We start from the raw sequence: 72,089 nt of genomic DNA, 5'->3' as shown, positions 1-72,089 counted from the left end.
ACAGCAACAAAGACCCAACGCAGCCAAAAATTAACTAATTTGAAAAAAAAGACAGAGGATTAAATGCTGGAGTGAGCTAATGGAAAATTACTAGAGGGCATTAAGGGGTAGTTCGGTCCATTTGATTAGGCCTCTGTGTTTACTAATTGTTGCTTATTGAAATTAGGCTCCTAGCCTCCCACAGACACTGGGAGCAGTGGCTCTGCTTTTCTTGATGGTTACATTTCAAAGGATGGTTGCAAGGTCCTTGAGGAAGACATTCCTGGGTTGTAGAAGTTTCACATTTCAAAGAAGAGAAAAAGATTTTACAATTCCAAGTTTTCTAAAGTAAATGCTCTAATAAAAGGGAGTTCAAGGGCCCATAGTCAGGAAGAGGCCTCACATTTTGTCCAGCTGTTAAGGCTGTCTTGGTCAGTAGCATAGACGGTATTCTAGGCAATACATGTACTTAAATTTAATTTATCAAAAATCTGGAATATGTATGTGTAACATAATCAAATTAAATTAAAATCCTGTGCCTATTTGTCTTATAATAGTGAAAGAAGTGATATCAATTTTTCCCTTACTTTTCATTTTGTTGTTCCTTTCTTTAACAAATAATTACTGAACAGGTCTTCTTTGTTAAGTTCTTTGAGAAACACAGAGCACACACACACACATAAGAGAGAGGCAAACTTTTCAACAGCAGTGGGAATTAAGTCCTTGAAATTAAGGCTTTTACTCAGAATCATCAAATTCCAGGAGAAGTTGTTACTAACAATGTTTAGTCGAAAAATTGAGCCAGGATGATGGATCCATGGGCTGTAATTCAGGTAGGATAGAAACTAGAAATGGAATAATTGCTCCTACAGCATTGTATTCCTTTCACCAAAAAATCATAGGGAAGTTAAAGAAGATGGGTCAGGTGCTAATTCTTATGCACAGGAGCTTCTTTCCAGGCTGACAGAGTAATTACCTGCCCCCCCAACCCCGCCCCCATTAATACTCATTTCTTACACTGATTCTAGAAGCTCTACTACATTTTAACTGTGAGTCCCTACATCATGACTTTAGCACTAGAAGAACCAAAAAAAAAAAAAAAAAAAAAAATCCAAGCTCTAGCAGCTATTAGTTTTGTCTTTTTAAAAATTTAGTTATTGAAAAATTAACGAATCAGCCTATTGAATATTCTTAAATATTTGGTCAGGAACAGTAGAGTCTTCTCAGATGATCAATATTTTATTTAATAAAAATGTATCAAACACATATGCTTATTAGAATAACAATTTTGGGGTTGTTTTTTAATTGAAGTATAGTTGATTTACAGTATTGTGTTAGTTTTAGGTGTGCAGCAAAGTGATTCAGTTATATGTATATTTTTTCAGATTCTTTTCCATTATAAGTTATTACAAGATATTGAATATTTGTTTGTGCAAGTTCGTGTGCCCGACACACAGTGAGGCCCAACAAACCGAAACATCAGAGTTTGGAGAAAGGTTTATTTCAGGGCCATGCAAAGAGACGGGTGGCTCATGCCCCCCAAAACCCAGAACTCCCCCAAAATTTTCAGCAAAGCATTTTTAAAAGCCCAGTGAGGGAGGGGTGTCGCAGGGTATGTGATCAGCTCATGCACAATTCTCTGACTGACTGGCCAATGGTGAGGTAACAGGGTGGTGGCACAGGGGTTACCATTATCAGTCCTTAGGCTCCAGGAGGCCTGGAGCTATGTGCTCACGGTCATCAAGTTGTTAATGTCTTCCAGTTGGTGGGCGTGGTTCACTTTTGTAAAACAGCTCAGGAAATGTGCATCAGAAACTGTTATCTAGGTACTTCAGAGAGGAGCTAAAGCAGAGGATATCTATAGTTATATTTTAGAAAGATCCATGTGATTACGGCACTTGGCGTTGCTACGGAACTCTTTTGTGTATGGGTGCATTTTATTTATCTGTCCTTCCTTTCCTTTTTAAGTTTTAGGCATGATGTTTCAGCACTCTTATTTCTGAGAAAGGAGGAACATACTATTTTTATACTTCCTGCTTCCTACAGATGTCTTCCTGAAAATTGGAGAGAAATTACAAGCCTGTCTTTAAGTTGAAAATAGGAAAAACTGGACATAGAGTTAAAAAGGGGACGGGGCTAGGGAGTTTATGACTGTAACTGCCAAGATGACTCCAATAATTCTCGCCTCCTGTTATTTATGCCCTTGTGTGATATCCTTCTTAACTGAATTAGGGCTACTCTGTGTGACCAATGAAATTCTACAGTGTGTGACTTCCCAATCTACATGGTAAAACTATCACAGCTTCTCTTTGTGCCCTTGGATCACTTACTGGGGAACAATAAACCGCCCTACTGTGAGGACATTTAAGCATCCCTGTGGAAAGGCCAATCAGGAGAGCTACGAAAGGTCCCACCAACAAACAGAACCAGTTTTCAAGAGGTATGAATGAGTGAACTTGGAAACAGTTAAGCCGTCAGGAGGGATAGATGCCTGAGCCTACAGACGATTGCATCTGATTGCAATCAATGAGAAACTCTAAGACAAAACTGCTCGGTCAAGTCGGTCCCAAATTCCTGATCCCCAGAAACTGAGAGGTCAGAGGTCATATTTATTGTTTGAAGCCACTAAGCTTTGAAATGAGCTGTATTACAAGAAGTAAAGAATTAAAAAAGGAAAACTGAGTAAGAGAATGTGTACTGACTTTCATTCCAGATTATGGAAGGTGGTGAAGGGGAGCAGAATACGTCACCCCAAATGTGCCACTTTGGCACGTTGACTGTTTTGAGCTGAAGACAGATAGGACCCAGCAGACTCAGGAAGAGCTTTTTGCCTCTCCTTTAACTGTCTAAACTAATTTAGACTAGGAAAAGAGCTATTACCAGAGATAACTTTTTATATCAGAAAGACTTATCTGTATGGCAGGGCAAACATCTGTTTACCAAACTCTTCTCATCCTCCTGAGAATTAATTGTCTCACTCCCCTTTGAAGCCTCAGACCCCTACCCACTTCTCCATAGCTCAGGATGGTGTATAAGCCTCAATTGTCTGACTGCCTATGAGTCTATTTTATGGGGACGCCCATACGTACAAATTTTTTTTCTCCTTTTAATCTATCTTACATCAATTTAATTATTAGGCCAGCCAAAGAACCTAAAAAAGAAAAAGGGAAAAGTTTTCCACCCCTACAGAAGCTATAAATCATAGGACAAGAGTGGGAAATAAGTTTAAAGGGCTGTAATATCCAGGAGGTTTCTTAGAATTTATATTCCAAAAATTCCTTTGACTTTATTCTGTGTGTGACAGATGTTTGAATTTCATAGGGTCTAGAGAATTTCAGGTGTAGGGCCCAAGTTTCTGGGCAAGTCTAGAGTTGTTGAGGCATTGCGACACGGACTTTGAAGCAAACGTACAGTTTTACTGACTGATGTGAAGAAGCAATCAGGGCTTCCCTGGTGGCGCAGTGGTTGAGAGTCCGCCCGCCGATGCAGGGGACACGGGTTCGTGCCCAGGTCCGGGAAGATCCCACATGCCACGGAGCGGCGGGGCCCGTGAGCCATGGCCGCTGAGCCTGTGCGTCCGGAGCCTATGCTCCGCAACGGGAGAGGCCACAACAGTGAGAGGTCCGTGTACCGCAAAAAAAAAAAAAAAAAATATATATATATATATATATATATATAAAAATATATACAGCAGGAAGTTCTTACAGGAGATGTTATTAGGTTAACTCTTACCCTAAGGATATTATAGCCATAATGTATGTAACTTTTCTTGTACAAATATCTTTTTCAAATAGCGTTTAACGCACAGACACTGGTTTCTTCTTTCTCTGTATTTATGTTTGTGTTTTCTGAAATTTTTGGTAGCCAACCTTCAAGTAAATGATTGATTTTTTTAAGTTTTTTTAATTCATATATTTTAACAAACATGATGTACTTATAAACATATTAGTCTTCCTCTACCTCCAAAAGATTTTGGGTGATAATTCCAATTCTATTCTATTCTATCATGTTATCATATAATATGTTAGACCAATGTGTCCTGATTTTCTGTTTTAGAAAAAAAAGTCATGGCAGATCATTTCTTACTATGCTAAGAAACTTAAACAGAAAAAGAACAATGTATGAAAATAAGAGAGATGTGAATGAAGCAGCCAACTGGCATCCATGCTTCAGACTCGTATGCAAATCAAGTTATTCTGTGCTTTCCAACACTTCCCAAATTCTTTTAAAACCATATTTGAAGCTGGATAGCAACTCTCTATGAAGACATCAGTGATAAAAATGCAGACAGCATTGTGTTGGGTAGAGCAATGCCAGGAGTTGACAGGACCAACAGATAAAACCAAAGCAATTAAGTTTCCATAAACACTTGACTTGGTGTTGAATCAACACTCTTCTTTCTAAACAGCAGTGTAGCAAGGCATAAACGACAAATCATACATTTCCAATCTATAAACCATGCTGGTTTGATGAAGTAACAGAATTCTTTTCCAGCTTTTCTTTTTACCATGTGGAAGAAAAAAAAAGATACTCAGTAATTTGTGAGTTTTACTTGAGACGTGAATTTCTCTGTCCACAAAATATTAAAAGATTTATAGATGAGATTTGGCATGCTTCCAGCTTACTACCATTCCTCTCCAGCAACAACGACAAATTCTTATGGCTAGAGGTAAGCAATTTTTGAATGACATTTAGTCATCCTTTCTCACAAACTGTTTTCCAGGCATTTATTACCACCTCTTTGGAAAGCTAGAAAATGCTGTCTCAAGAGCCTTCAATCTTTCTGTTATTTTTTATTTCCTATCCCCCATCTCAACACATAACACAAAATAACTCATGACTACATACTCTTTGCCTTATTTCATTCCCTTGTAGATAGGTATTCAATTGACCTTTCTCAGGAAAGATCCAAGGAACACATTTTTTTTTTTTTTTTTTTTGCGGTATGCGGGCCTCTCATTGTTGCGGCCTCTCCCGTTGCAGAGCACAGGCTCCGGACGCGCAGGCTCAGTGGCCATGGCTCACGGGCCCACCCGCTCCGCGGCATGTGGGATCCTCCCGGACCGGGGCACGAACCCGTGTCCCCTGCATCGGCAGGCGGACTCTCAACCACTGCACCACCAGGGAAGCCCCCAAGGAACACATTTTTATTAAATAATAGTGTCTTCTTTCTTCCAAAGAACAAAGGCATAAGCCACAATGGAAAAAAAAAAGGATACCAGAACCTATGTAGAAACTTCAATATAAACACCATGCACTCATGCAAACAAGCATTTCCCAAGTTTTCAGAATAATAAATCAAAAACATCTGATTTTACCGGTGATTTTCTACACTCATATATGATTTCCGTCTGTGCAGCAATGTCCTTCTTTGCTTTAAAAGTCTTATTTATTTGCCCTCATCTAGCTCAAATGGCATCTAGAGTATTTTAGTATCTAATACAATATGATTTAAAATTTCCAGACGTTTCAAGGCAGTCCGTTGCTTCCACAAGACTTTGGACAAATTTTTATTAGAATGCTCTCATATCGCAGGTGGTTTTCCTGTTCAACAAGAAGCTCCTTAGGAAAATGGACTATTTATCTTTTCATTCCCAGAATCTCAGTGTCTGGCATTTATAGTGCAGTTGCCATAAATACATTGTATGTACTATATACCAGGTGCTAGACTGCAAACTTCACGAGATTGAGCAGTTTATATATTTGATTATTTCAGGTTTCTTTAGTGTCTAGGGGAGAGCATGTTACATATTAATATCTCAATAAATACTTATTGAATGCATCCATTCTTGCATGCAAAGAAAGCTGATAAGCTGCTCTTCTTTCCTGGGCCATGGGGTCACTCTCCCTTTCATTGTCCTGCTACCTGACTGTGGCTCCAGTGAATCATGCAACTAATCTTTGCCGCTTGTTCCAATGTGGAAGTTTAACACTGGTGAGGTTCTTAGATGACGTAGTCTAGATTACAACCTAGAAACGCATCCACAATCATGACTTGTAGGCTGCACAGGCTCTAGATTTGTTGTGATTATTATGTGTTTATGCCCCTTGTCTGCTGTAAATTCCTGAATCTCTTGTAAGCATTTTCATTGAGATGACTTCCTCATAGAGCAAATCTTCCGTGTGGAGTACTGTGTAAAGGCAAGAGCACACTATACAGCCAAATATCTGGGTCTCATCAGAACACTGAATATTACAAACTGTGTGAACTGGGGTAAGTTATCTATGATTTTAAGTGTCCGTTTAGTTATTTGAAAAGTGAGATTAATGATAAATGACTACTTAATAGCATTGTCATAATGTTAAATAAGAGATAATGTGCAGTCTTATCTTAGCACCATCCATTATAATGTAAAAGTAAACGTTAGTTAGAGAACAGACTTGTGGCTGCCAAGGGGGAGAGGGGTAGGGGAGGGATAGAGTGGGAGTTTGGGGTTAGCAGATGCAAATTAGTATATATAGAATGGATAAATGACAAGGTCCTACTGTATAGCACAGGGAACTATATTCAATATCCTATGATAAACCATAATGGAAAAGAATATAAAAAAGAATGTATGTATATGTATAACTGAATCACTGCTGTATAGCAGAAATTAACACAACACTGTAAATCAGCTGTACTTCAATAAAAAAGTAAATAAAACACCATAACCACTTTGGGGGAAAAAAAGTAAATGTTAGCTATTTCCATGCTTTTAATAAAGGGATTAATAAACTTAGACATACTATGCAAGTGTAATATTACTTATTCAGATCACTCTCGAGAACTTCTTGTAGCAAGGCTAAGAAGAAACTGATTTTCATGTAGGGCCAATTACCATGTGGTTATATACATCTTAAAGTGCCAATGTAGGCATCTTTTATTTCATGAACTATGTGACACTGCTTCCAAAGCAACCAGCCAGTCGTAAGACAGGGGTCCTCTGTCTCTTTTATAACTGAAGACAGGCTAGTTTCAAATTTTACCTTGGCAGTCAACAGGCATTTCATGGATTGTCATAATCCGCATAAGTATATATGCGATTCTGTTTACATATGCCATTATATTACACTGGTCCATTTATCTACAGTGGTGCCACTAGTACTCTTTCTTAATTACTATAGAATCATAGTAAATCTTGATATCTGATAGTATAAGTCCTCCAGCTTTGTTCGACTTCAGTATTTTATCAATGTTCAAATCAAGCTTAGAACAACTTCATGACTCATGACTTAAATAGGATGGACAGACACACACACAAACACAAGCACTAACCATAAAGAAAGAAAGATAAGTGGAACGTATTTAAATAAAGAAGTTTTTAAAACAAAAGATACAATTAAAAGAGTTCAGAAAGTAAGACAGGTGAAGAAGAAAGATTTGCAATACATACATTTGACAAATACTTTGTATCAAGAACATACAGAGAATTAATACAAACCAATAAGAAAAAGGCAGTCAACCTAATTACAACAGCGAGCAAACAATTTGACAGAGACTTCACAAAAGATGGTATCAAAGTGGCTGACAAACATATAAAAATGTGTTCAATATCATTAGTAATTAGATGAATACAAATTAAAAACCCTGATGAAATTCCATTACATAAACATAATGGATAAAATTAAAAAAAAAAAAAGAATACCAGGTATGGGTGAGGATATGAAGCTGGTAGAAGTAAAAAGGTATATATTTCTACAACTCCATTGGAAAAATATTTGACAGTACCTACTGAAGGAAAACATATGTATACCATATAACCTAATAATTCCACTTCTGGGTATATGTCCAAAAAAAGTAAATAATAGTATGTATCAAAAGGCATATGGAAAAAGTGTCCATAGAAATTTTATTTGTAATAGCTCTAAACTGAAAACAAACCAAATGTTCATTAATAATAGATTGGGTAAATAAATTATATTATCTGCACACTACCCAGCTATTAGCAAAAGTAAACTTCTTTAAAAGCAACATGGATGAATCTCACAGGCATAATATTAAGTGAAAAAGTTTAGATACTAAACTATATATATTCTGCTTATGTAAAGTTTCAAAGCTGATTAAACTAAGCCGTAATTATGGAAATCAGAATGATTTTTACTCTTAGGAATTACTGACTGAAAGGGGAACCAGAGACCTTCTTGGGTGGTGGAACTATTTTATATATATATATTGCTTTGGTGGTTACACAGGTACATACATATTTACAAATTTATCCATCTGTACACTTAAAATTTACATACTTTACTAAATATAAGTTATACCTTAGTAATTATTTTTAAATTTACAAATTCACTAAGGCAAAGAAGATAAAAAGGATTGATGATCTAATCCTTGTAGAGTTCATTCTTTTGAATTCTTTAATTAAGGGAAGGAAGTAACTGTTCTTCCTGTAAGTGCTTTCTGAGAAGGACATGGTCTAACAATTTAATCCATATATGAGAATGCATTCCCAAGGGCATGCCAGAGGGCAGGACTCAGTTCTCCTTAGTCTTTTCCCTCATTTTTGATCTTTCTTCCTACCAAATATTAAGTTACAAATATCCAAGTTCTGTTTACACATTAATAAGGCATACAATCTGAAACAGAAATGTAGGGAAAATTAATTTTAATAGTCAGTGTATCAAGTTTCTGGTATTACTATTGGAAAATAGTTTGAGCTTGGGCTTAAAATTGCCTATTGCTTATTAGATAACTATGTTAAGTAGGGATTGATGCTCAAGTTAAGGAGCATCAGTGAGCTGATATCTCAGCTGCTCTGTAATACTTCTGTTCAGAAGAGCTGCCTTTACCTGAGTACTGTGCAAGCAACTGGAATTCCTTAGTTAAAAATGGCCTGCTTAGTATCCAGGTTTTGAGTCCTCCAGGCAGTGGAGAATCATTCAGATCATTCTGGAGGTTTGGCCCTGGTCCTGTTCCTGAAGCTACCCTTGTTCTAATTCTCCAGTAAACAAGCCTCAGCGTGTCCCCAGAGTCTCTAACCCTGGGGCCACTTATTTTTCCACCCCCATAACCTCTACTCAACCTCGGAGTCACGCTCTCCAGTTTTCGTCTCTATTTCTGCACCTTGGTCACTTTTGCTGGAGTCACTGTTTGCCAAAAGCTCTGCCTATTGCCTGCTGCTTCCTAGTCCTTTAACCTGACCCTCTGACTCTACCTCTGAAGACGATCCCAGAGCCCAGTCTGTACTTTTATAATAATTATGGGCCAACAAGGATGCCTTTATAACTACTTGGATCCAATCTCATTCTAAAATGCTTAATATACTACTGATGCCCAGGTATTAACCTCTACCTCTCTGTTTTGGCTCAGTTGCTCCAAGTGGATATTGGAACCTTAAGTAAAGGTATCCTCTTATTTTCCTCGTAGCCTCTGATTTCTGAAGAGTTTTAGGTCAAATGCACACATTCTACCTATTCATAGACCCCAAGCCAAAACTTAGGCTCAAAAATCTGAGGTCCCCTGCAGCTTAGTTGCCCTTAACTTCAACCGATCAAAGTTCTTCGGAGGAGCCAAAGTTGCTAAGGTAACTGGAATCCCAGGTGACACTGACTGTCCCATGAACACTCTCACGAGGTCACAATAAGTTTGGCCCATAAATTCTGGCATTAAATCATCAATACACAGTATTGTATCTAATTCCTTATGTATCTTATATCACAAAATGATTATTTTTCACCCATTTATGATAGAAGAAAGATATTATATCACTATGTAAAATATCCAGGTTGTTTTTATCTATTTCCAGTAATATGGGGGATACTGTATGCTTTCAAAGGCCATCTATCAGAATTATAATCCATTTATAAAGTAACATATGCTTTCGAATTTGGATTAGGAAGCCCATTGAGCAGATTGCAACATTCTAAAAAGAACAATAGTAGCCAATTCTAAAGAGTTGGTTGTGTCTTGTAGTCCTATGAATTTGAATGCCATCTTGTTGGATTTCATTCTAAGCAAAAATAAGTTGACTTTCAGAGAACTTGTGGATTTATCAGTATCATAGATAATAGGAAAACCTAGGATAAAACATTAGTATTTTAACTCCAGGATCACTATGACTTTTATTATACCACATGTATTGATTAGCAGATTGTGTGTGTGTCTGAAATTATTATTCAATTATTATTTAAATTATTATTATTTCAATTATTTCAACTGTGTAAAATTTAATTTATTTAATAAATATTTATTAAACACTTATTATGTATCAGGTATACTTAGAAGTAAAATTAGTTTTGTATCATGTCAAAAGAAAAAAGTGCAAAGATTTCAATCAATTTCCAATCCTGAAGCACAAATCCTATGGTAATTTATGAAAAGTATCCTAAAAATGGCTGGGTGTTTGTGTTAAAATATTTATGATAACATTACTTATTGAGAAAAATATTAAAGCTTAAAATCAAACTTAGCCAAAATCTTAAGTTAGTTACAACTTATTCACCTTATCAAAATGATGCTCTTAATGAACATATAATAACAATAGAAATGCTACTGAATACGATTTGGGGGTATATTATGTGTTTATGTATAAATCTAAGTGCAGAATTTACACATAAGAAAAAAAGACTGGAAAGATAAAATCTAAATTGTCAATGCCAGTTGTTTGGTGTGAAACAGGTAATATTTTTGGAATTTCTTAAACATTTTATAACAGTCTTTTTTGAGGTACATGCTAGTGTATATCCAGGAAACATCATAACAATTAAGATAACGAGCATACACACCACCCCCCAAAATCTTCCCTTAGAAAATGCAACAGAAGTTATAGACAGCTTCATTAAGGGGACTAACTTGAATAATAACCGTTCACTGAATAAAGACAGAGATACAGAGATATAGAGATACAGTGTAAGGGGTCTAAATATTAATATGTGTGTATATATCAACCTACTATAGCTCAGAAGCTTTTTTTTTTTGCGGTACGCAGGCCTCTCACTGCTGTGGCCTCTCCCGTTGCGGAGCACAGGCTCCGGACGCGCAGGCTCAGCGGCCATGGCTCACGGGCCCAGCCGCTCCGCGGCATGTGGGATCCTCCCGGACCGGGGCACGAACCCATGTCCCCTGCATTGGCAGGCGGACTCTCAACCACTGCGCCACCAGGGAAGCCTAGTTCAGAAGCTTTTTTATTCTATTTTTTCTTCAATAACTCAGGTAAAAAATTATTGGCTTTATTGGATTTTTGAGGACTAAGTAAGAGAATAGGTTGCATATTTCATCATCTGTATTACTATATTACTGTCTGTCTTAGGGTTTGAGGGTTTGTAACATTTTGGAGGAAGGAAGAGAGGCAGTGAAAGAAAAAGATGAAAAAAAAGTGCAATAAGGGACAGATTGTATGTGTATGTTCTCTGAAAAAATTGATTTACAGAATTCTTTTCATACAAATATGTTTGGCAGTGTGTGGGAGGAGCTTGAGAGCAATGGCAAATTGCATTGAGTGTATTATTCTGCACAAATCACTTAACCTGCTTTTTGAAAGTTTTCTTTAAAATACGAACCAAACTGTTAGCCTCTTCTGCTTCCCACTCAGCAGGACTGATTCAGAAATAAATTTGTCAGATCGTAAAAAGAATGTACCAAACAAATTTAATAACCTATGCTTATTAATATCCTAGCATCAGCAACTTATATCAAATAGAAATAGAAGAGAGGGTATATTAGCTCTGATTTGCTCCACTCACAATGACAATCATTTTTAGCAGAGTGATCAGACTTTACAGAATGTGTCTAAATCATGTACATACATCACTTGTACCAACGTCACACCTCCTCGCTATAGGCAATAGAGAATTCAAATCGAACCTTGTTGTTTTATGTTAGTTTCCTGTTGCTACTGTAACAAATTCCTATAAACTCAGAATCTTCAAACAACACAAATTTACTATTTTATAGTCTGGAGGTCAGAAGTCCAAATGGGGCTCACTGAGCTAAAATCAAGATTCAGCAGGAAGACCTCAGGGGACCATCCTTTTCCTTGTCTTTGCCTACTTCCAGAGGTTGCCCATATTCTCTAGCTCATGGTCCCTTCCTCTATCTCCAGAGTTAGTCGTGGCTAGTTGAGTCTTCCTTATAATCCATCATTGACACTGGCCCTCTCTTCCACATCCAAGTACCCTTGTGATGACATTGAGTTCATGTGTATAATCCAGGACAATATCCCTACTTTAAAGTCAGCTGGCTAGCAATTTGAATTTTACCTGCTACCTTAATTCTCTTTTGTCACACAATGTAACACATTCAAAGGTTACAGGGATTAAGACATTAAGTCTATTATTCTTCCAATCACAGTTCTCTCTTCTTCTCTTGGTCCTAATGACTAACATATTCAACCTTGCTCTGATCCTGCGGGTCTCTTTTTGCAGAAGCTGGAGGTATATGTAAAAGTGTTTCCAAAAAAGGCTTTATTACAAAACATTATCCCACAAGTTTGCAATAGTCTAAATTTATGTAACTTTTCTTTCCAGGGATGACAATGAAACACTTCTTATTACTGGCTGCTGCTGCCGTCTTCCTGCACGTTTTGATTACAAGAGTATGTGAGGATTGTATGTTTTATGATTACTTTTGAGAAGAGGATAAGAGCTACCCCTCTGCTGGAACTCAGTTTGTTACAGGCACTGTTGTGAGGACCCTATGCCCATTACTCATCTAGTTCTCACCATAGCCCTATTAGGCAAGTACTATTCATAATCCCAGATTACAGAGAAAGAAACCAAAACATAAGGAGGTTAAGTCATATGTTCAAGGTCAGATAACTGGGAAGTGACAGAGCCTGAAGGTAAATTCAAGCAGTTCGGCTCCATGGGCCTGTGCCTATGTCATTATAGCCTCTCTGGATAATTCAAAAAAGCTAAAGATGTAGGGCGGGAATTACTTTCTTTACAACCGATCCATGCATTTTCCAAGACAAAATGGGAAAAAGGTATTATTTTTTAGTTTTTACCCAGAAAAGGTAAGTATTTCATCAATATCCCAATTGAGCTCTCTGACTTATGACTATAACATCCAAATCAAATATAAAATGAAAGGTGCAGCAGCAAGGAGAGAAGTGTGAGGAACTGTTAGCAATGGGGTTAATATATGAGGCCTGAAACTCACTGCTTATTAAAAACAAGAGTTTCATCATTCACACAGCAGAAACCAAACATTCAATGGTATCTACTAAGAGATAAATTCCTAATATTTTATGATCATCAACTAACATGTACCTCTAAATAATCTCAATGATATAAAGAAAATATTACCTTTTTTAATGTACCCAAAATATTTTTATGATGAGCTGAAGCTAATAGTTTTGGTAAAGAACATGAGTGCCTTGTTTATTTTCATATGCTAAATAGGAGAAGTCAAAAGTCGAAGGCGCTTACTTCAATCAATGAAAGAAAATCCATATATATTAGATTACTGGGGTGCTGTTTTGGATCTTTTCACTCACACTTTTTTCCCAAAGAGAAACTAGGTGGAGCTCTTGCCCAATACGCAATCCTCCAGTAAGCTGGAGGTGCGGCATTTTGGAGTCATCATCAGGTATAGGCTGTGACCATCACGGTGGGGAACTAAAAAGCCTTGGAGGAGAGGTTTAAGAGAAGAAGAGTTTGGGCTTCCCTGGTGGCGCAGTGGTTGAGAGTCCACCTGCTGATGCAGGGGACATGGGTTCGTGCCCCGGTCCGGGAAGATCCCACATGCCATGGAGCGGCTGGGCCCGTGAGCCTGCGCGTCCGGAGCCTGTGCTCCACAACAGAAGAGGCCACAACAGTGAGAGGCCCGTGTACCGCAAAAAAATAAAAATAAAAATAAAAGTTTCTAAATGTGTTTTAAAAAAAAAAAAAGAGAGGAAGAGTTCAAGTTCTGAGATATCAGATGGTTGAGTCATCCATGTGGATACTGAAGTCCCTCTATATGACTGCAGAATTTGGGGTGGACAAGATGAATTGTTTTAGGAGAACCCGTTTCTATAAATGAGAGAAATTGACAGGAAAACCATTGTAGGAGAGTAAATGTTCAGGAATGATGTAGGTAGAGCTAATTGCCATGAGTTTCACTGGAGCAGGGTTGTTTTGGTTTTTTTGCGGTACACGGGCCTCTCACTGTTGTGGCCTCTCCCGTTGCGGAGCACAGGCTCCGGACGCGCAGGCCCAGCGGCCATGGCTCACAGGCCCAACTGTTCCGCGGCATGTGGGATCTTCCCAGACCGGGGCACGAACCCGCGTCCCCTGCATCGGCAGGCGGACTCTCAACCACTGCCACCAGGGAAGCCCGGAGCAGGGTTTTTTTAGAGGAGCAAGGAGAATTATAATCTGAAACTTGTAAGGGGATCATGGGTTCCCAACCTTCCCTCAAATCTAGCCCAGGCTACCTGCTGTATGACAGGAAAATAACACCTCGTGAGTGTGCTTTTGAGGAAATCATGTCCACAGGGGACAGTCTCTAGAGGAGTCTACTGATTTTATAGTTTTCTCCCGATATCCTTAAACTGTTGATATAAAATAAATGACAATAACTACTTCTATATTTGAGCAAGGTATGGCTGAATCCCATCCATTCAGAAACTGTATTGATAGTCTTGTGGTAGTTGAGGAATAGATAGATACCACTCAAATTATACTACATAAGCATTGTCACTTAAAAAAAATAGTATGAAACGCATGTGATATATCATACACACACACACACACACACACACACACACACAAAAGATGTTCTTTATAAAAATTAATGCTAACCTAAAATATTAAGGCCATGCATTGTTCTTAGTGAGTTACAGGATAAAAGGTAAACAAATGAAAAGAACGGTCACAAATTCTAGACTGTAGTTGATTTGAATTCTATTTTGTTTTTTTTAACAAATAATAAAATAAACAAAACTGTTATTGTCAATTCCATATTACGAATTATTTTTGAATTCTATTTTGTATGTATACATACTGATACAAATACCAATGTTTTCTCATATGAATAAGACAGAGATGCCGAACCTGGGTTGAAGATATTAGAGGTTTTGTACTCAATAATGAACCTTTTAGATTCTCCTAGACACATACCTTTAAATAATATTCAAGTGCAAGTGTTTATTTGGGAAGCAGAGAGAAAGCTTCTAGGTGGGGTGAAGAATGTGCCAAGGAAGGGAAGTTGGTCAGTAAAAGGTGTAATATTATCAAAACATCTTCCACTGTGGTGCACATTGCCCAATAAAATTCTTCAACATGGTCCAAAATACCAATCCTAAATCTGAAGAAAACCAGTCACAACCAGAACAGGCACTGTTCTCTAGACTTGTATAATGTCAGGCTGACGTTTAGAAGTCCTCAAAACCAGCACTGGAGAAATGGAGACTAATATACTGAGATGTTGTACATTACAAAATGCTGTAGATCACTATTCATTCAACATCAATTATAAATTCATGTCACAAAGTCTACAAGTAATATACTATGCATTGCAAATTCCACTTAAAAGAAGTAAGACTAATTAATAATTTTCTGGTAACAGGCAAAACCACCTAAAGTTCCATATGATACACTCCTTATGGAACCGGCAACTGTCCAAGAAGAAATAGTGACTGTACATAACACCATCAGGAGAGGAGTATTTCCACCAGCCAGCAACATGCTAAAAATGGTAAGATTAATTAAACAGCAACCACAGCAATGCCAATAATAGTAACGGTGTTTACTGAGATTTTATTAAGTTCTGTTTGCTTTCCATATACTAAAAGTTTGGTCTTCACAAACAAACCGATCATGCAGCAGCAGCAGAAGAAACAGAGGCACAGAGAAGGTAAGTAGTTTTCCCAAACTCATAGCATTAGTAAATGACAGAGCCACAATTCCAACACAGAAAGTCTAATTTCACTCTTAATGGACCCTAAGACAGTGCTTGTCAAACTTAAGCATGCTTAAGAATCAGCTGAAGAACTTGGTAAGGCACAGGTCCCTGGGCCCCACTCTCTGAGGTCTGATTAAGGAGGTCTGGGGTGGGGACCCCTCCAAGCTCCTAGATGATGCTGACGCTGCCGGTCAGTATCGTCCGTGTAGCAGACTTTGTTTAATAAATTACAGAGGCATTTCACAGCTGTCTTCATTGAGCAGCAGCCCAGAGGCTAAGACACTCTCTGAGAATCAAGATGTCCAGGTTCTAAGCCAGGTGGTGCTGCCAGATGAACAAATATTAGCAAATCTATTTCCCAGTTTCCTGGCATCCCATAAGAGAAAAGAGAAACTGTTTTTGCACTACAAACCTGCTGCATGAGCAGACTAGGTGCTGTCAGACAAACAGATTTAGGGACTACTCAGGTGTATTAGGTGATTAGCCTCACCTATGTTATATCCCGGAAGTATTACTCAGGTTTTTGGTATCGTAAACCTGGCTCTTTAGCCCTGGACTGGCTTAGAGTAACAAGGGTCAGAAATAATGCAGGCTATGGGAAGTGATTCTAAGAGACAGCTTCCTCATGCAAATGACAAAGAGGAAGGAAGCTAGTGATGAGAAAAAATGATTTTGAAATTTATCTCTTGGTCATCTTAGAATCCAGAACAATAAAAGCCAGTAGTAGCACAGGCACTCTTGCGTTGTGAGTACTGTAGCTAACATGCATATTGTGCTTACTACTGATTGGCAGGCAGTCTTCTAGAAGCGTATTGCATTATTTCATTTAATCCTCTCAGTCATCTTGTGATGTAGATGATACTATCATCTCTATTTCACAGATAGTGAATCTGAACCTCAGAGAAATTCGGTAGCGCATCCAAAGTCCTAAGTACTGGATCAGTACAGATTCAAATACAAATGGCCACAGCTCCAGGCACCTGCTCTTAACTCTTTACCTTCCTTAGGACAAACAGGGTTCAAAATCCTTGGTTTCCAGATGAGCAAATAAGTGTAGCTGGGATGTAGTAAAGAAGTTACGGAGTGAACAGAAAATATAGTCTCTGATTTCAGAGACTTCATTATTGTGGATTCAAGGTGAATACAGAGGAAACATTAGAACATATTGTTTGAATATATAGAATGAATATATTCAAGTGCTGAGGTGCAAAGGTATGAGAGATCAACAAGATGATAAAGTAAGTGCACCAGTAAAACTGAGTAACATTTTAAAGGGAATATGGGAGTTGAGTTTTTCCATAAATAATGCATAGGGCACAGATAGAAAGGAACTGATAGAATTACAGTAGAGCTGAAGAGCCAATCACAACTGCCAGGCAGAGATTTTCCAAAAATAAAAAGTTTCTGCACATGGGATTAGAATTTTATGTGAATAGGACCATTGATTAAAGCCAGAATTCATAACTTTGCTGCAATAACCATGAATACTTACTTTTGATTTTAATCACGGATGTATCACAAAAAAAGTTAGCATCTTAGCAACATTAATCAGAGGAAATATCCTAAAGAGCTTCCTCAAAGAGGTCTGAACTACAGACTGTTTGCAATTAATGGTGCAGGTAGTTTACACAATAAGATAACAGACTGAGATGGAGATTAGCATGCATGATGCTTATTGGGGAATATCTCCAGATTTACACCGACCATGGATATAGAGAGAGAAGCAACATAGGGCATACAAAGAAGTTTGGTTGTGATGTAGGCATAACAGGGGCCTCAGCTAATCCTACGGGAAGCTGTACAACTAGGACAACTCAGTACAACCTTGTCCTGAGTTGGAGGGAGGTTACATGGCACTTATAGTTACTACAGCTACTTGCTGTTAGATGTGGGCTGCCACAGGGAAGTGAGTATTCTCGCCAATGAGGATAATTTTTAGAGAAGACAGTAGGGCAGGACTCTCAGCTTAAAAGGAAATAAGTGCTTCAGTTCAGAAAGCGATCTGGGTATGGGTAGTGCATCACGCATGCACAACTAGCAATCAGCAGTAAATTAACCAGATAAGTTCCAGTCCTACTTATTTGGTAACCTGGTCATAATAGGCAAGATTTTATGCTCGTGAGTCCAATGATGGTATTCCCGCTGCCAGGAGATGCTATGCCCTAATGGGATGTGTTATGTCATCTCTACTTTTTCAATTAGATGTATCCATCACTGAAATACATCTTTTCTTGCATGAAACAGTCAAACCCTAAAAAGCCACATTTTTACTTTGACCCTAGGCTAATGAGTTACTTAATTAACCTCACAGTTTAACCAATTCATCAACCTGAGGGGTAATTCTGTAAAACTCACACAGATGGCAGCCTATGCATATAAGAGAGAAACTTCTTCGATGTCAGAAAAAATACTGAAAACCTAAGTTAGGGCATCATCCAAAAATTATTCTCAAGCGTAGCTGAATGATTTATGTGAAAGCCTGTAGTAAATAAGAAAGGCCACAACTTTTGTTGGTAATAATGTGTTGCATGCAGGTATCGGGACAGTCTTTTAAGGGGATGTGCATAATGTGAGAATGAAAGAATGGCTGGGAGAACATCCGTCACATAGTCCCATAACTGGTGTGGACACAGTCCCATGTCCTTTGATTTGTGACTCATTCAAATCACAAAAATGTGTTATCCTTTTCTACACAAAAGACCTCATATTTGTAGATACAAACTTTGTCTCTTTTTAGTAGATTTTCTGCCTTTCATCAACTTTGGAGAAAAACCCAACAAAATGCTTCAGCTTAGCACAATTGACACACATCACAAGTTAGGAGCACACACGCCAGAGCCAGAAGAACCTGGATTCCAATTCTCTTTTTGCCATTATTGGTTGTATTATCCTGAAAAATTATGCAACATCTCCGCACCTCAGTTTCCTGATTTGCAGATGGGGATAACAACAGTGCATCCCTTGTAGAATTGCTATGAGTAAAGATGAGAGAATATACATATAGAATTGGTAAGAGGTCCTGGCATGAAGTATTAGCTATGATTCGCTATTATTATTCATAATTTAGATGGAGATGTGTAATGCTATACATGTTTCTAATCACAGAAATATTTATTGAGCATGTAGCATAACATTTATCATGTCACAGTTGTATTGCATAAATTATCACATTACAACTTTTGAACAAGCTATTGGGTATGAATTGTGGGGCATATTTTACAGATGAAAAAAAAACTGAGATTCAAAGAGATTAAATAATGTGTCAGAGGTAAAACTACTAATAAATGATGGGATGGATTTCTAACCCTGGTCTGTTTTACTGGAAGCATTTACTTAAATTCTTTAATATTTCTGAAAGAGAAGCTACAACTGAATGTTACTGCCAAATTTTGATTTTGTAAATTCAAGGGCTAAAACAATGGATTGAAAGATTTGTCTTCCTCTTCCAACCAAAATATTTGAGAGGTGCTGTGATTTAAATTGTTAGCTAATACAATTGACAATATTGCTAGCCTTGGATTTTTAGAAACAATAAACTAGAATCTTATCAAGGAAATGTTAATAAGGCCATGTGCTTGTATTTCACCTGTAGAATTGGAGTGAAGAAGCTGCAAGAAACGCCAGAATGTTGTCAAAAGATTGTGAATTGGTAGAGAGCAATGCAGTTAAGAGGCGAATTACAAGCAGGTATATGACACACCTTTCTGCTCAAAAGTTCTCAGGAATTGTTAAGTAACCTGGTATGGGTAAGTTAAGTCATCTAGTCTGTATTTACATTTGCCCCATAAATGGTAGGAATTGTGGCCCACTGCACTGTTTCATTATTATTAATTTTTGAATTTGGAAATTCAAATTTTCAAATTCCTGATTCACCAAAAGAAAAGAATCAAAGCTCTCACTATCACAGAAGAATTCAGTAATATGATGATGACTAGCTGGAAAGCTGTATGGCTAGAAGGTTTCCACTCTATTTATTTCAGCTTCTCACAATATTACCATGGGGCTATCCTTAGCTTTGGAACACTAATACAGTTGAGAAGTGAGTTATATCCAACTCTACTAAGCTGCCCATGAGAACAATTTTAGGTGCTCAAAAATGAGTCCATCTCATGCCATGTATATTAGGTGGATCCCTGCTCGTTTCCAGAAAAGCCATCAGTACCTCCTATACAAGTAGACATTAATAACATTTATAGGATACTTGTTTATTATAAATATTTTTAAATATTAATGAAACTTCCATATTTACAGATCACTGGGCATCTTTGCCCAATGTTGTTAAGCAGTGAATTAGCAATGTGAGTCCCCCTGCTATATTTACAGATTATTGGGCATCTTTACCCAATGTTGTTGAGCTGTGAATTAGCAATGTGAGTCTTCCCTGCTCCAGACAAGGGCAGTTTACTCCCAAATATCATATTTGATCAAGGCCCACGTCACAAGAGGATGGATGGTTAAATGAGCACATATTTATTTCAAGGTCTATGCGTGATGAATACCTCTGTGTGGCTGCTTTCAAGCCATGGGCCTGGTTACAATGCATAGGTTATTCTGATTGGTTGCACCCTTCTCCATCAGCTTGGACATGGCAGAGACTGAAATGTTGGTTGATCTGATTCCCAAGCTTGCAGATCATCCCCTACTGTCAAATTCTCAGCAAACTTGAGCACCACAAGTTTATTCATCAGTGAGAAAGAAAACTGTTAGCAGAGATAGAGCTGAGTTTGCTTCCTCTTATCAAACATTGCTTGGATGCCCAGTGAAACATTTGTAGAATAAAAGTACGAAAAGTATCCTTATAAAGTATTTCCAAATTTTTTAGAGTATGACCTAGGCCTTTTTCCTCCTTTCAGATACTTTTTGTGGAGAAAATATGCATCTGTCATCTTATCCTATCTCATGGTCAAACGTAATCAGAATCTGGTACAGTGAGTCTAAATATTTCAAGTATGGGGAATGGGCCTCGACAGATGATGACATGATGATGGAGCATTACACTCAGGTAAACTGTGTGCTGGCAAATATACCCATTGGTTAAATGAGTATAAGCATGCGTGGAAAATAGGCGAATGAGAACCATGGAAAATCATTCTATCCATTTTTTGCAAACTTACACCCTTTAAAGGTTTTTGTTTACTTTTAGTGGGAAATAATATTTGGAAACTAGTATCTGGGATCTGGGTATGTGCAAGGACAGAGAAAAAACTAGGGAAGGGGTTGGAAAAGGAGGCTGAAACGATAAATGCAAGAGTGGAAGGAGATGAACACAGAAGGGAAGTGGGACTCTGTCACTGGAGCCTTATTAGCTATCATCAATTTTACATTGTATTTTCAATGCAGTAGAAGTCATTAAACAGGTGAATGATTTAACCTGATTCATGTTTTTAAAATACCATTGGGCTTCAGTGTAGATAATAAATTAATTCTACAAAAATGACTTTGAATATCTAAATCAGGTGAGTTATTTTCCAGTACAAAATAAATTAACAAAACTTATCCAGAATGGATAGATTTAAACATTGAACGTGCAAGAAATACAAAAATGGAAAAACAGCTGTTGTCCCCAAAGCAGGAGACTCAGATGTGACCGCAAAATCTGTAATAAAATTTACTTAAAATAAAGCCTGCTTCAGATTAATGTTAAAAGCTGACAAAGATAGTACATTTAAAACTCATAGACTTAAATCACTCATGTATAGCAATGCAGACATTTCTAGGTAAAAGATTAGCAAATAGCATTCTTCTTTTAGACTGATATCCTTGGACAAAAGCAGTATGTGCCAGGAACCCAAGAATATTATAGCATTAGACGATTTATTTATATAATTTACGTTATCAGACACAGGATAAAAACCAAAATAATGACCCAGAGAGCTAAAAATGTGACAAATGTGTGACGTCAATTCCTACTTTCCATTTCTTTTAGATAAAAGTAGACTAGCCCCACTATTTCCATCAAAAGAGCATGAGCTCTATTACTTTGGAATAGTAATTTAATATTTCCTCTTCCAAACACTTAAAAGGTTTATTATTTAATCCCCACCAAATACCTATGATGTAAAAGATAATATTATTATATTCCATTTTAGGAATAGGAAAATGAAATTTCAAGACATAAAGCAAACTGGTAAATACCATCCCACCAGGAAGTGGTAGAGACAGACTTTGAACCTGACTCAATTTTTTCTCGAAGGTCAACTCGTTACTCTCCACCATGCCAGTTTTTTGATGATTAAGTAAAGTCCCTTCCATGCTTTGATTTTTATATGATCACCAAGCAGCCTTCATCAGGTTATTCCATATAGATTTGATAAGAAGAAGAGAATGAGTCAGGGTCAGCGATGGCAACTGGGTGTGCATATGTATGTGTGTTATCTAGACACATGGGAATCCTCCTGTTTCTAGGACTTCCTAATAAGCCATGCTCAAAGCATCCTAAAAACATGTGTGTTTATTTTCAATCAAGGATAACAATATTCGGAGAGTAATCATTTAGCAAACTACCAAATTGTTAATAAAATAACCTTATCTTTACAGGTTGTTTGGGCCACTTCTTACCTTATTGGCTGCAGCATATCATCATGTTGTAAAGGAATTCAGTATCTCTACATTTGTCACTATTGTCACGAGTATGTATTTTACAGCTTAGCTTCACATAGCTTTTAGAAATATATTTCCCTTACTAGTTTCCCTAATTTAGTTTCTCAACCATTATAAAATAAAACTCAAATAAATATTTCTTATCAGTTAAGAACTTTAGGGATACAATGTCTTTTAGCCAACACCTAAAACACTACACCCCCACACACATATTTTTATTTATATTTTTCTAAATAAATCCTTATCTCAATATAATGTTCAAATTAGGCACTATTACCAGTCATCTGGCTATGTGTTATTCCTTCCTCAAGTACTATTAGTTAAGAGAAACAAATTTCATCTAGCTTAAGCAAAAAAAAAAAGGATATTTATTTTAACAATGCAAGAGTATTTTTAGAATGCAAGGGCAAAAATGCAGTGGAGTATCAAGAATGAACAAATGAAAAAGCCAAGTGTTTTTGTATTTAGCATTTTAGTATTGACATATGTATTTCCTTTAGAAATTAAATTTACATGTTACCAAAGGTGTGAGCAACAATTCCAAGAAGAGATCCTCTGATTGCTCTGGTTAGGGACAGCTGTACTCCTTTGTCTTGTCACCTCTGGTTATGAAGCAAGGTCAACTTCAGAAAAGGTAACTGCAAGAACCCACAGGGACCCACTTGTGTGGCTTGAGTGGTGATTATCAGAAAGCAGGGATTGTTCTGAGCTGGATATAAACCTCCATTAGTTTACTACAAATGCCAGTTTAAATGTTCTTCTGCTAAGGAAAGTTGTTGGTCTGCATATGTCTCCTTCAGCTACCTGTGCTTACTTGTTCAATACACAAGTCTTTCCTCCATAAGATGAGCTCCAAGTATGGTAGTTACTGAATTCTCAGTTCCCATGTGTGTAGCACAATAAAAGATATGCAACATGAATCAATGAAATTGATTTCTCTCATAGTAAGTTACCATATTTACACTTTAAATGAGGTCTCCACTGTCCCTGTAGATTCAATAGATGTAACATATTCACACAATAGCTCTATGTGGGCTCTCTTCTGGTTTTATCATGTCTTGATTTCAGTACTTAATATTTGTTGTGATTTTATCTGTGTGATTAGTACTAAAGACAGTAAGGTCTCCTTGCATATACAATGCATCAATTGTACTAAATCCTTATGGGAGCTCATGGTCTGCAGTAAACTTCTGACAACACAGAAAAGTAGAATACATGGGGCTGAAATAACGAGAATTTTCTCAGCCAAAGATGAGGCCAAGAGTCTGACAAAACCCCTTGCTGAATTAAGTAATGTTTCTTTTATAAATTCAAATTTTAACAATTCATTCAAGGAGAAATATATCAGATAGAATGTTGTTTCGACTAGAATATTTACTTTATTTTTTATGCAATATTAAGTGCAAATCAGGAGTTTGGGGTTTTTTGAGCACGCACAAGCCACTCGTTCTCCTTGCTTGGCCCTGCAATAAACCTTCCTCTACTCCAAAAGAAAAAAAGATTTAAGTGAAAATCAGCCGTAATCCCCATTGTTTTCTTAGATATCTAAGGGAAGACCGTCTTCTCTGAAATTTTAAATTGGCTCAAAACAGGAAATTCTCATTTATTCTCTCTCCCCAAACTCCAACACTTTGGCTTTATCCATGTTGTTGTACTTTCATCTTTTATAATAGTGCACGTGTTTCTACAAATGACACTGACATGTATCAAAATTCTCATGATATAGGGCAAGATGAAGTTAGAACATCTCCAATTTGACTCACTTAAAAATTTTCTTACATTATTAAGAACCATGCCCTTTTACATAAATGTTTATCAAGTCCTTATGGGTATAAATAAGGATAAGAGTCCTATCATAAATGTTTCTAAAGCCCCCTGCTTGTTAGAACTTGACTGTCCAAAGAGATGCAAATTGTCTCAAAATATTCTTAGCACCTCAGAGTTGCCTGCGGTATATTCAAAAAGATAAATTATTCTCATTTTAAGGCTAGAAATCTTACATGTCATAGAGATTACATACAAGTGGTTACAAGTGGTTTTCAAAAATTGTTTCATTGTTTTAAATTATTTTAATTGATTTTCAATAGTGAGTAAATTTTTATATGCATTTTTCAAACATCAATTTTATTAGGTCCTTTTTTCTTTATTCTTTTTTAAGGGGCAATGATCCTGACAAAAAGAATGTACCTTATAATAAGGGAACTCCATGGGGAGACTGTCCAAATAACTATGAAGATAAACTTTGTAGTAAGTTTTACATCTCAGTGTGCTTACTCTTGACTGTTGATCTGGGAGCGATGTGTCCTTAAAATCAAGCATGTAACAATATTGTACTTTTCTATTACTTTTTCTTCAATCATCCCAAAGGAAAAATCAACGTTCTCTGATTTCCCTTCCCCCACCCCCAGAGTGACCCAGAAGACCACTGATTAAATCTTTTGGATTGGAAATTAGAATGTCCAAGTCTAAACTCAAGGTTCCACCCTAATATGGGCACCTCGGATAACATGTTAATATAAGTATAAATTTTTCTCTGCTCTATAAAAAGTTTCTTGGCTCTCTTATTGCAGCCCTGAAGTTAGACATCTTGCTTTCAGGTTACCGGCGTTCTCAGATTACTTGCTGGTCATAACCTCCCTAACCTGCCTGACCACTTATCATGGCCGGCAATTTCTTACTGAGTGATCCTTATTCTTTGAAGTTTCCACTGACACACTGGAAGATATTAGCTGATGATCACACTGTCCGTTTACCGCACTTCCTTTTATTTCCTAAGTAAATCTTACCTAAAATGTAATATGAACCAAATGAGTTCCAATTACATGTTCACTTCCTTAGACAGCAAAAGTTTCTTTTTATAGAGCTTCCTGCAGGCATAATTCCTTACTCCACAGGGATATGTTTATATCATAATTTTCAATAAGTTTGTGGAGAAATAACAAACCTCCCCGCCCAAAGAAAATATCCTTTACCTTCAGATTTGTAAGACCAAAAAACTTATTTTCCTTCACCTGACCAGGTCATTCTGTTTGCTTTTAAATCCTATCACTTTCAGTAATTCATTTCTGAAAATAAAAGTACTTGGAGAAAGATCATATATCTACTAATTAGCTTTGCTACAGGGAATGGGGTAGGGTTTTTTTATCCAAGAGACAAAAGCAATGTCTACAATGGAATTGAAAAATGCAATAGAAGTGAAATGAGAGTAGAAAAGAAAAAAAGTATTACTTAAGAATATTGACTATATAACACAGAATATACATCTCTTAAGCCCTCTACTCACATATAAATGCATGAGAAAATGATAGATGAGCTTCTGAGTCAATATTGGGTAACCCTGCTTCTTCCTTTCAGCAAACCCTTGCATCTACTACGATGAATACAGTAATTGTAAGACACAGACACGAGGTCCTGCCTGCAGCCACCTGTCAGTTCAACGACTCTGCAAAGCTAGTTGCCTGTATCCCACTGAGATAAAATAGCCTTTGTTATTTGCAGCTGTAATGTGCTGTTGACTCATACCTTTGACCTTACTTTGCTTCAGCAGTTTCCCCTGCATTTCATGTGGTTTTAATTACACCCGAGATCTTAATTTTCACTAATCAAATATGGGCATCAGTATGTTTACGACAGTGCCCCTCACTCCTGTTCTGATACATCGTGAAGTAACACTGTTTTAAACTTTCTTAAACCTGGGGTGAATATGATTGATGAAATATGACTGAACTATGAAATATGATTTAAATATGCGGCAGTTCAACACATGCCTCATATTTAAATCATGTGATGTCTCGTTCTCAGGTTGACATGATTCAGTGGATTGGATAACTGATTCAGCAACCTGTGCTAAAGGAGGGTCTTTCCCTGTTTGTCTCCTTCCCCTGCTTTCCCAGGTCTCCACCCGCCCTGATGTTTGTCTTTCCTGTACAATTTACATGCACGAATAATTCTTCACTTCTTAACTTTACTTCTACCTTAAATCAACCATTAAAACAATCCACAAAGCAAACAAAGAGTCCAGTCTCATTACTTGAAAGGTAAACATTGGTTAATTGGAAATGATTTAAACGTCTCATTGTTTCATTGCCATGTCTATACACATTTGTAAAGCAGGGCAAGAAAACCGCGTGAGTGCTTAATTGAACAAAAGATGTATTCATCATTGACTACATGCAAGGGGTAATCCATATATGGAGGATATTGTCTCCCTCATTTCAAACCGAATTGGAACATTAAAGAAGCCTAGTGAGGAGGGCTGTAGTAAACAAAGAGCCCATAGCTCTTCATTGGATGAGTCCTTGCCAAGAAAGCAGAGTCCTTCGTCTTCCTGTTGGGCTCTGCTATCCTCACAGGGTATGAGAGCTTCCCCTTTTGGTCTCCTGACTCTACTTCATTGAGGTTGCTGTTTATTAATCTTTCACGAGGGCAACTTTTTGAATACTTCCCAACCTCACTCCAATGACCACAGCTTATCAGGAGTGTTTGTGGACACAGCAGCATTCTTACTCCTAGACTTGAAATCTCATGGTATGTTCCAGGGTCACCATCAGGGGGAGTGTCAAGACTGGACTCAGGAACCCAAATACATTGTTCTATTAAAAACAGATGTGTGTGGAGACAGCCCACACTCTATGGAATGTGTATCTCTCTAAATAAACCTGCTTTCAGTTTTTTTAAAAAATATAGATGTGTGTGTGTGTGTGTGTGTGTGTGTGTGTGTGTACATATACTAATGGATGTCCAGAAAACCTGTAAAACAAAGGTAGTAGAGAGCATCATTGAAGGCAAAAACCTGATTAGATTGTTGGGTTTGTAGTGGAGAGCAAATGGGCACAAAAATGGATCCAGGTTACAGGGAAACTTGAAGGAAAGACAAACTGAATGACTTCGATTTGATGCCATAAGAAAAGGTAATACATCCTGATTCTCAATTTAAAAAGCTCTACAATATAGGCAGAACACTCTATGACATAAATCACAACAAGATCCTTTTTGACCCACCTCCCAGAGAAATGGAAATAAAAACAAAAATAAACAAATGGGACCTAATGACACTTCAAAGCTTTTGCACAGAAAAGGAAACCATAAACAAGACCAAAAGACAACCCTCAGAATGGGAGAAAATATTTGCAAATGAAGCAACTGACAAAGGATTAATCTCCAAAATTTATAAGCAGCTCAATAACAAAAAAACAAACAACCCAATCCAAAAATGGGCAAAAGACCTAAATAGACATTTCTCCAAAGAAGATATACAGACTGCCAACAAACACATGAAAGAATGCTCAACATCACTAATCATTAGAGAAATGCAAATCAAAACTACAATGAGATAGCATCTCACACCAGTCAGAATGGCCATCATCAAAAAATCTAGAAAAAATAAATGCTGGAGAGGGTGTGGAGAAAAGGGAACCCTCTTGCACTGCTGGTGGGAATGTGAATTGGTACAGCCACTATGGAGAACAGTATGGAGGTTCCTTAAAAAACTACAAATAGAACTACCATATGACACAGCAATCCCACTACTGGGCATATACCCTGAGAAAACCATAATTCAAAAAGAGTCATGTACCAAAATGTTCATTGCAGCTCTATTTACAATAGCCCAGAGATGGAAACAACCTAAGTGTCCATCCTCGGATGAATGGATAAAGAAGATGTGGCACATATATACAATGGAATATTACTCAGCCATAAAAAGAAACGAAATTGAGCTATTCGTAATGAGGTGGATAGACCTAGAGTCTGTCATACAGCGTGAAGTAAGTCAGAAAGAGAAAGACAAATACCATATGCTAACACATATATATGGAATTTAAGAAAAAAAAATGTCATGAAGAACCTAGGGGTAAGACAGGAATAAAGACACAGACCTACTAGAGAATGGACGTGAGGATATGGGGAGGGGGAAGGGTAAGCTGTTACAAAGCGAGAGAGAGGCATGGTCATATATACACTACCAAACGTAAGGTAGATAGCTAGTGGGAAGCAGCCGCATAGCACAGGGAGATCAGCTCAGTGCTTTGTGACCGCCTGGAGGGATGGGATAGGGAGGGTGGGAGGGAGGGAGACGCAAGAGGGAAGAGATATGGGAACATATGTATATGTATATGTATAAGTGATTCACTTTGCTATATAAAGCAGAAACTAACACACCATTGTAAAGCAATTATACTCCAATAAAGATGTAAAAAAAAAATAAAAGTTGCAATAAATGATCTAGAAGGAAAAAATAAAAAAAATTAAAAGTTCTGCAATAAAAACTCATTTCTCTTCAGATGTAAATGGAAGCATGTGTAATAAAATTATCCAAGATATGCAGATGGACAACTGCCTATATTAGGGGTCATTGTTCTAAGCATTTGGTAACCTGGTCATAACAGCTAGATTTCTTTACTAGTGAGGGCATTAGTATTCCCTTTGCCAGAAGATCTTATGCCCTGATTGGGTATTTTCTGTCAGTTCTACCCCTTCAGGTACATATAGTTTGATAGGAATATGTCTTTTGGTGTGAAATTATTAAAAGCTGTAGAACCATGGTTTTCTCTCTAGTCCATTCATCTCAGGGTTTAGAAAATTCATTCACATGAAGGGTAATTCTAGAAAATGACCACAAGATGGCAGCATATACATATTATCGTTAAACTTGTTTTGAAGCCAAGGAAAATTAACTGTTAGATTGATATCCTAAAATTATTCTAAAGAGTAGCTAAACGATTTGCATAAAAAGATTATAGTAAAAACAAAACAAAACAACCTCCACACTTTGTTGGCAACAGGTCACAGTCCTTTAAGTGGATGTACACAATGAAAGGATAATAGCATTAGGGAGGTTATTCATCCCACACCTACTGATTACTTGTAGAATAGCTGTTGCTGACAACGACCTGATAACATATCTAAGCCTCAGTTTCCTCATTTGCAAATGGGGATAATAATAGTCCCTCCCTTGTAGAGTTGCCGTGAGGGTAAAGTAAGGGGAAAATATATACAGAATTCCTAACAGATCCCAGCATGTTGTGTTAGCTATTTTTATAATTCACAATTTTCCATTGAGATGCCTGACACTATAGTTGCTTCTAATCAAAGCTGTCACTTATTAATTGTGCTCATAGTATAAAATTTAGTATATCACAATTGTATTACATGGAGTATCTCATGGTAATAAAGGTAATACATGGCCTTCATTAAGTTGAGGTAGTTTCCTTCTATTCTAGTTGTTGAGTATATCACAAAAGGGTGTCGAATTTGTTCAAACACTTTTGAAACAACAGTTGAGAAGATCATGTTTTTCCCCCCTTCCTTCTCTTAATGTGGTCTATTAAGTTGATTTATATTTGTAGGTTAATCCATCCCTGATTCCAGGAATAAATCCCACTTGGTCATGGCATACAATCTTTTTAATATACTCCTGAATTCAGTTTGCTAGTATTTTTGAGGATGTTTTCAGTAATAATCCTAAACTTTATTGTAGTTCCCTTTTCTTCTACTGTCTGTTTATGGCTCTGATGTTAGCATAACACTGGCTTTTCAAAATAAACTAGAAAGTTATCCCTCCTCTTCAATTTCTTGAATGAGTTTGAGAAGGATTCATGTTAATTCTTCTGTAAATATTTAGTAGAATTCACCAGAGAAATGTCTGGCTCTGGGCTATTCTTTGTTGGGAGACTTTGCTTACTAATTCATTCTCTTTATTATGTATAGGCCCACAGAGCTTTTTTATTTCTTCATGACTTAATCTTGACAGGTTGTGTGTTTCTATGAATTTGCCCATTTCTTTTAGGTAATTCAATTTTTGGCATACTATTGTTCATAGCACTCTCATAATCCTTTTTCTTTCTGTGATTTTACTTATTTGTCATCTTTTTTCTTAGTCAAATCTAGCTAAATGTTTGTCAGTTTTGTTGATGTTTTTGAAGAACCAGCTTGTTGATTTTCTCTACTGTTTTTCTATTCTCAAATTTATTTATCTCTGCTCTAATCTTTATTGTTTCCTTTTTTCTACTACCTTTGGATTTAGTTTATTCTTTTCCTAGTTCCATCAAGTGTAAAGTTAGCTAGTTGACTTGAGCTGTTTCTTTTTTTAACATAAACATTTACAATTATAAATTTTCATCTCTGTTTTTCTTTCTCTGCAAACCATAAATTTTTGGATATTGTGTTTCGTTTTCTATAATTTGAAGACATATTCTGATTTCCCTTGTGATTTCTTCTTGGCCCACTGGTTGTTCAAGAGTTTTGTGTTTAATTTCCACATATTTGTGATTTTTTCACATGTCTTCAACCAATGCCTGCTGAACTTGAAGCCAGCAGCCAGGGATCAGGAATTCTGGGTATTTTTCTGAAACTTGTCCTGTTACTCTTCTTGAATTTCCTGACCACAGAACTGCTGTGGAAGGCAGGAGGAGAAGCAAGAACACGCGTGTTTGTGAGCAAACCTTCAAAATGCCAACTTTATCTGAGTGCTCTGAGTGCGTTGTTGACACCACTCTGGTATTTGGCGGCAAACTCAAGTATCTATGGACTTTTCCAATCAGCTCTTTACATTGTTAATTCAGGAGATCGTGTTGGGAAAGGAGGGCCTCCGTTTTCAGCCACGCCCTGGGCATTTTGAATCCTGATATTATCTCCATCCGGCTCGTACTGTTCTGTTCATGTATGTGAGCAGACATTTATTTTCCTCATCAAGTGATGGTAATGACGGTAATGAGAAAATGTGTAGGGTTTTCACGGCACATCCCTGGAGGGAGATGGGGGAGTTGCACGAATAATTCAGTTGGCTCAGGACTGTGCTGAGGGCATGAAGCCTGGTGACGTCGCCCGCACGTGGCCGGCAGGGTATTTTACACACGTGGCCGGAGCGGTGAACAGCAGCCGGTCCCTGGCCGCTGCCCTGCAGCAGAAAGATCTGGGCTCTAAGCCAGGGTAAGAATTAGAGCAGGCTGGTTTAGACTAATTCTATTCTCCTTTAACTCAGAAATCTAAGAGCTCACATGACAGCTACCCAAGGGATTTTGTTTTTGGTTTTCTTTTTTAGTAAACTAGTAGTAAAACCCTAGCTTTCTGCTTCACAGTTCAAAGTAAATAATTTTATCTTACACCATGAAACTATGATTTCTCCTGTACTATTCCTTCAGGTACATTTTAATCTAATACAACCATTTTGCAAACATATGAAATGACAGGGCAGTCTTCTCCAAGTCGGATTTCAAGCTCAAATATATATGTATAGCTATACAATGCATAAATACACACACAAACGTACACACATGCACCTCTTTATTACCTCAGAAAGAAAATGCAAATGCATTTATTAGCCTAAGAGTGGCACCAAATGGAAATGTATGCACATACATTTAGATACCAGAACCCTTGAAAATAAAGCAGTTGTAGCTATTAATGTTCCTCTTTGACAGTTTTTTACATTCCTCAAAAAAAATGAAACAGCATGAATACTGTCAATATATCACAACGGCCACATTAGGTTTTGTGATATACATCATAATATAAAGAGCACTATTAGAGCACAACTTGGGAACCATTAAATCACTCTAAATCATTGTTATATTCCATTAGTGTCAATGGTGAAACCACGTAATAGGCTTTACTACAAACTTCACTTTGGTAGGCCACTGTCTCTAATAACCACTTCTCTATGATATGGTATCATACCCAGAAATCCAGGGAGATAGGCTGCCTTATTTCTTTTTTATTGGATGGGTAAAGTTAAATTTAGCTGTAAGTAAAAAAAAAAATCCTGAAGCTTTGTTCACTAACTGCGAGTTGCTGCTACTTGTACAAAAAAAAATTAGGCAGACCTTGGAAGAACAGTTTGAAATACATTTAAAACCTGGCAATGCTGAGGCCAGGGTAGGCCGGGCAGTGCCTGCAATTACGATGTCATTTTTGAAATGCACTTTAGCACATTTGTGCGCCTCTTTACACTTTTGTTCAGGAGCAGAGTCCTGATTATAGGAACACTGTAAGTTTCAAACCTGCCCTTTCCCTCATTCTCCCCTGGTTTGCGCTGTACCCTTTTAAAAAGTCATTTGGGCACTTTGTTGAGGTGAGGCTGGGAAGGACTTCAGCTCAAACTGAGATCAATTTTCAAATGTTTCAGGGAGAATCGTTGTACAGTGTTCTGTGCCCCTCTTCTTTACAAATAGAACCATTTATTCCCCTCCCCCTACTACGAATTTAGTCACAATCCCTTCGCTCTATTTCTTAGATACACTTACAAATATAATGCTCACTGCAAAGATTTCTACTACACGATAGACACCTTTGTTATTGGCTAAGGACGTTTCAGGATAGGATAACATAAGTGAAAGTCAGATGCAACTGCATAAATGAATAATAATATAACGAATGACTGAAATAATTCATCATTTAATACACTACCAGATCAAAGACAAAATTCTTTATATTCTCTCTGTTAACTTTGATAAATTGTAAAGTGTTTAAACAATTATTGATTGTAAATAAGTACTTTTTTTAAACATCTTTATTGGAGTATAATTTCTTTACAAAAACAACAATCTACCCTTTTCAGGTGAGCTTTGAATAAAGCCAGTTTAGGGCACTGAAACAGATTATTACTCTAATGGCTCCATTTTGCTTTTGATCCATTCTTTAGGAACAGACTTAAAAAATAATAATAATACTACATGTATCCCTATGATAAGATGATGTTTTAAACTTAGGAAGAGAAAGCAATATGGCAAAGAGGAACAAATAACAAATACATTAAGGGAAGTAGAAATAAGTCACTAGGAGCTGAATACTTCAGAAGGATAAACAAAAATCATAGTGAGGAATCTGGTAGATGTATGTTTATAAGAATTATCTAATAAAAGGGAAAAAAATAAATAAATTTGGAAATTATAAAGTAGATAAAGTATAAGAAATATAGAAATCCAGTCTCATACCCGGTAGACTTATTTAAAGTGTCCTCATGCCATGAAACACTTTTAGATTTCTCTGTTAATACTGTTAGATTTCTTTGTTAATTTGCTTACCCACATCACATGTACCAGACTGACATAAAAACATGTCTCTCCATCCCTCCAATTTCTCTTCCCTTCCGTTTTCTTTTCTTCTTTCTCTCTGTCTCTCTCTACCTGCCTGCCTCCCTCTCCTTTTCTTATCTTTTTCCCTCTGTCTCCCTCCCTTTCCCTCTTCTGTCCCATCTCCCTCTTGTTAGCTCTCTTGCCCTCTCTTCTTCTTTCTTTCCTTCCTTTTTAAAAAATTAACAGTCTTTTTCAATGCTGGTTTATGCATAATATGTTTGGAAATAGCAATGCAGGAAAGTGTTAAAATAGCACTTCATGGAAGGGAAATTAAAAATAAAAACCTGAGGTATTACGGCTTTTTTTTAATGAGGATTCAAACAGAAAAAAACATAAGCTTGATTTGCTGTCTCTGTTGCCTAAAGAAAGTCTTTTAGCTAAAGCCTCACCTCTGACCTTGTTCTTTACTTTCAGGGTATATTGTATTCCTCTTTTTCGTTACATGTTTGGTTTGCAATGTCACTGATGTTAATAGGAAAGAGAGAGAATTGCTGTTTGAAAAGTCCATGCTCTGCTTTTTGAAGGCTACCTTTATTTTCTATTTTTGTGATATTTTCTTTTTTTGCTTTTGAAAAAAATCATGGTAAAGGTCAACTCTTAAATACATTGGAAAACTTACCTGAGTCAAAATTACAACATTTAAAAAATAATAGATGTTATCTTCTGATGTCAAATTGGCATATCAGATTTTATCACTTAAGAATTTAATCTCAAAGTGTCATGAATAAACTGGTATCAGAATTAAAAGGAAAACATTGTTGATGTTTGTTCTAAAGTGCTGGTTTTAGGTTTCAAATGGGGAACACACTAGATTTGATTTGTATCACACAGTTATCAGAGTAGTTGTGTCTTCCAGATCAAAGGAAAAAAAAACAAACCCCAAGGCAAGCCATGTATTACTGCTTCTTAATTTCATTTACCTTCTGATTCCAGAGAAGATTTTGCTGAAGGCTTAGTAAGAGTAAGAATCTACAGGGAGTGCTTCACTTGTGGCTTTGCCTAATTCTACATTCCTTCTAGATGGAAAATGGTGACGGTTGGAAGGGTGTGGGGAAAACTTTTTTTTTTTTTTTTTTTTCGGTACACGGGCCTCTCACTGTTGTGGCCTCTCCCGTTGCAGAGCACAGGCTCCGTATTTACAGGCTCAGCGGCCATGGCTCACGGGCCTAGCCGCTCCGCGGCATGTGGGATCTTCCCGGACGGGGGCACGAACCCGCGTCCCCTGCATCGGCAGATGGACTTTCAACCACTGCGCCACCAGGGAAGCCCCGTGGGGAAAACTCTGCAGTAGGATTACACTATAGCTAATCTGCAGGATCAAATAACCTACTTATTACTGAATATGCTAATCTATTTTCCATATTCTGTACATCCATTCCAATTTTAAGAAACAGTGCTTAAGGAATCTGGATTAATATGTGATCATAAAGCCTGCATGGAAAACCAAGAAAAGCAATGCCATTAAATACTCTTTCATAGAAAAAAAGAAAAAAAAAAGAATTAGAGCAGGCTGGGAAACTGGAAATGCCCAGCCCGGGGATGGGGGTGGGAAGGTAGGTGGGTGAAAAGTGGGGAGAGAAAGATCTGTGGGGTGAGGGGTCTTCTGATCCTTCATGCCTCTTCAGGCACTCAGGTTGGTACATGGCCTGATTCGGTTCAGACAGACGACAGAGTGGTCAGTTTTGTTGCTCAGCACCTAGCCACCAAAGACTCAACATCTTGTCTAAGATATCCTATTGAAACTCATTACCTATTGCAAAAGACAAATCATTCTAGTTATGTGAAACACTGAGTCATAGCAGAAACCTGAAGTCATTTCTAACTCTGGTTTTTCATGAGATCAAACTAAGAGTTTTAGTTTCTTATGTTTTGAACAAACAGTTATTAGAAACTGTATATTACAAATAATTAGAATCGTGACTGAGGACTCTTCTGGACTTTATGTAATCTGCTGGCTTCCAGGAAAAGACGTGAAGAGATATAGGTGGGCCCCCCTAAATCCACTCAATACATGCCTGGCTATTTACAGAAATTACCTTCTAAGGAGTGTATGGGTTGGAGGCCTAGATAAGGAGCTGAGAGTCTTGAAAGTGTGCTGTGATATTCCAAGGAAGTCGGTCAACCAACAGTTAACTGAGCTTCTTTAAAAAGCCCATACCTTGGGACTTCCCTGGTGGCACAGTGGTTAAGAATCCACCTGCCAAGGCAGGGGACACGGGTTCGATCCCTGGTCTGGGAAGATCCCAAACGCTGAGGAGCAGCCAAGCCCATGCGCCACAACTACTGAGCCTGCGCTCTACAGCCTGTGAGCCACAACTACTGAGCCCACGAACCACAACTACTGAGCCTGTGTGCCACAAGTACTGAAGCCCACGCACATAGAGCCTGTGCTCCACAACAAGAGAAGCCGCCACAATGAGAAACCTGCGCACCACAATGAAGAGTAGCCCCTGCTCGCCACAACTGGAGAAAGCCCGTGCGCTGCAACAAAGACCGAACGTAGCCAAAAATAAATAAATAAAATTAAAAAAAAAAAAAAGAAGCAGCTTACGTCATTGTTAGTGTTTAAAGGAAATACCAGGACATCAAAACACAAAATGATGTCAGAAGGAGATTATTGTCTTAATGGTGAGATCAAATAAATGCAGTAAAGCATTAGAAAAACAATACGAAACAGCTGAGTCGTTTTAAGTTTGTGACAGGGATTATTGATACTACCTATCTCTTCTTCATGTCTTTACTTTAAATATTCTTTTTCCCTATTCTAGGATTACAAAACCATACACCATGCTCTTCTTGTACACACCCTAGAAGAACCATATCATCCTGGTCTTAAAACACCTACAAGAAAGGGCACAGTACTTTTCCATTAGTAAGTATCCAGGTAAAATAATGGCAGCCAGCTTTTCAACTACGCATGAATTAGGGTTTAAAGGAATAAAATATCAATTTTTCTTTAAATATATGTCACCCAAAGTGTCACTGCCTTCACTGATACAACAAAAAATTAGGTTGGGTGAGTGAGGGAGTAGGGAGAGGAAAGTGTCAGGGAGGAGTATGTGGCATCTTTTGTCTATTAAATTATGGAATTATGGGTCATCTAATGGAAACCTGTGGCATGATTAAGCTATACAAAATTGTCAGGCTCATGTGTATGTCTTTCAAAGAGCTGATAGGATACAGCTCTTTGGGTAGCAAAGGATACAACAGCCTAGATATCAAGTTAGCCAAAAGGTCTCCAGTGGAACTGGGCCTTGAGCATTGGAATATATGATTAGATCATAGTGATTTTTTTCCTATGACACCTGGAAGTAAAAACAGGTCTTATAAACACCTCTAAAACTAGCAGTTCAAACAACATGCATTTACAGAGAGAGCGTATGAGCTCAGCAGACTGCTACTCATTGCGAAGGGTAATAATAAAATATTAATAATTTCCATTTATTGAGTATTATATGTCAGGCATCATAGTAGGTGTTTTATGTACATTATGCTGTTTTCAAAGCAAAATTATGATATGATAATCCACAGTTTACAGAAGAGAAATCTGTAGATCAGAGAAGATTTTTCAAGAACTGATGGTTTCCAAAGACTGTGCTCTTATCCAATAAGCTACAGAAAGTTGGCACCGGGAAGTAAAGGTCACAGAAAGCTGAGCCACAGAAGTTCAGCTCTAAGGTAGGATCTTGGTTACCTTCACAGTGATTAACCAGTCTTCAGTGGTTATTATAGAAATACTAGGCCAAAAAGGCAGCATCCAGATTTTAGTTTGCATCAGAAGAGAAGAGGGCTGGCCAGGGAGTGAGGGTATGCTTTACTTACTTGTGTTAAAAGCTACATGGGAACCAAATAATGTCAAAAACAATGTCCGATAACTGGCAATGAAATTGGAAGCTATTGGTGTGAAAAATTCTGGTTTGGAATTGTATTGACTTAGGTTTACTTGCACAACCAGAACTTTCTAAAACAGAAATAGATGTAATATATATTGTGCTCTAACCTTCTCTGTACATTTCTTCTTCCTACAGACAAAGCAGATACTTCATCCTGCTCTGAAAACAAACAGTAAGTGATAACTCATTTATTTAAATGTGAACATTTTATTTTCAATCATTTTTATTTTGCCAACGGTAAAATTACATATTTAACCAATGTACCCATGATTTTCAAACTTTACGGATAGTTATTGAGACAATGATCTTGAATTAATTCTACTCTCACTATGTCAAGTTGAAACAAATGAATTTTTTACATCTCATTCTAAAATGGATAATAGAAATAGTTCCCGTGTTTATGATTTTGAAACAAGTATACTAGAACTATGTTGAATAGAAAACAATGTAAAATATGACAATTTGTATATATTGTATATTCTTCCCTGTTAGTGATTTTTACTATGAACATATTGTATACTGTTGTATATTAACACAGGAATTGTTAAAATAAGGATAGAGTGTCTCCATTGAGCTACAAAATGTTTGATTTTCCCAGTTGAAACTATGTTTTCCTTTCAATGTGCATTGACTTGGACATCATAATTGGTTGAAGGTTAATTTCTGCCATTACTTAAGAACTTACCAGGACTTCCCTGGTGGCGCAGTGGTTAAAAATCTGCCTGCCGATGCAAGGGACACGGGTTTGAGCCCTGGTCTGGGAAGATCCCACATGCCGCGGAGCAACTAAGCCCGTGGGCCACAGCTACTGAGCCTGAGCTCTAAAGCCCGCGAGCCACAACTACTGAGTCTGTGTGCTACAACTATGGAAACGCCTAAAGCCCGCGCTCCACAACGAGAAGCCACCGCAATGAGAAGTCCGCGCACCGCAACGAAGAGTAGACCCCACTCGAGGCCACTAGAGAAAGCCCGCACGCAGCAACGAAGACCCAACGCAGCCAAAATAAATAAATATAAACAAATAAATAAATAAATAAAAGAACTTACCATTGGCATAGGTTAATTAACTCTTATAGGCCTCAATTCCTTCATCGGTAAAACACCACCATACCTGCAAAGGTAAGAGAGTGAAATTAGACATTGTATTTTGCCCCACACTGTCAATAAATGTTCATTCCTCTCCCTTTGATAATCACACTATTGAGAAGAAAGGCAATAATGCAAGAGGTACCAATTGTCCACTATTTACAAATCAATAAGGCCTGAGATGTACTGCAGATAAATAGTTTAGAATTTTCTTTTCCTCCAAGAATTTGGGGGTAGCAATTGCACAGGAAGACAGTTAATCTAGGCAGTATTCTTTTAATTTACAAAGTGAGTAATTTTTATATGATGAATGGTGGGGAAGAGAATATGAATGCTTCCTAAACTTCATGTTCTTTTTGCTTCATCTAAAGAACCAAGGATTTTTTGACACATTGAGAAAGCACAATGTGGGCAACCCAATGCTGAGTGTCTTTTAAAAAGTTAATGAAGATATTAAGTAACCTTTGTACCCAATCATGGATTCAGCAAATTCGAACAGGCTAGATTTTCAATATATTAGTTCTATTTTTTTTTCCTACACTTGGAAATTTGAAAATATAGACAAGTGTAAGGAATAAAATAAACATAACTTCTAATGCCTCCATTGGAGAAATAACTACTACTAAAGTATTTGTACATTTCTGTGTTATCACAACCCTGAAATCTTGATTAGAGTTGTGTATAATTAAAAGGACAAGAAGTCTACTTTTCATAGACAAGAGGAAAAAAACTAAGAAATGGTATACACTGAAAATAACCTTTGTCCTAAAATTGAAATGAATAATCAATGCAAAATCATAATTAACTGTGGCGAAATCTGTTTTCTTCCATATTTTCTTTCTGATGGGCTTAGGAGCAATAGAAGTGGGCAGAAAGAAGTGGTATGTCCCTCACCTTTATAGGTATAATTCAAGTGCAACAGTCAAGTTCTTCAGCTTATTTTTTATTGTCCCTATCAGAGACAAGGTTGGTTCTATTATGATTCCACTGGCACCATATGACAGTCCTCTCTTGTTACATTACTTATAAATTTGGGAATCACGGCCCCTTTGAGATAACCAAGATCATTACATTAGTTCTTCCCTCCTAGTTAGAGGTCCATGTACTACATGTTTCAATGTAGACCTTTGTTCTCTTTGACTTACTTCCTAGCAATGGCTTCACTCCCAGTTGTGCTGTTTCTGGCTACTGTGCTGCTACCATCTTTCCCCACCGAAGCAAAGGTGAGGTTAAAGTGGAAAAATCTTTCCAGAGCTATCCAGGCAGCTCTGTGGGATGGCAAGGCACTTTGAGAGCTGAAGTAATGAGAGTGTCTAGTACATCACAGAGTACTCCTTGGTAGCTCAGAGCACTTAACGTAATTATCTAGATGAAAGTTCAAGGATGAGCAGTCCAGTACAGCAGCTATCTGTCACACATGGCTATTAAAGACTTGAAATGTGGCTTTTCCAAAACAAGATGTGCTGTAGGTATAAATTACACACCAGATTTCAAAGATTTAGTCCAAAAAAAGAAAAATATTGCATTATTTTTATACGGAGTACATGATATTTTGGAAAATTAATGCATTAGGTCCTTAGGGCTGTTGTAGGAAATTAACACAAGTTTGGTGGCTTAGCCCAATGGAAATTTATTCTCTCACAGTTCTGGAGACCAGAAGTCTGAAATCAAGGTATCAGCAGGGCCATGCTCCCTCTGGAGGATCTAGGAGGGAGTCTGTTCCATGGCCCTCTCCCAGCTTCTGGTGGCTTCCACCAATCCTTGGCTTGTGGCTACATCACTGGAATCTCTGCCTCCATCTTCACATCACCTTCTCCTCTTGTGTCTCTTATAAAGACACGTGCCATTGGATTTATTTTTCATTCAGTATTGGCCCCTGTCCTTAGGAACGTACAAGTAGGCAGGAGAAATGGACGCACAATGAGATCATGGTGATAAAATGTGGTCAGACCTATGTTCACAGTATTTGCAGAGCTTTGAAGGGGACTCAGTATTGGGGGAGCAGAGAATGACTTATTCCAAGGTGTCAGGGGAAGATCAACCAAGGACCCTGTCTATTCAGACTTACACTTCAAAATCTTACTCATGCTGGGACTTCCCTGGTGGCACAGTGGTTAAGAATCTGCCTGCCAATGCAGGGGACACGGGTTCATCCGGGAAGATCCCACATGCCACAGAGAAACTAAGCCCGCATGCCACAACTACTGAAGCCCACACGCCTAGAGCCCGAGCTCCGCAACAAGAGAATCCACCACAATGAGAAGCCTGCACACTGCAATGGAGACCCAACACAGCCAAAAATTAAAAATAAATAAATTGATTTAAAAAAAAATCTTGCTCATGTAACATCAGCCTTTTGTGTAAATTCAGGCTATCAAATTGCTAGACCTTGTGGGAGCAATTCACACACCCTACTCCACCTCCAGGTTTAGGACCCATACCCCCCAACACACACACACACACACACACACACACACACACACACACACAAAGATACACCAAAAATATCAGCAACTGATTTAATACCTTATCAATTATATTTCTGTTTCTAAAAGGAACAAAGTCAGCAATAGTCCATTCACTGGATGGCTTTGCTCCCTCCAAATGGCCTTGGAGATTTTTTTTAATGGGGTCTTCTGAGCGACCCTATAAAATCTACCTATAACAGGTAGAATCACCCACAGCCAACATCGTTCTCAATGGTGAAAAACTGAAACCATTTCCACTAAGATCAGGAACAAGACAGGTTGCCCACTCTTATCACTATTATTCAACATAGTTTTGGAAGTTTTAGCCATAGCAGTCAGAGAAGAAAAAGAAACAAAAGGAATCCGAATCGGAAAAGAGGTAGAACTGTTACTGTTTGCTGATGACGTGATACCATGCATAGAGAATCCTAAAGATGCTACCAGAAAACTACTAGAGCTAATCAATGAATTTGGTAAAGTAGCAGGATACAAAATTAATGCACAGAAATCTCCTGCATTCCTATACACTAATGATGAAAAATCTGAAAGAGAAATTAAGGAAACACTCCCATTTGCCATTGCAACAAAAAGAATAAAATATCTAGGAATAAACCTACCTAAGGAGACAAAGGACCTGTATGCAGACAACTATAAGACACTGATGGAAAGAAATGAGAGATGGTACAAACAGATGGAGAGATATACCATGTTCTTGGATTGGAAGAATCAACATTATGAAAATGACTCTACTACCCAAAGCAATCTACAGATTCAATGCAATCCCTGTCAAACTACCACTGGCATTTTTCACAGAACTAGAACAAAAATTGCACAGTTTGTATGGAAACACAAAAGACCCCAAATAGCCAAAGCAATCTTGAGAAAGAAAAACAGAGCTGGAGGAATCAAGCTCCCTGACTTCAGACTATACTACAAAGCTACAGGAATCAAGACAGTATGGTACTGGCACAGAAACAGAAAGATACATCAATGGAACAGGATAGAAAGCCCAGAGATAAACCCACGCACATATGGTCACCTTATCTTTGATAAAAGAGGCAAGAATATACAATGCAGAAAAGACAGCCTCTTCAATAAGTGGTGCTGGGAAAACTGGACAGCTACATGTAAAAGAAAGGAATTAGAGCACTCCCTAACACCATACACAAAAATAAACTCAAAATGGATTAAAGACCTAAGTGTAAGGCCAGACACTATAAAACTCTTAGAGGAAAACATAGTAAGAACACTCTTTGACATAAATCACAGCAAGATCCTTTTTGACCCACCTCCTAGAGAAATGGAAATGAAAACAAAAATAAATGGGACCTAATGAAACTTCAAAGCATTTGCACAGCAAAGGAAACCATAAAAAAGATGAAAAGACAAACCTCAGAATGGGAGAAAATATTTGCAAATGAAGCAACTAACAAAGGATTAGTTTCCAAAATTTACAAGCAGCTCATGCAGCTCAATATCAAAAAAACAAACAACCCAATCCAAAAATGGGCAGAAGACCTAAACAGACATTTCTCCAAAGAAGATATACAGATTGCCAACAAACACATGAAAGAATGCTCAACATCACTAATCATTAGAGAAATGCAAATCAAAACTGCAATGAGATATCACCCCACACCAGTCAGAATGGCCATCATCAAAAAATCTACAAACAATAAATGCTGGAGAGGGTGTGAAGAAAAGGGAACCCCCTTGCACTGTTGGTGGGAATGTAAATTGATACAGCCACTATGGAGAACAGTATGGAGGTTCCTTAAAAAACTAAAAATAGAACTACCATACGACCCAGCAATCCCACTACTGGGCATATACCCTAAGAAAACTATAATTCAAACAGAGACATGTACCACAATGTTCATTGCAGCTCTATTTACAATAGCCAGGACATGGAAGGAAACTAAGTGTCCATTAACAGATGAATGGATAAAGAAGATGTGGCACATATATACAATGGAATATTACTCACCCATAAAAGAAACGAAATTGAGTTATTTGTAGTGAGGTGGATGGACCTAGAGTCTGTCATACAGAGTGATGTCAGAAAGAGAAAAACAAATACCGTATGCTAACACATATATATATGGAATCTAAAGAAAAATGGTTCTGAAGAACCTAGGGGCAGGATAGGAATAAAGACACAGACATAGAGAATGGACTTGAGGACACAGGAAGGGAGAATGGTAAGCTGGGACGAAGTGAGAGAGTGGCATGGACATATATACACTACCAAATGTAAAACAGTTAGCTAGTGAGAAGCAGCCCCATAGCACAGGGAGATCAGCTCTGTGCTTTGTGACCACCTAGAGGGATGGAATAGGGAGGGTGGGAGGGAGATGCAAGAGGGAGGGGATATATGTATACATTTAGCTGATTCACTTTGTTGTACAGCAGCAACTAACACAACAATGTAAAGCAATTATACTCCAATAAAGATGTTAAAAAAATAAAACAGGTAGAATCATTTTACTAGAATACTGAATGCACTTCAACTGAACCTCAACATTCTTTCTCTAAATACATTCTAAATATATTCTTTCCCTAAAAATAGATACCATGTCAGGTCAAAGTTCCCCTTAAAGTCTAGGATGAGTCTTGAGGTCCGCTCTTACCCCACTGCTGCAGCCTGATTGAATATGGATGAATCTGTCTTCATGTTCTTATTGTATACCTTTGTACACAATATTATAAAATATAAAACATTATCACTTGTATGTCTAGAAAAATCACACTGAGAGTTCCCTTGAAACTAGAAATTGGCATTTGCGGCCTCAGAGGAGTTTTTAATTTGTCATGCCATGAATTCCATTCCCATTCTCAAAACTTCAAACGACTTTTTTCCTATTTGTCATTGCCTTGGTTCAGTTCATTGACAGTGCTTAACAACTCATAGTGGCTTGAACTGAACACTTTGTAAAGTCATCTCAGAGCCCCTGAATTAACTTATTCAGTCTTAAATGCAATTTTCAAAAATGTTTAAAAAAAAACCCTAATTTTATTTCCCTGTAGGATCCATCCTTTACTGCGCTGTTAACCACTCAAACGTAAGTCCAAAGAGAGATTGTAAATAAACACAATGAACTAAGGAAATCAGTCTCTCCACCTGCCAGCAACATGCTAAAGATGGTAAGAAGCAAGAATATAAATAAAGTGGTGTGAACCAGCAGTGGTAAGAGCAGGCAGCTAACTGGCATCTCTTAAGACTCTTGTGGCTTACAAAGTTCTGTCTCTATTTTTCTACTTCATTTAGCTCTGTCATGGGCAGGGCAGAAATGAACTTTCCTTTATAATGGTTAAATAACTTGCCAAGATTACAGGGCTCTCAAGCTGGGAAGGCAGAATTTAGAAGCCAGATCTTCAGATCTCAAATATGAAGGTGTTACATTTTTGGTTCACTATCTTCCCTAGTCGAAAATAAAGAAATCTCCTATCCTTCAGGATCGATGCCATTTAGGGAAAATAACAGCCCATTTCCCAGGGAATAGTCCATAAAAGCTAGACATCTCCCATGTGGACACAGTGGGCTACAAATGGAACTGGCAATAAACGAGGTCAGCTTATTACTACTGAAATATAGTCAGACTATCTCACATGTTAGTATTTAGAGCAGCAACATTATTAAAAATCTTAGGTGTGGCTGCTATGCTATCATAGTCAGATAATGTATTAGGTATTTCTCTCGTTAGACATACCTGTGGACTTGTCTGTGTGTGGAAACTGGCACTGGGACAGATAAAGACACACGCACACACATACACACAAACAAAAAGTTACTTTAATACCAATGACAATTAGATAATACATCTACAGAAGTTTTAAAGTAATGCAAATCAGCCTACCAATCAGATTGTAAAGCATATACTTCATTGGAGTTGAATCTTTGTGTATTTTGTTTTTCTTGTGACATTTAGGAATGGAGCAGAGAAGCAACAGCAAATGCTCAGAAGTGGGCAAACAAGTGCAACTTTAGAACACAGTAATCCAGATGACCGGAAGACCAGTATGTAAATGAGTCAATGTTTGTTGAATAAATGAGCAAATAAAATATTAGACAAATAAAATAGGATAGACCATTCTGGGGCATTGTATTCAGAAGACTTTGTGAATAAATGTTGCTTATACGGCTGTACTTTTAAAATTAAAGTATCTGTATAGAAAGAGATACGATAAGTACTATTTCATGCTTGTTGATTATTTACATTATGCAAATTATTTCTTAAGCAGCATCTCATTTGTTCCTCTTGATCAGCTCATGGTGAACAGGTCATGCATAATCATTTTCCCGATTTTAAAGATTAAAAAGTAAGGATGTGGAAGAAATGAATTATGCAAGAACACAACTGGTAGGAGTATCATATACTGGAAAGTTAACCAGGCTTCCTGATTTCTCACCCTTTGCCCTTTTTGTGATATTGTGTAGCTGTTTGGTGTTTTGAAATCAGATTATTCTGCATTCACAAAATGTGTTAAAATATGTTGAACTGTTCCTGAATTTTACTCTAAAAATATTTAAGCTTTTTTTAATCAGGATGAATATTTTGGGTGTGTTGATTCATTTTTTAAAGTTTTGATAACAAATTGTCAAGTATTTTGTACAGACTGTGTACCTATAATGCATAGAATAATATATTAGACTCAAAAAAACTTGAAGACGTATCTTACCAAGGATCATAAAAGCTATGAGAGAAAAAAAACTTGTATTCACAAACCTTACATAAAATGTTTTACATTATCAAGCATGATATACACATAGGTAAGCCCAATTTAAAGGTAGTGAATAACTTACCTGCTATTTCAGTAGAATTGTTCTTGTTTATATTGTTGATGCAAACATTATGATGAAATTACAACAGGAGGCAACTGTGTTCAGTAGAACATTGGAAAATGGTCTTAAAGATCCAAGTCTACTGTTAGTTTCTAAGTTTCTGTCTTTCCTTATTAAAGGAGATATCCAAAAACATTTTATACTTTCTTTAAGCAGCACGTAAACATTATATTTCAAGTCACCAAAACGTAAATATTAAGAGAGGGCTGAAAAGGGTAACGCTTCTGGACCTCAAGGCACTTCTTTCTTCTTTAAATTAATTTTACTCTGGTAAGAACACCTTTTTTTTTTTTTTTTTAGTTTTCAAAAAATTTTATGCTGCTAAGAACACTTAACATGAAATCTACCCTCTCAAGAAATGTTTAAGTGTACGATACAATATTGTTGATTGTAGGTGCCATGCTGTCCATCAGATATCTAGAAATTATCTTGCTTACCAGAAAGTTTATGCCCATTGATTAGTAACTCCCCATTCCTCCTTCCCCCCAGCCCAGCAACCACCATTCCACTCTTTGATTCTATGAATTTGACTATTTGAGATACTTCATACTGATAGAATCAGGCACTCGTTTTCTGTGACTAGCTTATTTCACTTAGCAAAATATCCTCAAGGTTCATTCATGTTGCTGCATGTTGCAGAATTTCCTTCTTTTCTAAGGATGGATGATATTCCATTGTGTGTATATACCACATTTTGTTTATCCGTTCATCTGCTGATGGACGTTTAGGTCATTTCCACATCTTGGCTATCATGAATAGTGCTGCAGTGAACATGAGAATGTAAATATCTCTTCAAGATCTTGACTTCAATTCTTTCGGATAAATTCTCAGAAGTGGAATTGCTGGATCATTTGATAGCTCTACTTTCAATTTTTTGAGGAACCTCCCTACTGTTGCCTACAACAGCTACCTATGTTTTATTCTCACCAACAGCGTACAAGAATTCCAATTTCTCTTGCTGTCTTTTGTTTTTTGAGAACAGACATCCTGACAGGTGTAAGGTTATATCTCATTGTGGTTTTGATCTGCCTTTTTCTGATGATTAGTGACACTGAGCACCTTTTCATATACCTGTTGGTCATTTGTACATCTTTTTTGGAGAAATGCTGTTCAAGTCCATTTTGCTCAAGAAAGATTCTTAAGTCGTTTCCTCAGGCAGCCCCCAGAAAAGATGGATCTCTGACAGTCCATCCAATTCTTTCCCTCCCCAGGGAGAGGCTAAGAGCTGGAGTATTTTGTTTGTTCACTCTGTGCTGAACCAGGAAGGGAGGCTATGGCAACTGCCAGCCCAAATATCTGTCTCTGTTCTCACTAGCCGCAGGCAGCGAGTTTATGCTAGGTCTTGATAGCATTCCAAAACAGGCAAGTCAGGAGCCAGTCCTTCAGGCAGCCTCTGGAAAATGTGTGGCATCAGATGACCAAACCAGCTTCTTCCCTCCCCAGGGAGAAGCAGGCAGCTGAGGTTTTTGTCGGCTTGCTCTGTGCTGAGCTGGGGAGAAGGGCTATGGCATCTACCAATCCAAACTGCCATCTCAGTTCTCCCCCAGGGAAGAAGATTGCGCTCCAGGACTGGCAAGAAAGATGCCAGTTCTTTGGGTAGCCCCAGAGAAACTGGACCGCTGGACACATTGATCAACTCTGCCTCCCAGGGAAGAAAGGAAAAAAATGAAAGGATTTTTCATTTGCTTGCTCTGTGCTGAGCCAGAGGGAGGAGTTATGGTGTCTAGCAGCCCAAACACCATCTCCACTCACCACCTCCAAGACTAGCAAGACAGAAGCCAGCCCTCTGGGGCGTCCCCTTGGAAACGTTGGGTTGCTGGACACATGAGCCAACTCTTTCCCTCCCCTGGGAGAAGCTGGGAGTTAGAGGGTCTCTTCCTGATTGTATAGCACGGTGCTGAGGGTAGGCATTCTCACCAGAGGGTTTGCCAATCTCCCTAGAGGCTTCAGTGAGTCTGGTTTCATATCCCTCAGGGTCAGGAAGCCTTTAGTTTTGTTTTTGGATTTCTGACAAGGGCAATTTGTTCATGAATTGTTGCTGAATCAGTGTGTGTATTGGGGAAAGGAGAGTCCAGGGCTTCCTACCTCACCATTCTGCTGATGTCACCCTCTGCAAGCTCCTTCCTGCCTAACTCTCTGAGGAGACATTATGACTCCTCAGAGAGTTATAATATAACTGGAAGTTATAATATACAGTTATAATTGTAAGTTATATATAACTCTCCTCAGAGAGTTATAACTGTAAGTTATATAACATTATATAACTATAATGTCACATTGTGACATTATGACTCATGGATTAAGGGAAGAGCTACAAGTTTTGAACACCTTCCTGATGTCAACTGACTCTTGACTGGGACTCTTGAAGACTGCCCGTAAACCTTTTTTTTGCAAAGTTTATGAAAATTCATAATCATAAATATTTATTCTGGCTCCTATATGTGAAAAATCTCTGCTGAGGGTGGGTAAGAGGAGAGAAAAAATAAAATTTGGTTGTTGCCTTTCGTAAGCTAACAATACAAAGCTGAGAGCACACACGTTATACCTGTAAAGAATTGAGCATGAAAAAGAATGCATCTTTGACAACCCACAGGGAGAAGGATTTGGTTTGGTTTGGTTTGGTTTTGATTTTTATTGAAATATAGTTAATTTACAATGTTGTGATAGCTTCAGGTGTACAGCAAGGTGATTCAAATATACATATATATATATATTTTTACATTCACTTCCATTATAGGTTATTACAAGATATTGAGTATAGTTCCCTGTGCTATACAGTAGGTCCTTGTTAGAATAAATTCTTCTCAACCTATTCAAAGTTTGCATATTGTGGCCGCCCAGTGGGCTAGGTAGATCTGTCTTCTATTCAGCTTTACAGTTAATAAGGAATGGAAGCATCTTTTTCATGTATTAACAGTTAGCAAATACAGGCACTGAGTTTGAAGGGCAACATCCTTGTGTTCATGCAGTTGACTTCTCTTGCCACGGCGTGCTTTTCTGTTTTCTTCATGAATGATCTGTTCACACTTAGGTACAAAATGTGGTGAGAATCCCTACATTTCAAGTGACCCTACTGCCTGGTCAGATGCAATCCAAAGCTGGTTTGAAGAACACCACAATTTTGTCTATGGTGCAGGACCAAAGAGCTCCAGTGCAATTGCTGGACATTATACCCAGGTAACCAGAACAAATGAAAAACTTCTGCCACAGACGCTCTAACAGAGAAAGCTTCTCCAAATGATGACCAACACCAATGTTCAATCTGGCGGAAGGGCTTGAGTATAATAGAGTCCTGGCATTTGGCTGGTATTTCATCTAGAAGTGTCATTTTTTTTTTCATGGGCTGCAAAATTCTTGGCAGGGAAGTACACTCTGTACTTTTCCAACATTATAAATGGATACACGAAATTTAATATTTTTAAAGTTTGTGACTTCGTTTCAGTAATTTAACTATTTCCATAAGGTGTACGGCTACAAATTATAAGAGTCACTTTTTTTTCTTTCTTTTTAAATATTTGGCTGCGTTGGGTCTTTGTTGGTGCACGCAGGCTTTCTCTAGTTGTCGTGAGCAGGGGCTACTCTTCACTGCAGTGTGTGGGCTTCTCATTGCAGTGGATTCTCTTGTTGTGGAGCATGGGCTCTAGGCACGCGGGCTTCAGTAGTTGTAGCATGCGGGCTCAGTAGTCGTGGCATGTGGGCTTAGTTGCCCCAAGGCATGTGGGGTCTTCCGGGACCAGGGATGGAACCCGTGTCCCCTGCATTGGCAGATGGATTCTTAACCACTGCACCGCCAAGGAAGTGCCAAGAATCACTTTTTTTTTTACATTTGCTATTATTTGTTTTCCCAGTATTTTCCCCTCTTCCTTAATGTACTCTTACATATTTCCTTATGCATTTGTAGCTTGTTTGGTACTCATTTTCCATGTTGGATGTGGAATTGCCTACTGTCCCAATCAGGAGAGTCTAAAACACTACTATGTTTGCCAGTACTGTCCTGCGTAAGTATATACTTTAAAGTTTAATACCAATAATTCCATCGGCAATTTAATATTTTAAAATAATCTTACATTTACCCAATCAAAATAAAAAAGCATATTTTAATAAAGAGAAGGGATAAACCTTTGGAAATACTGCTTAAGGTAAGATACATTCAACTTATCAGAGAAGAGACCAAGTTCTCATTTCCAAGAGTAAAATCTGAAACTCTCTTTCCTCAATTATGAAGTCATGTCTTTTCTCTCAATTGCCTTTCCCCAGGGCTCAAGGTTATTCTCTGGGCACGTGTAGTATGCATTTCTCTAGACTTGATGTCATCAGTTCTCACTAATTTCACACCCTAGGTGGGTGGAAGCTTGATGGTTAAGCAAGAGGCAGTAGTGGAGTGGAAAATAAGGGATAGTAAATTGTGATTTCAGCCCTTTCTGCTGAAACGTTCCTATTCTTACTTATCTTGAAAACCATATACGTTATTATCATTAGAAATGATTCATTCTTCTGGGTCTCAAAGGTTTTTCAAGAGATCTTTATTATATGTTAGAGTTCAGAAAAAGGAAACATCTTAAGCTTTTGTTTCTCAGAAGTTTTCACCAAAAACTCCATAATGAACAATTCCTTACAGTCTTTATTTGTAACAGGAAACATGCTCTTTCATTAAGCAAAACGTTTTAAGTTCTCCACAACAAATCCTATGGATAAACTAAAGACCTAACCTCAACATATCTGCTAGTCTTAATTTCTTTTAAAATTTGAAGTTCTTTACCACTACAGGCAGGGAGGCCCCAAACCAAGCCTCATATAGGATTTATTTGATACTATAGATGACCCAGGGATATGGGTCTCCAGTTTGAGAAATATGACCTCCAAAGTCATTTTCCTGAAAACAGCTATTAGAGTTTAGTAGAAAGAATAGATAGGTCATTTGGGGAAGGACAACACGGGCCTAGGAAGACCCTGAGCTCACCTCCTCCCATGCACACACTGAATCTACACCTACATATAAAGAAATTGCCCCCGAAGTTGATTTAACAGCTTCTGCAGATAGAAGGACCACATAGAAATTAGTAGGAAAGATGGAGACACTGTATCCACGGGAACCCCGCCCCCATTTTAGTGATCTGCAGCAGGAGGGATATAGCTGAGGGGCTTGAGAACAGACTCACCTGCCCTGGGACACAGCAAAAAAAAACCCAGCAATTGAAAAAGCATTCAGACTATACAGAAGGAAAATCCATCTACTAACCTGAGAGCTTCTTCCAGATGAACAGGGAACTGCTGGAGCCCTCCCCAGAGTCGAAGGCACCAGTGAGCACCATTGTTTGGTCCCGCTGGGACTCCCCCCAGTGCACACCTTCCCCAGCTGCAGCCCTAGCCATCCCACCAAGGCAGCCGTAAGCACAGTGCTCCCCAGGGACTTCCTCTAGCCTGGCCCATTCCAGCTCAAGCTGGTCTGCTAAAGCCACCAGTCACCAGCAGTCACAGGGGATGCTCTTACACAAGGCCACTCCTTCAAGACCAAGAGCGGTAGCTGTTTAGCCTAAATCATAGAAAAAAACCCAAAATTTAGCAACTATACTCCAATAAAAAAATTTTTTTTAAATAATAATAAAAACAAAATTCAAACAAAATGAGGAGACAGGAATATGTTCCAAATGAAAGAACAGAATATAACCACAGGAAAAAACTCTAATGAAATGGAGATAAGTAATTTACCTGATAGAGTTCAAAGAAATGGTTATAGGATGCTCACTGAACTAGGGAGAATAATGGAAGAACACAATAAGAATTTCAGCAAAGACTTAAAAAATAAAAGAACCAATCAGAAATGAAGAATATAGGAACTGAAATAAAAAATACACTCAAGAGAATCAATAGCAGATTATATGATACAGAAGAACAGATAAGCGATCTGGAAGCTAGAATAGTGAAAAATCACCCAATGAGAACAGCAAAAAGAAGAAAGAATTTTTTTTTAAATGAGGAGAGTTTAAGGTACCTCTGGGACAACAGCAAGCTACCAACAGCTAGGGGTCCCAGGAAGATAAGAGAGAGAAAGGAACAGAAAACATTTTAAAAAAATAATGCCTGAAATCTTCCCTAACCTGAAAAAGGAAACAGACATCCAGGTACAGGAACCTAAGAAAGTCCCAAACAAGATGAACCTAGAGTTATACCAAGACATAATTAAAATGGCAAAAGTTAAAGAAGAAATTTTTAAGGCAACAAGAGAAAAACAACTAATCACACAAAAGAGAAACCCCATAAGACTCTCAGCTGGTTTCCAGGAGAAACTTTATAGGCTGGAAGGGAGTGGTAGGATATATTTAAAGTTCTGAAAAAACAAAAACAGAAAAAACTTACAACCTGGAATATTCTGTTCAGCAAGGTTATCATTCAGAATTGAAGGATAGATAAAGAGTTTCCCAGGCAAGCAAAACTAAAAAAGTTCATCATCACTAAACTGGCCTTACAAGAAATGTTAAAGGGTCTTCTTTAAGCAGAAAAGCAAAGGCCACAACTAGAAACAGAAAACACATATGAAAGAATAAATCTCACTGGTAAAGGCAAATATATAGTAATGGCAGTGGATCAGCCACTTAAAAAGCTAGTATGAAGTTTAAAAGACAAAAGTGCTACTATCAATTGTAACTACAACAAGTAGTGAAGGACTACACAAGGTAAAAAAATGTAAAATATGACATAAAAATCATAAAACAGATGGGGGTAGTAAAAATTTAGTGCTTTTACAAAGCCTTCGAACTTAAGCGACTATCAGCTTAAAACAGCTATAGATACAGACTGATATACATGAACCTCATGTTAAGTACAAAATAAAAACCTACAATGGATACACAAAAAATAATGAAAAAGAAGTCCAAAGCTAACACTAAAGGAATCCATCAAACCACAAGAGATGTACAGATGGTAACTGGAATTACTGTGGTGATTTCATAATGTATAAAAATATCAAACCACTATGTTGTACACGTGAAACTAATAGAATATTGTGTGTCAAGTATAACTTAATAAAAAAATTGATAGACCCTTGGAGAATGCATCCAAACTCACTGCCTGGCTGTGAGACGGGAGGCATCGGGAACCAGGCATCTGGAGTGAGAGCTGAAGTGAATAATGAGGAAAGCGGGAGTGACAGAACCTCCAGAACACTTTTGTGTCTACGTCACAATCTTTCCAAGCCTTTCCAAGGCTACCACATGGACAGCCATGTTCTGTGCAGGAAGACAGATTCAAATACATCACTTTGGGCCCTTGGCTCCCTTGACACTACTGAGATTTGCATTCCCATGTATTTTCCGATGAATTAGATAAATTTAACAGCCAATAGGATAATCATCATCGATGAGTTACAAGTTAGTCACTGTAATTGACTACACCCAGGCTATTGGTGTTTATCAAAACTTTTTACTCTCACGTTCCTTTTTTGGTAAACATAAAAATCTCTCACGCACTACCTCTGGAAACTCATAAACCTTCCCCAGCTCTCCCTGACCCACAAATACACACACCACAAACTACTTAAATAGCACAATGCCATCTCGAAATTAAAATATATATATATTGGAGCTTTACTGTCCCTAGTTCATATTAGAGGAATTAGGGTATTTATCCTCTTTCAAATATAAAATTATATTGCAACATTGAGTATTCTTTTTCATACTGCAACCTCCTGCCCCCAGGATCTTTCCCCGTCTCTCAAAGTGATATATTTATCCTTAGCCAGCTCTCTGCGGGGCATGGCCTTACCAATCTGACCAAGTCTACCGGGAGATGAAAAGTGTATTGCTGCAAAGAAGTTATCTGGATGCTTAGACTAGTTATGCCAGTGTAGCTGCCCAGCCTGAAGAAGTAGAGTCAAGGAGATGGGTCGATGTGTGTGAAGTATTTTCTTAATTTGGATGTTATGTAAATTACATGTTGAGAATTGTAATTTTTCAGTTTTGTTTTGTTGTTTTTTTTTTTTTGGCCTGGTGGTGCGGCTTGTGGGATCTTAGTTCCCCGACCTAAGGGGTCGAACCTGGGACCACAGCAGTGAAAGCCCAGAATCCTAGCCATTGGACCGCCAGGGAATTCCCCTCAGTTTTGTTAACAGAACTAAAAACGTTACATATATACTTATATATATTTAGTGATTGATGTTGCCCTTGGCAACTAAACAGTAAAGTGAAAAATATTTGACAGTGTGTATTTTACATTACAGTGGTAATAATGTGAGTAAAAAGAGTACCTCTTACCAACAAGGAACACCTTCTGCCAGTTGCCCTGATAACTGTGACAGTGGACTATGCAGTAAGTTTGAAGTGATTAACTTGCTATTATAATCAAGAATTGATGTTTGGGCTTCCCTGGTGGCACAGTGGTTGAGAATCCGCCTGCCGATGCAGGGGACGCGGGTTCGTGCCCCGGTCCGGGAAGATCCCACATGCCGCGGAGCGGCTGGGCCCGTGAGCCATGGCCACTGAGCCTGCGCGTCCTGAGCCTGTGCTCCGCAACAGGAGAGGCCACAACAGTGAGAGGCCCATGTACCGCAAAAAACAACAACAACAAAAAAAAGAATTGATGTTTAATTTTCTTTTTATGGATAAAAAAATCTCCCAAAGTAACCAATTTAAATAACATCTTTATGCCAAGACAAAAAGATTACCCAACAGAGTGTGTTTAAGTAAACATTTTACACATTTCAATAACCTACATATTCTCTGTAATGAAAAGAATACAGGCATACCTCAGAGACGTTGTTACAGATCACTGAAAGAAAGAAAATATGGCTATTAAGCGAGTCACACAAATTTTTGGTTTCCCAGCGCACATAAAAGCTATGTTTACACTATACTGTAGTCTATGAAGTGTGCAATAGTATTATGTCTAAAAAAAAACAATGTACATTAAATTAAAAATTATGCTTTTGGAAAAATTGCACCAATAGGCTTGCTCAATGTAGGGTTGCCACAAACCTTCAATTGTAAAAAACACAATATCTGCAAAGTACCATAAAGTGAAATGCAATACAATGAGGTATGCCTATATTACCATATGTAAGATAATGAAACATCTAGCATCCATTTGTTTCTGTGACCTCGCAGAGCTCATTAATAACTATACATTCGGGGCTTACCTGGTGGCGCAGTGGTTGGGAGTCCGCCTGCCGATGCAGGGGACACGGGTTCGTGCCCCGGTCCGGGAAGATCCCACATGCCGAGGAGCAGCTAGGCCCGTGAGCCATGGCCACTGAGCCTGCGCGTCCGGAGCCTGCGTTCCACAGCGGGAGAGGCCACGACAGTGAGAGGCCCACATACTGAAGAAAAAAAAAATAATAACTATACATTCATGCTTCTGATAATTTCATCAACGTCAATGTCATTACACCAAAGGTAGTATTTTGAAAGCATAAAAATGTATAAATCTAAGGATGTGAGACCACATTGTGTCTCAGTCTATACAGGCAAACTGAATGTTTCTTTTGTGCAAATGAGTTCCTCATGCTGATTACTGCATGGAAGCATGGTGATTAACATAAAAAATGATCACTTGCCCTATAATTTACTCATGGTTTTGTGCACACTTTTAATGACAAAGTCCAACCTGTATATGATATGGGTTCACAGAATCCATAAAGATATTGTTGCAAAAGGAGGGAATAAAATGTCATATGTGTCATTTCTAAAGTTGTCATGATCTGAGGTAAAAATAGCTATTGGTTTTTTATAGTTGGGATATTTTTATTAAAATTATTATTATGGGGCTTCCCTGGTGGCGCCGTGGTTGAGAATCCGCCTGCCGATGCGGGGGTCACGGGTTTGTGCCCCCGTCTGGGAGGATCTCACATGCCGCGGAGCGGCTGGGCCCGTGAGCCATGGCCGCTGAGCCTGCATGTCCGGAGCCTATGCTCCGCAACGGGAGAGGCCACAACACTGAGAGGCTCGCATACCACAAAAAAAAAAAAAAAAATTATGAACAATAGAGTTGACTCATTCCCTGAGACTTTTACCTTTCAAATGCATTCACCTTTAGTCAGCATTCTTTCTTACTGAATTATAGAGCTATAATTCAGAATATTGGTGATGTCAAAACTATAAATTAACTAAAGGAAAAAAATCAGCTAAAAAAACATGGAATAGGCTTCCGGGAAGATGGCGGAAAAGTAACACGTGGAGATCACCTTCCTCCCCACGGATACACCAGAAATACATCTACATGTGGAACAACTCCCACAGAACACCTGCTGAACGCTGGCAGAAGACCTCAGGCCTCCCAGAAGGCAAGAAACCCCCCACGTACCTGGGTAGGGCAAAAGAAAAGAGAATAAACAGAGACAGAAGGATAGGGACGGGACCTGCACCAGTGGGAGGGAGCTGTGAAGGAGAAAAAGTTTCCACACACTAGGAAGCCCCTTCGCGGGCGGAGACTGCGGGTGGTGCAGGGGGAAAGCTTCGGAGCCGCGGAGGAGAGCACAGCAACAGGGGTGCGGAGAGAAAAGCGGAGAGATTCCCGCACAGAGGATCAGGGCCGACCGGCACTCACCAGCCCGAGAGGCTTGTCTGCTCCCCCGCCGGGGCGGGCGAGGCTTGGAGTTGAGGCTCAGGCTTCAGTCGGAGCACCGGGAGAGGACTGGGGTTGGCGGCGTGAACACAGCCTGCAGGGGGTTAATGCACCACGGCTAGCCGGGAGGGAGTCCGGGAAAAACTCTGGACCTGCCGAAGAGGCAAGAGACTTTTTCTTTCCTCTTTGTTTCCTGGTCTGCGAGGAGAGGTGATTAAGAGCGCTGCTTAAAGGAGCTCCAGAGATGGGCGCGAGCCGCGCCTAAAAGAGCGCAACCCAGAGGCGGGCATGAGACGCTAAGGCTGCCGCTGCCGCCACCAAGAAGCCTGTGTGTGAGCACAGGTTACTACCCACACTCCCCTTCTGGGGAGCCTGTGCAGCCCGCCACTGTCAGGACCCCGGGATCCAGGGACAACTTCCCCGGGAGAACGCCCGGAGCGCCTCAGGCTCGTGCAACGTCACGCCGGCCTCTGCCGCCGCAGGCCCGCCCCGCACGCAGTGCCCCTCCCTCCCCGCCCCCGCCCCCACCCCCACCCCGGCCTGAGCCGGCGACCTACACGCAGAGGCGGGGCCAAATCCAAAGCTGAGGCCCTGGGAGCTGTGAGAACAAAGAAGAGAAAGGGAAATCTCTCCCAGCTGCCGCAGAAGCAGCAGATTAAAGCTCCACAATCAACTTGATATACCCTGCATCTGTGGAATACATGAATAGAAAACGAATCATCCCAAATTGAGGAGGTGGACTTTGAGAGCAAGATTTATGATTTTTTCCCCTTTTCCTCTTTTTGTGAGTGTGTATGTGTATGCTTCTGTGTGAGATTATGTCTGTATAGCTTTGCTTCCACCATTTGTCCTAGGGTTCTATCCGTCCGTTGTTTTTTTTCTTAATAATTATTTTTTTATTTTAATACCTTTATTATACTTTATCTTACTTTATTTTATTTTACTTTATCTTCTTTCTTTTTTCCCATCCTTCCCTCCTTCCTTCCTTCCTTCCTCCCTCCCTCCCTCCTTTCTTTCTTTCTTTCTACTTCTACTAATTCTTTCTTTCTCCTTTTCTCCCTTTTATTCTGAGCCGTGTGGATGAAAGGCTCTTGGTGCTGCAGTCAGGAGTCAGTGCTGTGCCTCTGAGGTGGGAGAGCCAACTTCAGGGCAGTGGTCCACAAGAGACCTCCCAGCTCCACATAATATCAAATGGTGAAAATCTCCCAGAGATCTCCATCTCAACACCAGCACCCAGCTTCACTCAACGACCAGCAAGCTACAGTGCTGAACATCCTATGCCAAAAACTAGCAAGACAGGAACACAACCCCACCCATTACCAGAGAGGCTGCCTAAAATCATAATAAGTCCACAGACACCCCAAAACACACCACCAGACGTGCACCTGCCCACCAGAAAGACAAGATCCAGCCTCATCCACCAGAACACAGGCACTAGTCCCCTCCACCAGGAAGCCTACACCATCGACTGAACCAACCTTAGCCACTGGGACAGACACCAAAAACAACGGGAACTACGAACCTGCAGCCTGCAAAAAGGAGACCCCAAACACAGTAAGATAAGCAAAATGAGAAGACAGAAAAACACACAGCAGATGAAGAAGCAAGATAAAAACCCACCAGACCTAACAAATGAAGAGGAAATGGGCAGTCTACCTGAAAAAGAATTCAGAATAATGATAGTAAAGATGATCCAAAATCTTGGAAATAGAATGGACAAAATGCAACAAACATTTAACAAGGACCTAGAAGAACTAAAGATGAAACAAACAATGATGAACAACACAATAAATGAAATTAAAAATACTCTAGATAGGATCAATAGCAGAATAACTGAGGCAGAAGAACGGATAAGTGACCTGGAAGATAAAATAGTGGAAATAACTACTGCAGAGCAGAATAAAGAAAAAAGAATGAAAAGAACTGAGGACAGTCTCAAAGACCTCTGGGACAATATTAAACACACCAACATTTGAATTATAGGGGTTCCAGAAGAAGAAGAGAAAAGGGACTGAGAAAATATTTGAAGAGATTATAGTTGAAAACTTCCCTAATATGGGAAAGGAAATAGTTAATCAAGTCCAGGAAGCACAGAGAGTCCCATACAGGATAAATCCAAGGAGAAATACGCCAAGACACATATTAATCAAACTGTCAAAAATTAAATACAAAGAAAACATATTAAAAGCAGCAAGGGAAAAACAACAAATAACACACAAGGGAATCCCCATAAGGTTAACAGCTGATCTTTCAGCAGAAACTCTGCAAGCCAGAAGGGACTGGCAGGACATATTTAAAGTGATGAAGGAGAAAAACCTGCAACCAAGATTACTCTACCCAGCAAGGATTTCATTCAGATTTGATGGAGAAATTAAAACGTTTACAGACAAGCAAAAGCTGAGAGAGTTCAGCACCACCAAACCAGCTTTACAACAACTGCTAAAGGAACTTCTCTAGGCAAGAAACACAAGAGAAGGAAAAGATCTCCAATAACGAACCCAAAACAATTAAGAAAATGAGAATAGGAACATACATATCGATAATTACCTTAAATGTAAATGGACTAAATGCTCCCACCAAAAGACACAGATTGGCTGAATCAATACAAAAACAAGACCCATATATTTGTTGTCTACAAGAGACCCACTTCAGACCTAGAGACACATACAGACTGAAAGTAAGGGGATGGAAAAAGATATTTCATGCAAATGGAAACCAAAAGAAAGCTGGAGTAGCAATGCTCATATCAGACAAAATAGACTTTAAAATAAAGACTATTAGAAAGACAAAGAAGGACATTACATAATGATCAAGGGATCAATCCAAGAAGAAGATATAACAATTGTAAATATTTATGCACCCAACATAGGAGCACCTCAATACATAAGGCAAATACTAACAGCCATAAAAGGGGAAATCGACAGTAACACATTCATAGTAGGGGACTTTAACACCCCACTTATACCACTGGACAGATCATCCAAAATGAAAATAAATAAGGAAACACAAGCTTTAAATGATACATTAAACAAGATGGACTTAATTGATATGTATAGGACATTCCATCCAAAAACAACAGGATACACATTTTTCTCAAGTGCTCATGGAACATTCTCTAGGATAGATCATATCTTGGGTCACAAGTCAAGCCTTGGTAAATTTAAGAAAATTGAAATTGTTTCAAGTATCCTTTCTGACCACGCTGTGAGACTAGATATCAATTACAGGAAAAGATCTGTAAAAAATACAAACACATGGAGGCTAAACAATACACTACTTCATAACGAAGTGATCACTGAAGAAATCAAAGAGGAAATTTAAAAATACCTAGAAACAAATGACAATGGAGACACGACGACCCAAAATCTATGGGATGCAGCAAAAGCAGTTCTAAGAGGGAAGTTTATAGCAACACAATCCTACCTTAAGAAACAGGAAACATCTCAAATAAACAACCTAACCTTGCACATAAAGCAATTAGAGAAAGAAGAACAAAAAAAACCTAAAGTCAGCAGAAGGAAAGAAAACATAAAACTCAGATCAGAAATAAATGAAAAAGAAATGAAGGAAACAATAGCAAAGATCAATAAAATTAAAAGCTGGTTCTTTGAGAAGATAAACAAAATAGATTAGCCAGACTCATCAAGAAAAAAGGGAGAAGACTCAAATCAATAGAATTAGAAATGAAAAAGGAGAAGTAACAACTGAAACTGCAGAAATACAAAAGATCATGAGAGATTACTACAAGCAACTCTATGCCAATAAAATGGACAACCTGGAAGAAATGGACAAATTCTTGGAAAAACCCAACCTTCTGATACTGAACCAGGAAGAAATAGAAAATGTGAACAGACCAATCACAAGCACTGAAATTGAAACTGTGATTAAAAATCTTCCAACAAACAAACGCCCAGGACCAGGTGGCTTCACAGGTGAATTCTATCAAACATTTAGAGAAGAGCTAACACCTATCCTTCTCAAACTCTTCCAAAGTATAGCAGAGGGAGGAACACTCCCAAACTCATTCTACGAGGCCACCATCACCTTGATACCAAAACCAGACGAGGATGTCACAAAGAAAGAAAACTACAGGCCAATATCACTGATGAACATAGATGCAAAAATCCTCAACAAAATACTAGCAAATAGAATCCAACAGCACATTAAAAGGATCATACACCATGATCAAGTGGGATTTATTCCAGGAATGCAAGGATTCTTCAATATACGCAAAACAATTAATGTGACAAACCATATTAACAAATTGAAGGAGAAAAACCATATGATCATCTCAATAGATGCAAAGAAAGCTTTCGACAAAATTCAACACCGATTTACGATAAAAACCCTCCAGAAAGTAGGTATAGAGGGAACTTTCCTCAACATAATAAAGGCCATATAGGACAAACCCACAGCCAACATCGTCCTCAATGGTGAAAAACTGAAAGCATTTCCACTAAGATCAGGAACAAGACAAGGTTGCCCACTCTCACCACTCTTATTCAATATAGTTTTGGAAGTTTTAGCCACAGCAATCAGAGAAGAAAAAGAAACAAAAGGAATCCGAATCGGAAAAGAGGTAGAACTGTTACTGTTTGCTGATGACGTGATACCATGCATAGAGAATCCTAAAGATGCTACCAGAAAACTACTAGAGCTAATCAATGAATTTGGTAAAGTAGCAGGATACAAAATTAATGCACAGAAATCTCCTGCATTCCTATACACTAATGATGAAAAATCTGAAAGAGAAATTAAGGAAACACTCCCATTTGCCATTGCAACAAAAAGAATAAAATATCTAGGAATAAACCTACCTAAGGAGACAAAGGACCTGTATGCAGACAACTATAAGACACTGATGGAAAGAAATGAGAGATGGTACAAACAGATGGAGAGATATACCATGTTCTTGGATTGGAAGAATCAACATTATGAAAATGACTCTACTACCCAAAGCAATCTACAGATTCAATGCAATCCCTGTCAAACTACCAATGGCATTTTTCACAGAACTAGAACAAAAATTGCACAGTTTGTATGGAAACACAAAAGACCCCAAATAGCCAAAGCAATCTTGAGAAAGAAAAACAGAGCTGGAGGAATCAAGCTCCCTGACTTCAGACTATACTACAAAGCTACAGGAATCAAGACAGTATGGTACTGGCACAGAAACAGAAAGATACATCAATGGAACAGGATAGAAAGCCCAGAGATAAACCCACGTACATATGGTCACCTTATCTTTGATAAAGGAGGCAGGAATGTACAGTGGAGAAAGAGAGCCTCTTCAATAAGTGGTGCTGGGAAAACTGGACAGCTACATGTAAAAGTATGAGATTAGATCACTCCCTAACACCATACACAAAAATAAACAAAATGGATTAAAGACCTAAATGTAAGGCCAGAAACTATCAAACTCTTAGAGGAAAACATAGGCAGAACACTCTATGACATAAATCACAGCAAGATCCTTTCTGACCCACCTCCCAGAGAAATGGAAATAAAAACAAAAATGAACAAATGGGACCTAATGAAACTTCAAAGCTTTTGCACAGCAAAGGAAACCATAAACAAGACGAAAAGACAACCCTCAGAATGGGAGAAAATATTTGCAAATGAAGCAAATGACAAAGGATTAATCTCCAAAATTTATAAGCAGCTCATGCAGCTCAATAACAAAAAAACAAACAACCCAATCCAAAAATGGGCAGAAGACCTAAACAGACATTTCTCCACAGAAGATATATAGACTGCCAACAAACACATGAAGGAATGCTCAACATCATTAATCATTAGAGAAATGCAAATCAAAAGTACAATGAGATATCATCTCATACCAGTCAGAATAGCCATCATCAAAAAATCTAGAAACAGTAAATGCTGGAGAGGATGTGGAGAAAAGGGAACCCTCTTGTACTGTTGGTGGGAATGTAAATTGATACAGTGACTGTGGAGAACAGTATGGAGGTTCCTTAAGAAACTAAAAATAGAACTACCATACAACCCAGCAATCCCACTACTGGGCATATACCCTGAAAAAAACATAATTCAAAAAGAGTCATGTACTAAAATGTTCATTGCAGCTCTATTTACAATAGCCAGGAGATGGAAACAACCTAAGTGTCCATCATCGGATGTATGTATAAAGAAGATGTGGCACATATATACAATGGAATATTACTCAGCCATAAAAAGAAACGAAATTAAGCTATTTGTAATGAGGTGGATAGAACTAGAGTCTGTCATACAGCGTGAAGTAAGTCAGAAAGAGAAAGACAAATACCATATGCTAACACATATATATGGAATTTAAGAAAAAAAATGTCATGAAGAACCTAGGGGTAAGACAGGAGTAAAGACACAGACCTACTAGAGAATGGACTTGAGGATGTGGGGAGGGTGAAGGGTAAGCTGTTACAAAGCGAGAGAGAGGCATGGACATATATACACTACCAAACGTAAGGTAGATAGCTAGTGGGAAGCAGCCGCATAGCACAGGGAGATCAGCTCAGCGCTTTGTGACCGCCTGGAGGGGTGGGATAGGGAGGGTGGGAGGGAGGAAGACGCAAGAGGGAAGAGAGATGGGAACATATGTATATGTATAACTGATTCACTTTGTTATAAAGCAGAAACTAACACACCATTGTAAAGCAATTATACTCCAATAAAGATGTTAAAAAAAAAAGTCAAAATACAAGAGTTCAAAAAGGCAAAAAAATAAATAAATAAACCATGGAATATTTCTACCTCTGCTGAGTGCTATATTAGCTAAGGAGCTTGGAATTTATCCTATTAGCAATAAGCACTCAATTGAAAGGTTTTCAGCAAAAGAGTGACAAGGTCAGAATCATGTTTGATAAAGAGCTTTCTAGCACTGGTAAGTAGAAACTATTGGATGGAAGTCAGCAAGAAAACTATTGAAAAACATGGATTAAAAAGAAATTGAATGTCTTGACCTCATTACTGGGAAAATGAATGAAGAACAATGGACAGGGCTGAGAGACAAGAAGTAGAATAGCCAGTGTTTGTTACCAGTGCTGGTTGGTGCTGGTCTGAAGTAGAAAAGAAGGAGTTCAGATTGATTCAGTTCCTGGCCTGAATGACTGAGTAGTCAGGGAACCATTTTCCTGGGATTGTGGGAGGGGAATAGTCACCTTGGATCCATTTTGGGTAAGAGGATGAATTTAGTTTGAGATTTGTTGGGTTTGGGGTCCCTGGAGAACATCCAAAAAAGAAACATTAGAAAGCAAGAAGGCATATTATCATTGTTTTACATCTCTATCTTCTCACTGGAATCACTTTCTCCTGAAAGAGAAAGCATTGGTGTCTGAGGCAGTGTGTCCAATAGGATGAAATGATAAGGATGTTCTCTATCATCATGTATCTTACAAGTAGCCACTAGTCACATGTGGTCATTGAACACTGTGGCTGGTAAGATTAAGGAACTAAATGTTTAATTTCACCTAACTTAAAATAATTTAAGTTTAAATAGTTCTATGTGTGTAGTAGCTCCTCCCATATTAGATTCTGTAGGTATTTTCATTTTACTCTCTTTGCTAAGGGAGAAAAATAGGTCAATTCATTTTAGAAACATGTCACCAAGTTCAAAATAAAAAGTGATGGATTAATCAGTGAGCTCAACTAAGGCACCTTGTATGTCCCTCAAGAAGTGAAAGGCCCCTTGTGGTGTAAGTGACACTGACTTGTTTGTCCAATCTTTCCCACTCATACACTTTGAATATGTGGATTGTTTTGTCGTTACTGAGAAAAATGATAATGAGGTAACTCATCTGTTTTTGTTACAACCAATTCTTGTGAGTATGAAGATCTCCTTAGTAACTGTGATTCCTTGAAGAAAACAGCTGGCTGTGAACATGAATTGCTCAAGGAAAAGTGCAAGACTACTTGCCTATGTGAAGGCAAAATTTACTGAAATGCCCAACTTGCACTGTGCAGGACTATGTGGAGAAAATCTGCATCATTTAGTTGACACATACCAAGAGGGAAATTGTAGGCATGTTAGTTACAAATTTGATTCCAAACAGTAAGGAACCTTTTTCTCCAGGATATTTACAGAGATCTCTTTCATACAACGATTTACAAAAGTAAGCTAGTCTCTGACAACAACTTTGGACTGATACAAATTTGTCACCTTACATTTAATTAACTGAATCAAGTTGAGAATTTTGAAAGTAGTACAACCACAGGACCTAGTCACTAGAACTTTGGATTAAAATAAAGAATTACATGTTTCCTGAAACAACATGCCAAAAGGAAAAAAAAAGACTGTAACATTGTCATTCCTACTCCAAGATTTTTTACATGTTTAAAGAATGAATTCAAAGATTGACATCTACCTTTGTCTTATGACATCCTCTTTAAATAAAAGCAAACAGCTTTTAAAATAAAGAATTTATCTAAGCAAACACATGTATGTGATTCTTGAGTCATATTTTATAATATTAATATATAACCCCAGCTAGACTAGCCCAGATATATGATTAGACAGAGCAAAATTTCTGAAAACATTTGCCTATAAAATTAAATTTTGGGAGTTCCCTGGCAATCCATTGGTTAGGACCCTGCACTGACACTGCAGGGCGTCAGGGTCGATCCCTGGTCAGGGAATTAAGACCCCACAAGCTGTGTGGCATGGCCAAAAAATAAAAAATTTAAAAATTAAATTTTAACAATAACAAGAAGGAATCAGTTGTATTCTCATTTTGCTTTTTGCTTTTTGACATTTTGCTCTCTTCTGCACTGGTGTGATATCCTACCTTTTGTGTAAAAAGAATAGTAAATACAAAAATACACATGTAATTTCACATTTATGCAAAATGTACATGAAACATGGGAAAAGTATACCAGAAACTAATGAGATTCGTTATATAGAGTGGGTGGGTGAGAATGGGTTGGGCAGGATGGAGGGTGTCAAAAGGCTAGGAGAAAATGGGTGGGGCGTGACACTTCTCTATTTCTTTTTATATAGTTTTAGCTTGTGAATTTTGTTTCACATACTCTTCAAAATAAAATATAATCAACAAGGGTGGGCAGAAAAATCCAAAATGAAATAGAAACGAGAATAAAATAAACTGTATTGCACATAGATCAAATAATCACCATAAAGGGTGGGAAAAAAGAATCAATTCAACTAATGTTTGAATGTCATATTTGAACTGTATGTCATCTATATTTATATAAACAAATGTTCAACTCTAGTGAATAAGATTTTTTTTGTTTGTTTTTAACATAGACACATGGGTTAGTAATTCTGAAACTACTATGTATCCTATGAACACACACATAAATAATTATAAATAATGGAAGCCAGGTTTCTCACTGTTGGAGAAAGCTTTACACACATGGAAAGAAGGAATACAGGATTAAACCCTGTGTTGTTGCATTGGAATTGGAGGTATTAGTGTGAATTTGTAATTTTTCACATAGACATAGAGGTGTTAGAAAAATAGTGAACAGAACAGAAGGAATTCCTGCCCTCATGCATGGATAATTTTTGAAACTGGAGGATAAGAACATAAGGGTTCCCAGAGCCACTAGGGACACAAACCATTCTTTGGGATGATAAAAATTGTTCGTAAAATGTAACAACAAAATGTAGTGTTAACCACGTTTAAATGAAACACATAGTGGCTTTGAGTTAAAGAAAGTTCCAGGGACTTCCCTGGTGGTGCAGTGGTTAAGAATCCGCCTGCCTATGCAGGGGACATGGGTAAGCCAGGGCGCTACAACTACCGAGCCTGCACTCTAGAGCCTACGAACCAGAAGTACTGAGCCCACGTGCCACAACTACGGAAGCCCGCGCACCTAGAGCCCGTGCTCCGCAACAAGAGAAGCCACCGCTCGCCACAACTAGAGAAAGCCCGTGTGCAGCAATGGAGACCCAATGCAGCCAAAATATAAAATAGATAAATAAATTTAAATCGATGTGATGCTAATTAGAAATTAAAAAAAAAAAAGTTCCAGGAAAAAATGGTTTCACGTTGGCCACATGAAGTATTAATCCTTATCCCGGCAACGTTGGCAGCCAGCAACAAAGACGGTAGTAGCTGATGAGCGGTCACTTCAGTGGCGTCCAGAAGACAACCTCATCTTTGAGATCTGGAGCTATTGGAAACATGTTCACTGAGAGTCCCCAAGCATCAGAATCCTTAGAGTCCCAGATCTGTGAAAGAAGGTGGGGTAGAAGAGTAGAAAAAGAGCAGATGCTATGGGGGAAGTAACAGGATCTGTTAGCACACATGAGAAAATCCCTGGGGGCACCCAGTAGTAGTTGGGTGAAAAGTGTAGGGTTTATGGCTCTTTCAATAGCAGGCAGAAGGGAACACCCTCTTCCCTGTCACATACATGCACACACATACATGAAAACAATTGATGGAAACTGTCTTAAAACCAAACCCCCTAGTCCTGGGAAATACGATTATAAAATGTACTCTGGATCTATATATAGAATATTTAAATGTCATCAGGTGCTGATTTCGCTATTTCAAATTGAGATAATGTTTCTCTTTTGTAAGTGAAATAACACATGTTAGATATTTAGGAGTAAGAGAGACTAATGGTGCTCAGTAAATTCTAATTTACTTCTCTGTTTCACCTTAGTGCTACCAAAGTTAATTAGAAAACATTCTACATTCCAGGTGATATGCTGATTTTTTTACATTCATTTTTTGCACTTTATCCTCACAATAGTCTTTTGTCTGCATTTTGCAGGTGAGTGAACAGGGACAGGAGGGTTAAGTATTTTGTCCTGATATGGACTGCTACCCAACATCAGAGCACAGACTCAACCCTCACGCTTTTAGGGAATACACAATGCTGTTTCCTGATCTAGACTGAAATTAATTGACAGTTTGGATTAAAAATGCATTCAGACAGAGGATTTAATGGGAAATGAAATAAAGTTTTATACAAAGTTCTTAGGTTCTTTGTTCTATATTTATGGAGATGTGTTTATTTTTGACAATGTGACATTTAAGACTTGTATTAACAGTTCAATGGTAGTCAGGCATGGAATACCTCCTTAGAATTTTATAAAATTACATCGTGACTCAAGCCTATTGACTTCCATTTCTATTATCTTAAAAACCTGTTCTATAGTTATAAAAAAGGTGACAGGAAATAAATTAAAACTTGAAGAGAACTAATTAGGCTGGGTGCGGGCATGACGGAGACTTCTGGAATTAGTATAGCTAGTTTCATAGCTATACACCTATGTAAAAATTAAATTGGCTATATACCCTTAAGATTTTGTGCATTTATTGTATATTAGTTATGCTTCAATTTTTTAAAAAAGATGCAGGGAGGGAGGAAGGAAGGAAAAAAAAGGAAAAGGCAAAAAAAAATAAAAGAAAATAGGTTACTGTGATATGACAAGGAGCACAGGTTTGGGAAGAAAATCTGGTTTTTGTTTGGTGCATATCATGAGTGGAGGTATGGAGTGGCAGTTGAATATATGAGTCTGGGATTCAGTCTAGAAAGGAAATAAAAATTTGGAAATCATCTCTGTATAGTTGATACCTACAGTCATGATATTAGATTAGATTCCTAGGAAGTGATTGAAGGAATGTGCTAAATCCCAGGATATGCTGAAGCTTGGAAAATAAGATATAAACGTTCACCAAAAGTGTCAAAACAGGAGAAGAAGCAGAAAGGACTGAAGAGTATAATGTAAATGAATGTCAGAGAGACAGATTACTGTGTAACTCCTATTATTTTTTTCAATCAAAGAAATGAATCTTTAAATTCTCTATGCCTGTGCAATTACCTGAAGGAGGAAAGGAATAATTCCATCTCTAAGGAGACACAAAAGGATCATACAGATGCTTGGGGAACATTGAAAACCTTTTGAAAATGATCGTGAAATTACTGTCAGTTGATAGCTATCAGTTAACCCTGAAAAATGATGAGGAAGGAGGAGCCGTATAAGGTGACTGACATGACAAGTGGAAGGAACCAGAAAATCTTGAAAGCTTGATATTAACCTGTGGTAAATTCCTATGATTTAAAATATTTTTCTTATCTTCTTATATTTAAAATATTTGACTTATCAACCCAATCAGGTTATACAAGCTCCTTGGAGTTATGGACGACTTTTCTCTTATGTCCCCTAAACACTCAGCACCCTGTAGAACAATATTTGATGTTCAGGGGATGTTTGTCGTGTTAAGTTGTTTCTAAACTCCTTTTCTATTTTTTTTTTTTTGCGGTACGCGGGCCTCTCCCTGTTGTGGCCTCTCCCGTTGTGGAGCACAGGCTCCGGACGCGCAGGCTCAGCAGCCATGGCTCACGGGCCCAGCCTCTCCGCGGCACATGGGATCTTCCCGGACCGGGGCACGAACCCGTGTCCCCTGCATCGGCAGGTGGACTCTCAACCACTGCTCCACCAGGGAAGCCCTCCTTTTCTATTTCTTATGTTATTATTTTTATTTTTAAATTCCAGATGGATTTTTTGGTATATTCACCCTGCAAATATGAAGAGCCAGAGCTGAAAAGGACCTTCAGAGGTTCTATGGCCTACACTCTTTTTCGAGATGAGAACACTGAAACCCTGAAAGAGGTTACAGAAGTAATTAGTACAAGTTACAGGTCTAACACTGATTCTAAACCCAGGTTCCCTGAGTCCGATTTTAGTGTCTCACTAAAACTACACTTATTCTTAAATATCATCATTGCTTACCTCTCTACCATAATCATATTTGCCTTCATTACCTATTTCAGTATCAATCCCTCAAAAGATTATCTGCTTTGATTCCTTGACATTTCCTCAAGTACATCTTTATTCATTGTTAAATTTGGTCTATGTTTAACTAGAACTCTGTTCAGTAACCCACACCCAGTACTCTGCTCAACATTAGCTACCAAGTAACAGTTTAATAAATGGATACATGAACAAATAAGTAAATGAATGAAAAAATAACTCATTAATTGCTACAGGAATGTATTTTGTGAGACTGACACAGATTTTTTCAGAAGCCAAAGGGTTCTTTACCAAGAAGGATGTGTTGCCAAAGAATTCCTTAATGTACTTCTTGCTAAAATTGTACATGAAAGAACACTACCTGCTCTCTAATTTAACAAAAAAAAAGAGAAGGGAATAGTGTCGGCTCCACCTTTTTGGTAAACATGGACCATCACTACTGTTTCTGTGGGGAAGAGGAAATAAGAGCCAGCTTCCCTTTGAAATATAGTAAATACAAGGAAGAAACATACATAAAGGAATATTGAAAGTTTAGTTGATTCCCAAGTCCTCTCTCTCTCCTTAATACGATGTTTATTGTTCTAAAATGTTAAGTTGATATATTGGTTGTTTGGTGCCTATAAAATTGAAAGAGAAAATAACAGTGTCTAAAAATGTAGCATAAAGGAACATACCACAATATATTTATTTGATCGAACAAGAAGATTGAAATTAAAAGGCAACTCTGAGCACTGATATACATCATTATATTTATAATTGAATATCCAACACCATTATGCATATCTCTGGGAAAAAAAAAGAATAGTCTTTCATTCAAAAATATATTAAATATATACTTGATAAAACGCAATGGGGAAAGAAGCAAGTTCCGGAAGGAAAAAAAAAAATTCTGCCATACTTTCTGGGAGGCCCTTCAGTTCTAACCTTATCTTTGGAAAGCAGCTTGCTCAAGACCGTGCCTGGTTTACATGACTTCCCTTTCATTTCAGCTGTACCCTCCCTTGGGCCCAACGGCCAGGACCCTAATCAGGCGGGATCTCCCTGGAACCCAGATACAAGTTTCTGTCCCCACCTTTCTCCTCTACTATCATCTCCTTCTCTTTTGTTCTTTATTTTAATTTTGTACAGTGGAATTGCAGCTACTGCATTTTATTATGAGTGAATTTAGGGAAACATGTTTGGGACCTAATCCTTTCTTGGCAAGACTGTGGAGAATGAATATTTTTCAACATTAAAACTCTTCTCCGCCTTAACCAAGTAACCAAGGTTAACATCACCAGTGATAAAACATATCCATATCTCATACTCCGTGATATGATAGGAGGAGGAGGGCAGTTCACCTCTGGAGTAGTTAACCCTAAAATCCATAACCCCAGTCTAATCATGAGAAAACATCAGGCAAACCCAATTTGAGGAACATTCTGCAAAATATCTGAGCAGTACTCTTCGAAAACATCAGAGTCTAAGATGACTAAATGTAATATGGGACTGCGGATGGAACAGAAAAAGGACACTAGCAAAAAAGTCTGGAGCTAATAGCATTTTTTTTTTTTTTTTTTTTTGCGGTACGTGGGCCTCTCACTGTTGCGGCCTCCCCCGCTGCGAAGCACAGGCTCCGGACGCGACGCGCAAGCTCAGCGGCCACGGCTCACCGGCCCAGCCGCTCAGCGGCCACGGCTCACCGGCCCAGCCGCTCAGCGGCACATGGGACCTTCCTGACCCGGGGCACGAACCCGCGTTCCCTGCATTAGCAGGCAGACTCTCAACCACTGCGCCACCAGGGAAGCCCAATTTACTGGTTTTGATCATTGTACTATGACGATGTTAGATGTCAACACTAGAAAAAAACTGAATGGAGGGTAATAAGGAACTCTCTGTTATCTTTGCAATAGAGATAAATCTTAAGCTATTATTCTAAACCTAAAGTTATTCAAAATAAAAAATTTAAAAATCTCTTCTGCTTCCGAATGTTGATAGGATATAAACACTTTAGTGATTTTATTATTTAAATAGTATGCCTTCGTTTTTCCAATATATTGTCCTTATACCAAGGTTTCAAATTTTCCCCCAAAACTGCCCCATACACTTGACACTTTGTTAGCTTTTTTGTTTGTTTGTTTGTTTTGTTTGTTTGTTTTGTTTTTTCGGTACGCGGGCCTCTCACTGTTGTGGCCTCTCCTGTTGCGGAGCACAGGCTCCGAACGCGCAGGCTCAGCGGCCATGGCTCACGGGCCCAGCCACTCCGCGGCATGTGGGATCTTCCCGGACCGGGGCACGAACCCATGTCCCCTGCATCGGCAGGCGGACTCTCAACCACTGCGCCACCAGGGAAGCCCTAGACTGAAAATTTTTGAGGTAGCAAGGAGTGACCTCCTTAAAAAGGGGATGTTTTTATAGAATGTCAACTATGGCTCAACACTTAACCCATAGTAATGATCAGATTTGAAGATTCTTTGTACCTGACCATTGGTTGATGAGATTCATCCATTTAATAGGCAGGGGTAAATACATGTTAGTGATCCTCACTCTTTCCATAGTAAAAACTACATTTAAATAAATATAGAATTATATTTTAAATATATATTATATAATATAAATGTATAACAGTCCTCAACAGAATAGAAATGTAGTTTTCATATCTTTTGATTTGAAAAGTACATAGGGCATATATTTTTTTCTCAGTGCAAAGTTTGAAGTTCATAGCAATTTTTAGTATTCTGCAATAAAGCCATTATGTATCAGGGACAAAGTTTGGGGACATCTGTCGAATAACTATATGCAAACATAAAATATTCTCTATTATCTAGATGTCCTCACTGGGGAAAAGAGTGCCTCAAGTAAGAAAGTTGACATCTATCTTAATTTGATAGTACCTTCCAAATTAAAGTAAAATAAAATATAATAAACAGAAGACAGAGCTAAAATTAGAAATGTCTTCCTTTAATATTTCAGAAGATTCTTTGACATTTTTCAGTACCTTGAGGTCAGCAGGAACCTAAATTATCTTACATAGAAAATGAAATGGTATAGCTGAAAGACGTTAAATTTAGGAAATTGGACAG

The 72,089-nt window shown here is 38.2% G+C and overlaps 2 protein-coding genes across 2 annotated transcripts; both read left to right on the top strand.

Annotated features, from left to right (window-relative positions):
• The first annotated feature begins 12,431 nt into the window (after positions 1 to 12,431).
• On the top strand, positions 12,432 to 25,872 carry CRISP1 (cysteine rich secretory protein 1). The gene is made up of 7 exons (XM_060164224.1): positions 12,432 to 12,497; positions 15,455 to 15,583; positions 19,383 to 19,473; positions 20,644 to 20,792; positions 22,328 to 22,419; positions 24,549 to 24,637; positions 25,745 to 25,872. Exons 1-7 carry the CDS (start codon positions 12,432 to 12,434, stop codon positions 25,870 to 25,872), a joined length of 744 nt encoding a protein of 247 aa, XP_060020207.1.
• Positions 25,873 to 37,499: 11,627 nt separating this feature from the next.
• LOC132528183 (cysteine-rich secretory protein 2-like) lies at positions 37,500 to 64,242 on the top strand. The gene is given in 10 exon segments (XM_060164223.1): positions 37,500 to 37,527; positions 39,594 to 39,664; positions 43,937 to 44,053; positions 44,839 to 44,898; positions 44,900 to 44,927; positions 48,784 to 48,929; positions 49,654 to 49,666; positions 49,669 to 49,750; positions 53,968 to 54,056; positions 64,091 to 64,242. Coding segments are annotated over 9 exon segments (756 nt in total). The 5' UTR covers positions 37,500 to 37,527; positions 39,594 to 39,595.
• The last annotated feature ends 7,847 nt before the right edge of the window (positions 64,243 to 72,089 follow it).

The sequence above is a fragment of the Lagenorhynchus albirostris genome, chromosome 10 (assembly GCF_949774975.1).
Source record: "Lagenorhynchus albirostris chromosome 10, mLagAlb1.1, whole genome shotgun sequence".
NCBI lineage: Eukaryota > Metazoa > Chordata > Mammalia > Artiodactyla > Delphinidae > Lagenorhynchus > Lagenorhynchus albirostris.
Note: the sequence above shows the minus strand (reverse complement) of the source record. Positions and strands in the feature narration are given on the sequence as shown.

Coding starts and splice junctions, on each gene's coding strand:
- CRISP1 (XM_060164224.1), top strand. CDS start 12,432: ATGACAATGAAACACTTCTTATTACTGGCTGCTGCTGCCGTCTTCCTG. Junction 12,498..15,454: donor TGCACGTTTTGATTACAAGA/GTATGTGAGGAT, acceptor TTCTGGTAACAG/GCAAAACCACCTAAAGTTCC. Junction 19,474..20,643: donor AGTTAAGAGGCGAATTACAA/GCAGGTATATGA, acceptor TCCTCCTTTCAG/ATACTTTTTGTGGAGAAAAT.